This window comes from Aristolochia californica, unplaced genomic scaffold, assembly GCF_029961685.1.
Source record: "Aristolochia californica isolate CCGP_79_NKW_82.1479 unplaced genomic scaffold, dmAriCali1.0.hap1 SCAF_13, whole genome shotgun sequence".
NCBI classification, from domain to species: Eukaryota; Viridiplantae; Streptophyta; class Magnoliopsida; order Piperales; family Aristolochiaceae; genus Aristolochia; species Aristolochia californica.
The window spans coordinates 1,687,145-1,754,651 of record NW_027181804.1 but is presented as its reverse complement, the minus strand read 5'-3'; the positions used below and the strand labels follow the sequence as shown (position 1 = coordinate 1,754,651).

At 38.1% G+C, this 67,507-nt stretch overlaps 7 protein-coding genes across 10 annotated transcripts; 4 read left to right on the top strand and 3 right to left on the bottom strand.

The window, feature by feature from the left end:
- Positions 1-897: 897 nt before the first annotated feature.
- On the bottom strand, positions 898-4,125 carry LOC137948767 (SNW/SKI-interacting protein A-like). Of its 2 annotated transcripts, none has more exons than XM_068794929.1 (2): positions 3,784-4,125; positions 898-3,124 (listed from the first exon to the last, which is right to left on the bottom strand). In XM_068794929.1, the coding sequence occupies exon 2, from the start codon at positions 2,921-2,923 to the stop codon at positions 1,130-1,132; it is 1,794 nt and encodes a 597-aa protein (XP_068651030.1). In that variant the 5' UTR covers positions 2,924-3,124; positions 3,784-4,125; the 3' UTR covers positions 898-1,129. The 2 variants fall into 2 exon arrangements, with proteins under 2 accessions (XP_068651030.1, XP_068651031.1); XM_068794930.1 differs by having other exon boundaries at positions 3,882-4,125.
- Positions 4,126-9,947: 5,822 nt separating this feature from the next.
- Positions 9,948-12,795, top strand: LOC137948206 (trihelix transcription factor GTL2-like). Its single transcript, XM_068794206.1, has 2 exons — positions 9,948-11,088; positions 11,383-12,795. The coding sequence occupies exons 1-2, from the start codon at positions 10,721-10,723 to the stop codon at positions 12,557-12,559; spliced, it is 1,545 nt and encodes a 514-aa protein (XP_068650307.1). The 5' UTR covers positions 9,948-10,720; the 3' UTR covers positions 12,560-12,795.
- Positions 12,796-15,155: 2,360 nt separating this feature from the next.
- On the top strand, positions 15,156-26,369 carry LOC137948541 (U-box domain-containing protein 70). The gene is made up of 8 exons (XM_068794625.1): positions 15,156-15,348; positions 17,667-17,760; positions 17,900-17,950; positions 18,041-18,214; positions 20,585-20,764; positions 22,282-22,401; positions 25,451-25,584; positions 25,982-26,369. Exons 1-8 carry the CDS (start codon positions 15,200-15,202, stop codon positions 26,055-26,057), a joined length of 978 nt encoding a protein of 325 aa, XP_068650726.1. The 5' UTR covers positions 15,156-15,199; the 3' UTR covers positions 26,058-26,369.
- Positions 26,370-28,485: 2,116 nt separating this feature from the next.
- On the bottom strand, positions 28,486-33,500 carry LOC137948138 (sulfate transporter 3.1-like). Its single transcript, XM_068794100.1, has 11 exons — positions 33,028-33,500; positions 32,711-32,918; positions 32,108-32,279; positions 31,812-31,877; positions 30,767-30,880; positions 30,559-30,675; positions 29,989-30,115; positions 29,584-29,870; positions 29,204-29,480; positions 29,029-29,105; positions 28,486-28,909 (listed from the first exon to the last, which is right to left on the bottom strand). The coding sequence occupies exons 1-11, from the start codon at positions 33,368-33,370 to the stop codon at positions 28,736-28,738; spliced, it is 1,962 nt and encodes a 653-aa protein (XP_068650201.1). The 5' UTR covers positions 33,371-33,500; the 3' UTR covers positions 28,486-28,735.
- Positions 33,501-44,816: 11,316 nt separating this feature from the next.
- LOC137948199 (uncharacterized) lies at positions 44,817-49,305 on the top strand. Its single transcript, XM_068794199.1, has 9 exons — positions 44,817-45,131; positions 46,404-46,468; positions 46,962-47,010; positions 47,453-47,547; positions 47,663-47,748; positions 48,012-48,071; positions 48,152-48,233; positions 48,350-48,463; positions 48,925-49,305. The coding sequence occupies exons 1-9, from the start codon at positions 44,945-44,947 to the stop codon at positions 49,093-49,095; spliced, it is 909 nt and encodes a 302-aa protein (XP_068650300.1). The 5' UTR covers positions 44,817-44,944; the 3' UTR covers positions 49,096-49,305.
- A 2,091-nt stretch (positions 49,306-51,396) lies between these two features.
- On the top strand, positions 51,397-54,022 carry LOC137948299 (small ribosomal subunit protein eS1). The gene is made up of 7 exons (XM_068794338.1): positions 51,397-51,482; positions 51,564-51,611; positions 51,701-51,806; positions 52,641-52,778; positions 52,862-53,047; positions 53,131-53,331; positions 53,687-54,022. Exons 1-7 carry the CDS (start codon positions 51,472-51,474, stop codon positions 53,780-53,782), a joined length of 786 nt encoding a protein of 261 aa, XP_068650439.1. The 5' UTR covers positions 51,397-51,471; the 3' UTR covers positions 53,783-54,022.
- A 988-nt stretch (positions 54,023-55,010) lies between these two features.
- Positions 55,011-65,041, bottom strand: LOC137948540 (protein NETWORKED 1D). Of its 3 annotated transcripts, none has more exons than XM_068794623.1 (6): positions 64,731-65,041; positions 62,901-62,994; positions 62,519-62,743; positions 57,792-61,828; positions 57,634-57,720; positions 55,011-56,364 (listed from the first exon to the last, which is right to left on the bottom strand). In XM_068794623.1, the coding sequence occupies exons 3-6, from the start codon at positions 62,619-62,621 to the stop codon at positions 55,198-55,200; spliced, it is 5,394 nt and encodes a 1,797-aa protein (XP_068650724.1). In that variant the 5' UTR covers positions 62,622-62,743; positions 62,901-62,994; positions 64,731-65,041; the 3' UTR covers positions 55,011-55,197. The 3 variants fall into 3 exon arrangements, with proteins under 3 accessions (XP_068650724.1, XP_068650723.1, XP_068650725.1); XM_068794622.1 differs by having other exon boundaries at positions 62,911-62,994; XM_068794624.1 differs by lacking the exon at positions 57,634-57,720 and having other exon boundaries at positions 62,911-62,994; positions 64,731-65,040.
- Positions 65,042-67,507: the final 2,466 nt, after the last annotated feature.

Genomic DNA, 67,507 nt, shown 5'->3' with positions numbered 1-67,507 from the left:
AAAGCTACCGCCTATAAGAGTGGACGGAACCACTCTGACACCCACTCCGCCCATTCTTTACCGCCTCTCACGGGATTCGAATGCGGGATGTGGCGTGCCCAGCTCTGATACCATGACAACGCCTAGCCAATACACCCAAAAGACCGATCTGTTAGGTACGAAAAACTACCGCCTACAAGAGTGGACGGAACCACTCTGACAATGAAAACTTCAAGTTATAAAAACTTAAAATAAGAACTGAATGAGATCCGATTAACTTGCTGGATTATTGAATTCAAACTCTGCACTCTTGACAGCAAGAACTAGAACAAGTAGCAGAAAAGGAAATAGACTCTAAAACAAGTGATCTATATGGCTTGTCCAAAATACTCTCAATTTGTCCAGTAAGTTGGATGACTTAGCTGTTCACACAGACTATAGATTTATCTAGAATGTGGAAATAGTCAATGATTTGAAAAAAAACTCAGTTGAAGAAAGGAGGAGCGAGGGTGTAAGCATTAGTGCATTTTGTCCAGAGTTATCTTACCTCGATGTAGTTCTTCTCACTTTATCCTTCTGGGAAGAACATCATCGCGAGCCTCTGAAGCTAGCGAATAGCTTCCAGTGAACATCTTGTAATTATTCAATATGAAGTATACAACAAAGGAAGGTTAAATGTCAAATGACCGGAAGCAAGCATTCCATTGATCCATTCTAAGGATTGTACCCTAACCAAATAATAGTACCAATAAATGGTTAAAAACTTTGAGCAAAAGAGTCACAACCTCACATCCTGTATTATTGTCACTGCACGCCAAAACAAAAGCAAGATGTGAAGCACAAAACCACTTTTATGCAAAAGAATGTCAGTCAAGAGTGCAAAATGAACCCAGGTGTTAAAAGTAAGTAGAAGCATCCTTGAAGTGTAATGCAACCATATGTAAAACAGGTATCACAATATACCACCATACCGAAGTTACACTGTTATTAGAGTACAGAACCTATGCATAAGAAGCTACTTTAAAAATAGATCCTAGGCCTACAAACATGCTTACGAACATATCTCTGCATGAGTGAGTGTGAGCACCGTTTCGAGTAATGACTTCTTACTAAAACAACATGCTAATAATGCATTTAAGCTAAATGATTTCTATCGGCCCCTTTCAAAGCCAATACGTGTCCTCCCAGATCCTTCATGGCCCTCCCTAATCGAAGAGCCTGCACTTGCCTTCATGGTACCACCACTTCCAATCTTATCCATAGCCTTTTTACCCTTCTTCACCTCTGTCAAGAACTGGTCCAGACCAAAAGGATCAGGCTCTTCCACCTGTTTCTCAAACTCCACTGGCCTACCTCGTGGACCACTCCTCTCAGAGGCCCCTGTAAAGCTCTTATCAGGCTTAAATCGATCAGTCTTAAGAACCTTCTCCAGTTGCTCATCTGCTCCTCCGTACATGTCAGCATCAGCATCTCTTTTAGGCTTGTACAAACTGGACAGAGTAGACTGAGCCGTGAAAAGACCTTTGTCATAGATGTTGTACTGATCATCTGCAGCAAACCCAGACTCCATCCCTTTCTCCTGGTTAAACAGCCTCTGATCATACATGACCTCTCCAGAACGTCCTGCCCCAGTGCTAGCCATCCCAAGTGCAACCTTCTCACTAATATCCCGATCTCTATCTCTTGTAATCTTACTCTTCTTTCCCATAGCAGCATCTTTAGCCTCCAGCCTTCTCTCCCTTTCCCTCTCTCGACGCCTCTCCTCACGAATCTTTTCACGTTGCAGTCTCTCTTCTTTTTCCTCCTTTGTTTCCTTTGGCATCTCTCTCTCCCTGACCCTTTCATGATCTCCTTGCATCTCATCTGCATCAACCATGCTTCTCTCCGAAGGAACAGGAACAGCCGCAGGTGCAACACCACTGGTTCTCTCTGATCGAGCCTTCTGAGCCAATGCTCGCAACTCTTGCTCCTTCCTGTCCTTCTCTTTCAACAAGAGTTCTCTTTGGACCTTTGACCTCATGGCAACAGCTTCTCTAGCTTTCTGCTCAGCAACATATAATGCCTCTGAAAGCTTGGCAAAATTGTCATTTATCTGGACATCCTGAAGCCCTCTTCCATCTGCTGCAAGACGCTTGTCTAATGGGATTGTGTAACCTTTTGGATTTTTCCAATTAGAAATGCATGGCGGAATTTTCCAGTCTTGTTGATCCTTAACAGTGACTGGGCGAGGCGGAGAGTGCATAATTGTAACAGGCGGTGACCCAGATGCCTTTGGGACCCGCTTATGCTTGAACTTAGGTGGCTCAAGGGGGTCCTGTTGTGATCCTACCAAGTGAATAATCCTCTCACTAGACCCTGAATTGAATGCTGCTGACTGTTGAGAGGGCTTATATTTGATAAATTTTGACTCAGAAGATGGCTGTGGGACATTCTTTGGTTGTGCTGCACTCAGTCTAGTGTTGATAATTTTCTCCAAAGCAGCTTTTGTACGTTGTGTTGTTTCATCCACCTCTTTTTCAAAGTCTTCAGATTGTTCTCCTTCCTCTCTTAGAAATTTTGGTATAAGGTCCTTATGTTGTGTGTAAACAATCTTGGAAGCATTCTCATTCTGCTTAACGATGGCATCAAATGCAACATTCCCCTGGGAATCAACTGTAAGTGGGAGGATTTTGGAACCGGGCTTTTCATTCTTTCTGCCCATTCCAAGAGGGTATTGTGCAACATGAATTTCAGGGAAGGCACCACCGTCCCCAAAATCTTCAGGCTTTCGGGGCACAAATCCTGCTCGTTTTCCATATGGAGGAATTAGCTTGGTCTGGATGGTGGTGGACTGTGTGGACTCAGAGGCACTGAAGCGATCCTTGAACCATGGGTCATTTGAGTGGTCGTAGAATGATGCAGTTGTAGACTTTGGGGCTGGCAAAAGTTCCTTAAGAGCTGCCATTATGCACAGATAGGAAATGCACACTTAACACCACTAATCAGCCCTAGCAGTCTTGCAGAGGAAACTTACTTGACCTTTGTTATATTTTGATAACTTGCCGCTGCTTTTAATAAATCTTACTCTTTTTGGACTAAAAAAAAAACAATCTTCGTTGTTTATGTAGCTTACTGATCAGAAGCTTTATTCTGAATCTTGAGGTACCTATCCAAGAAAAAAAAACACAAAAATTTTCAAATACTAGAAACCAGTCAAAGGAAAGCACACCAGAAAATTTAAAAAAAAAAAAAGGAAAAAACTTTTTCAAACAAACAAAAGATAAATCTGTGACTTGACTTTATATCCTCTAATCTTGTCCTTATTTCTTTTTCTTCACACTTTGGGAAATTTTATACTAAATAATTCTGTACATCAATTCAATTCCTCTAATTCATTTAGTGAATTAATAACATGGTTGGAACATTAGTCAAGCTCTCATAATAGCAGCCAAGAAATGAGAGTTTTAGAATAATAAATACGTGGAAAAAATAATCCATCAGAACTGGGTCCACCAAATCTATGGAAAAGCCATGTAAAATAGTAGAAGAGTAAATCCATTCAGAAGAAGAAGAATGAATTTTAGTAATTACTCACTGCATATTTATTCCAAACTAAGCCAAATGAAATTCACAAACACTTCAAGATTCGATCAGTAAATGGTTTCAGACACTAGGTCATAATAGGACCTCCCGATCACCCAAATCACAAACTAAACGATTGGAACTTTTTCACATTCAACAAACAATTGAAGTACCTACTCCATATGCACTGACCAAATAAAAAATAAAAAAATATTCAGATTGGATCCTGGGGTAAGAGAATACCCCAATTAACATGAGGAAAGAGTGGTAAGCAGAAAACGCCATCTCCCGCGACAACGATTGTGCCGGGGAGAGGAGGGGAGAGAGAAGAAACCCCTTACAGAGATTGATGTAAAGCGAAACGTCGATCCAAGAGGAAACGAAATTGCTCAAATGCGAGACAAGGTTGGACGCCTCGTTCGATCGAGTGGATGCTTGAGGAGAAGAAATCAAAAACTGGTTCCTCGTCGGCGACAGCAACACTCTCGGATTAGGTTATTCGACGCGATGGGAGCCCGATACTCTTCCAGGGCTTTTCTCTCGCCGCACACCGCCCTTTTGGTGTACGTATGTGCACGGCTTCGCCAAAAGTCCGATGTCGAATCCGAGACCAAAGTCGGCTAGCGACATTAGTCTATATATAAATCAAACATTTCTTACAAAAAAAAACGATGAAAATATAATCTATAAACTATAAAAAATAATCCATTCAATTTAAATTAAAAAATAATAAATAACACGAAGATTTAGCAAAGCAGGGAAAATGAATCAATCTATTTAAGTAAATACGAAATAATTTTATTATTACTTGATCATAAAATTTTATTGAAATATATTAATCGATAAAATTAACAAAATTTTATAAAATTTCAATACTTGCATGAGCATATCGAGTGGTTGAACCAAAGAATTGACTAGAGCGATTAGAGTAAAAAGAAACCGGAGGATAAAATTCATCAATACAGATATCGAGGGCGGATTCAAACACACGACCAACCTGTTCTGATACCATATTGAAACCATTTGCACTAAAAGATCGACCTTTTAGATAAAGGGTAACATAAATATTAAAGACAGGCAACCAATTCCAACACTTAAAGTATAAGAGATCCACTTCGAAGTACGACCACCAACTCAATCACTTAACAGTTGTTTGCAAAGAAACATGCATGTTCACTATTGATCAGAGTGTGTAATGAAAGTAATTCACATTTGGTAGCAGTCCCAACTCTCAAAAAAAGTAGCAATCTAGGTTAACTACAATAGAATGCATGGAAAAGCTGAAGGAGATACATACAAAACAAATTTCTCTAATCAAAATCCAGCATTGATCTGAATCTCACTCTGAAGAGGCAACGAGAACACAGTATACTAAGTGAACCTTCTCATAACATTATCTGGTGAACCATTTGACTCTTTAGCATATTAAGTAACCAGACACCAATGTGAAGATTAACTTTCACAAATACAAATTATATTAGTTCATGTAAAAGTATCATCACTTGAGAAACCCTTGCTCCATACAAGCATGGCAAGCCGACTTGAGAGAATAATAACACTTTCCCTGCGGTGAAGTATAGCGCAATTCACGCTTTCCTTGTTTTAGGCCATACCATATCTTCCATCCGACAGCTAAAAGGTGCCTCTTTGCATTCAACCTCAAGTCTGTAGGCTTAATATCCCTAGGTGAGCCATCTTTTTGTTTCAATCTCCCCTCATGGTTGCAGTAATCTGTGATTGCTTGGGGGCAGAATTTTGATGTAATATCGACACTCAGAGAGTCATGTGAAGTCACACCCGCTTTGCATGGAGAAGTTTTCTGCTTGGCAATGAGATTTTTATCAACAATTCTGCGTTTTCTGGTCTCTAGTTGCTGCTTTGAGAACCCACATGTCACAGGACCATCCTGTTTTTGAACCTCCTCTGTGCCAGATCTTGATCTTGCAGGACGTAACTCTCCAGAAGTTGAAGTAGGACCATCCTGTTTTTGAACCACTTCTGTGCCAGATCTTGATCTTGCAGAACGTAACTCTCCAGAAGTTGAAGTTAACTTTTTGGCATCCTTTACTCTGACTGCCACTGTTGGAGAACTCTCCTGTCCAGAAATCCCCCCTGCAGAAGCCTCCAAGGCAACAACATATACTTCACAGGAAGCGTAATTATTTTTATCAGAGGAAGAAACGGCTGAACAGGGCACCACTCCCATTTCCTTGGTGTTAAATTGAATATTGGCAGTAGGGAACTCGTTTGGATGGCTATCATCTTCCATAATAAGATTTAGCGCAGGTTTCAGCACTTCAAAAGCATTGACTGCAGGACAGGAATTAGATTTCGTTTCATCCCATTGGAACCCATTCATGTGTGTAAGAAACTCATTAGTTGCTCCACTATCAGCCATTTGGTGAATGATATCCCAGACGCCATAATCCTCAACATCTAATGCACCATAAATATCATTTGGTACTGAAGTGACAGACTTTGGATCAGACAGATCAGAAGAAAGAGCATCAACAGAAGAGAACATCTCCAGATCAATGGGTGAATCACGAAAATCAAACCCCAATATGCCATCCTTAATCTGAATGATACCCTCTAAGCTAAAACTATCCCTGCAGGGTTCAAGAGTACCCAACAAACCAAAGTTTAAGGAACTTTCACAAACAATGGCATTTGGATCAGAAGTGATATCCAAAGATGGTACTTTGACTTTTTTTTCTGGCCCAATGCCTACAGCTGCCAACTTATTGCAACACCCAGCCTCTTCAAAGTCATGACAGAACTCATGGCACAAATCCTCCTCAAGAAGACTAACAACATCTTCTGTGCTGGAAATTGAAGCTGATGTAACCCTATCTCGCCTTGGTTGTTGAGAAACATGTGACATTGGGACACTTACTAGTCCATCTTCATCAGTATTAGAGCCTCCGAGTTGTACTTTATTGGTTTTTCTTCTTTTATGCACTTGGTTAGTCGAATATTGTCTGCCTAAACAGCCAAAAACCATCTTAATCTTTCTATCTTGTCCATCTTCATCAGTATTAGAGCCCTCAAGTGGTACTTCACTTGATTTTCTTCTTTCCTTCACTTGGTTAGACGAATCTATTCTGTCTAAACAACCCATAATTACTGCATTCCTTGAGTTAGTTCTGATTCCCTCTACTAAAATTTGGCCAAAGTAGACAGGGTTTGACGTAATAGATGAGGTCAGAAACCAGTAAGAAATGCGGACCACCACAAGCCTCTGAGCACACACTGAAATGGAAGACACATATACAGTTATAACAATGAAGCAAAAAAAGGGGACAGTGTAAAAAAACATGCAAAGCAAACAAATTAATTTAAAACAAGATGACAATCAAAACTTTGATGCCCCAAAATTCATTTCAACAGTAAAACTCAACCCTTTCTTGCCCTTTTTACTTTCTATTGTATCCATAGGTTTACTGACATCTTACTATGTAGTGTAACAAATAGCGTTCCTACTGCAACAGGTTTGGATGTCAATGCGTTTCACTCCAAGTCCAGGAAAAGGTTAAGGCTTCTCAATGGAACCATCCCTGCATCTTGATGCAACTATCTGCTTTTATACACTGCTTTTGGTTGCTTTACTTTTGAAGCTATTTCTACTGTTTAACACTTTCAATTGCCATTTTTTTACAGGTAATCATGTCACTGCACATCACATCGATAGTTGGATACATCCCCCGAGAAAAGTTCAGGATGATAAGTTTCCAGTGGTATCTTAACAGATCTTATTATCTGGGTTATGTTGCCACAGCAACCTGCATCTTCTTGTTTCCTTGCAATCTTCATTATTATCATCCTAACAAACAACAAATATAACTAAAGAAACATAGAAAAAGGAAATGTAGGTCAACATTCATCTCGTACCCACTTCTTGTATCTAAATATGTATCACTTAACTGCAAAGTAAAAAAGAAAAGCACAAAGTTCGGCCTTCTGCAGATCTTGGTTTCTCAATTTTGTTGGGAATAAGAAAGAATGTGATACAAAGAAGAATGGTGGCTGATTACGTAACACTCTACGCTTATCATACCAACTTCTTTCAGATTCACGTTGAACATCATCCGTGATCAGGAAACATAAAACACCCATATATTTTTCTCTGTTTCTAACTAAAAAGGACTCCTCTTTAAGCTTAAACAACGATGAATTATAGTCGAACCCGTCAAAATTTCAGAAAAATATCCCCAAATTATGATGGAGTGAGAAAAATAGCATCGGAACTTCATAAATCAAGCTAGGAAACTGCCTAAAATCAAACACAAAAAAGCAAAAAACACATCATATTCGAAAAAGATCAACACATAGAAACAAATCACAGATGACAGATCCCCAGATCAGGACGGACATATTACCATACCATCAATAGTTAAGTAATCAAGCCACAAATACGACAATAACGAACAAAAAGAAGAAGAAGAAGAAGATAACAACCTGCCGCAAAACACACTTGAAATTCGAACGAGAACAACATGCAAAAAAAAAAAAATAACGAGAAAACTAACGAAATAGTCAACCCCAAAAGACAAAAACATGAACAGCAACCAGATGAAAAAGATAAACACAGATGACAAAGACATGCATGCAAAACCAAACTAAAGAACGACTCGTTTAAGGAGAGAACTTGCGGGAAAAGAAGAAGGGGCGATTCATACATACCTGGAGCTTCTTTACAGTGTCGTGCTTTTCGTCTACTTTCGCCCGCGCTTCATATTCTCCGTAACGTCTGCAGAAGCGCCGAGCGAAGAGAAGTGACAAGAGTAAGCTCAAATAGGAAACGTTTGGGTAGTTCAAGAGAGAAAAGGAAGGGTCCCACGGGGATTCTCAAGCAGACCAACCTCGTGCTAAACTTGTGCTCCACGCCCTAATATTAATATCTCATTTCGCGGTGGCATTTGAGTAAATTTGTTCCCATTAATTACATTTACGGGGGGTTAGTGCACCTGACTCAGGACATTATCTTTTACGCGCATTACGCAATTCATGTCCTGATGTAGTGCCAAAATTCATGTCATGTACATGAAGATACATGACTCAAGAGTTCATGTCTCAAGAGTAACGGGCGGAAAGTGTTTTCTGCCCGATTTTGAGAATCATCTACATGACTCTCGCGCGGGCTCTCTCTCGGCGAGCAGGGCTGTCTATCGGGGCTCTCTCTACCGCACACCCTCTTTGCCATTTCATTCCCACAGCCCTCTCTCGGTGTTGCCGCAACCCTCTCTCAGTGTTGCCCGTTGTTGCCTACTAGCCCGTCCCCGTCGCCATCGTTCGTTGCCCTCTGGCTCGCAGTTGAGGAAGACGACGATGGTTTAATTTTTCCTAAGTTAGGAAAACTTAAACTATCTTCATAAAAATTATTAATTTATAATTTTTATTTATAAAATAATTATTTTTATTTATCTAATATATATTATTTATAATTACTATATTAAAATAGTGATTTAATAGTCATAATTAAAATATTATTAAAAAAATATTTGATAAATTATTTTTGGCATAATTATCCAATTGTTATAGTTAATTAAACCAATAGTTTTAAAATTTGTGATAATATATTATTAATTAATAATACATAAAATATATTATGTACAAATATATAGTGTGTTAAAGTTATGATTAAATCAAATTTTCTCTTAAATTATTCATTTTTAGGTTAAAGTATATCATATGTTATTAATAAATTAATAACTCAATGTATTACTTTCGTTTTTGTTATTTATAATGTTATTTATTTATTATTTTTAATTAATCATGTAAGTATTTCGTTGGCTCATGTAATTACCGTATTAATGCACAATAAAATATCTAATTCAATTAATAAATATATTAATATATTTAATTATACATTAAATAACTTATTCGTGTAGTAATAATGGTTGTTTTACCTAATTTGGGGTTTAAGGATTATATTATAATGAAGTGCACTGTAAAGGTTTAGAGATTCTCTTGTTTTTTATGTTTTTCTCATGTTGGGGCACTAACACCGAAAACTGTTTTCCAATGCACATGAAGTCGTTAACACTAACACCAAGTGCGAAGATGATCTTCATGTTGGACATGAACTTGATCTTCAAGAATCCATTTTGGGCACTAACCCTCCCTTATCCATGATTCCATACATTTTTTATAAATAAAAATAAAAATATAATTTAACAATTAATTTTAAAAAATAATATTTAAATAAAATTGGGTTTATCATATTTATTTTTTAGAAACAAATATGAAAGTGACCTATCTCTCCGTGTAATTCTTTATTTATTATTGTGCTACATCTAATCCTTTTACTGACCTCCTTGGATGTGATTTGATAGAAAAATACTCTTTCCCCCATTGGAGCTAGCTTGAAAACTGCAGTTATCTTATCCTAGACCTTCTTCAATTCTTTCGCACTTGTGCTCAAGTCCAGCCCTGCCGCCAATAAATCCTCCAATTACGACTACAGTCAATTGTTCCTCCGTACTCTGCACTAAATCCTCCTCTATGGCTATATGATGTAGAGAGGAAACCAAACTGAGCACTGCAGTGTCATCTGTGACTGGTTCGGTTTCAACAAAAGAAGTTCCTGCAGAATTTTCATTCTCCTTCTCCTCCGTCCCAGTGGCCTAGCAGATTTCATGGTCATCTCCCACTCGTCGCCGTCCACCTTTCTGGTCCTCACAAAATTCTTTGCAATCACCCCATTTGTAGTTTGCACTAGCTCAACGCTTCAGGGCTTCACTGCACTGATTCAGATACGCTTGACGAATTCTGAAATATTATACTAGACGAGATCTGATTGAGAATATGGAGCAGAAGGATCCCTGTTGCAGTTCGCCATTCTCGAGAGAAGAAGAAGATCTGTTTTACCCTACCTGATATGGGCGAAAAGAAATCTGAAAGGGAAGGGGACCCCTTCTTGAGACACTGGGCCTCCTTATAAGGAAGCCCAAACAACTAAGACCCGACTCTGTGTCAGGTGCAGATTGGCTCGTCTGTAGATATTTACAGACGGGAATAGCAGAAGCTGTAGAGGCGAGCAAACAACAGTCAACTAGAGAGACGAGAGAGCGGAAAAAATATCATTTCCGACAGAGAACGAGAGCTTTGTTGGTTTCTTGCTGAACACTCTCCTCTTTTTTACAGTGGCGGAAAGGTGTGGTGAAAAGATCTCTAAAACATGTTTAATGGAGTTGGCGAACAGATCCAGCAATTCATAGCTGCTTCCACCACAGCCATCCCGCTGCATCTCCCTCTCTCCCTCCCCCTCCATGTCTCCCCATCCATCTTCCCCGGATACAATTCCGCCGTCATCGATGCCCCCCCGCATCCAGTTCTCCGGTCCCACCTCTTTCACGGTCTGCCGGTTCAAGAGAACAATTCCCAGGAAGAGAAACAGGAGGAAGAAGAGTCTAGCAGGAGTATAGATCTTGAACGAGACCGGTCTGTGTCAGATCCGAAAGGCCGATGGTTGGAAGAAGAGTCGCTAGGAGTGATGAGGGTCAGATCTGGTATGGAGGGTGGTTTTCCTGATTCTATTATTTCGAGGTAGTTCTGTCATCTGTCTTCTCTTGTTTTATGTCTTCCTGTGGGTAGAACATAGAAAGCTAAATGATTAAGTTAAAAAAAAAAAAATTGGTGAAGGAAAACTGAATTTTGGGTTAATCAGCTCTGAAGTAATAACAGCTTCTCCAAGCATCATGTTTCAGCTACTTGTTCAGCTGTTTGAAGCCAGTAATGGAGAAAGGGAAACCGTCACGTTGAAAACACAATTAATATGTTTTGATAGATAAGCAATAAGAACAGATAAGGTCTGTCTGATATCTGTGTGGTATTCCGCAGGAAACTTTGCGAAGCTGGATTTAACAGGTTGGCTGAAAATTACCAAGAGACAATTGAAGGAGGCGTGTGCAAGTACAACAAGAAGCTTGACAGTCGCAAGGAGGCGGTAGCAACCAAAGAAGGAGAAACAAAACTGGGCGGTCTGAGTTTGGAAGAATATTCCGGCGATGAAACTCCGGAGAATGTGTCAATGGAAATTAGTAATCCCGCTACGGCGAAGAAGAGAAAGAGAAGCCAAAATTTGGAGAAGATGAAGGCAGTATGTGAAGAAATTGTCCAGAATCTCATCACCCAACAAGAAGAACTGCACAGGAAGCTTCTTGAGGACATGGAGAAAAGAGAGGCCGAGAGAGTTGCACGGGAAGACGCTTTGAGAATGCAAGAGATCGCAAGGCTAGACAGCGAGATTGAAATCAGGGCACAAGAGCAAGTCCTCGCTTGTACCAGAGAGGCCACAATAATTGAGCTCCTGAAAAGATTTACATCTACCCAACATCAGAACCAACACGATCAATCTGCAAGAGCGAACAATGTAGCCGCCACCCAAAACAACTCCAAAACACCCGCTTCATCTTCCACCTCTCCACATCGAAACTCAACCTCCGTCCCTCACCTTCCATCTCCCACTCATCCTGACAACACCGAAACACCCAACAGCAACAGCTTTAAAAACCAAATCACACCATCCCTTGCAGGCCAATCAACAAACATCAGTTCTGCCCCAAGAAGTACTACTACAAACGAACCGGGAAGAAGATGGCCAAAAGCTGAAGTATACTCACTGATCAGCCTCAGATGCAGCCTTTTCAAAACCTCAGAAGACAAAACCAGTAAGGTCTCCCTCTGGGAGAGGATATCCCAGAAAATGACCGAACTGGGCTACAACAGGAGTGCAAAGCGGTGCAAGGAGAAGTGGGAAAACATCAACAAATACTTCAAGAAAACTAAAGACACTACTAAGAAGCGGTCCCCGGCCGCCAAAACCTGCCCTTATTTCCACGAACTGAGCCGCCTGTACAACCAAGGAGTTCTCCTCCTCAACCAGGACGTACCGGAAAACAGCTCGAAGTCGCCGGGAAACCAGACGGAGTCGTCCCAGGGTGGTTACCTCGAAGACACAGTGCATGTTGGCGAGAATGACAGCAACGCGAACGCGGTGTTTCGTGTCGAATGCTGAGACACCAGCACGGTCCATCACGTTAAGTGGGCCCACATGAATTAACATCTCAGCCGTTGATTGTCACAGAGCGGATCAGAGCCTTCCGTCACTCTAAATAAAATCGTCGTTGTCGTCTTTTCCATTTTTTTGTAATAAACTGAGGTGATTAGCTGTAATGATCATTCTTCGGGCCCACTTGAAATCAATGATCACCACCGTCTATTAATGTGAGAAAACGTTAAAAGTTTCTGTTCTGTGGGGGCCCATTGGAGCAGATTCACAGGGATGGCAGGAAGGGTACGTCAGCAGAGAGGGAAATAATTGCGGGAGGAGGCGGCAGTGGCATGGTATGGTAAATAAGAGAGGAATGGTGTCGAGATTGCGGGACTCGTTTTTGGCCGCTTCGATGTGATCGGATGTTGGCACTGAAAGCGCTGTGCGTCGTCACGCGGACGTGAAAGACAGAATTTTTCTGCCATGGCGTCGTGTGGGTTTCTTTCTTAATCCGGACAAAGTGGGCCCTTTGAGAATTTCTAGGTCCGGAGATCTCATTGGAAGTGAAAGAGCCATCGGTCTTGATTTTTTTATCCAACTCTAAGAATGGACGGTCGGGATTGCTGTTTCGGATTTATCGCGTTGTCTTTTGCAAGGGGTCGACATATCGCTTTTCGAGTATGTAGTCGACGCCCTATAATCAAAAACGTGTCGGCCATATCGGTTAAGTATTTGACACTAATAATAGTATCAACCTTACACCGATACGGTTTATTAGTGCATTTTCTAGTAGAAATACGTTTTTTAGAGACCCTTATATTCCTTATAAATATTTTTTCAGCTGAAAATTTTTTTGAATAATTATTTGACAATTGATGTTGTAATATTTCACCGCAAGGTATTTTTTATAAAAATATATATATAATATTTTATTTTAATTAAAATTTATCAATAAGTATTATAATGTAAGGGATTGATTATTAATTTTTATTTATTTTCTTGGAACATGTATTAATGGGTTCATTTAATTTTCCTTTAAAATTTTTAAAATTTTCCATATAATTTCCTGGTAAGGCACTAAATGGATTTTATATGAAGGTTTCTTGAAAATATATATCCTGGGAAAATCATTTCTCCTTTTTTGGGATATAAATTTCTAACTAGAGACATGTTAAAGGATAATCCCACATACATGACCCAAATTTAACATGGTATCATATCAAGGTTCTCATATGTGGGCATCCACAAAAAATTATCCACGTGAGGGCCTCCACCCAAATTATTCATGTGCCTACAAGTGAAAGGGAGTGTTAAAGGATAATCCCACATATATTAGTGAGTATAAGGATATTGTATTTATTAGCAGAGATAAAAGGTTTCCTAGGTGGCTAATCATTTTGGGATAAGTCTTCGACCCAAATTTAACATAAGGGGCCTAAGTATGAAGCTTACATTGACATACCAAATATGTATAGGATATCAATAAATATGTATCAAAACTTTGGCATGGGGTACCATCAGAACGTAACTCTAATCAGGACATAACTCTAACAATACCCTCAAATTATAATTTTTTTTTATGAATCTAAGTAAAGATCCTCCTAAAAAATAAAAAATTGAGTGCCAAAATTTTTGGTTTTGCATGTGAGCAGATCTGAATCTAATAATCAGGTCTGACCTAAAAATCACTATTTTCTTATTTTTTTTTATTTCCACACTAAAGTCAAATTTTGGTGTTTATTTAAGTATATTATTACTTAATATTTTTTAAATAAATTAAAATTATTAAATTTCAGGGCTTACAGTTTATATGTATATTATAGTTGTTTTTATTTTATTATTGATTTCTTACTTGATATTATTATAAGACAAGTAAATATTTGATTATGATAAAAATAAATTATCTTGGCCTTTGGGTCAATTTATAAGTATCATAATAATTAAAACATAAGCATTGACTTTTATTTTTAAATCATATTAATGATATTTTTTAAAAAATTAAGATGACAAAATGATGAGAGTAATATTGCTATCATTCTACTCTCTCTATGGTTTATTTAGCTTTGTTTTGGCGATACTAAGCGAGGTCAGAAAAGAGGTCGGACTCAAGTTTAATCAACTTTGATTTCACACTTTTTTTAAAAATATATTAAACTATTTATAAAAATATATTTATTTAATCATAATTATAATCGTTAAATGAAAAAAGTTCTATTTTTTTGGATAAGAGTCCGCCATTTTAAAGTTGGCTTCAATTCTTATAGGGTATGTTTGGAACCCTTATAAAAGAAAAAGAGAATTTGACTATTATTATTTAAAAAATAGTAAAAAATAAAAAATGATAAAAAATAAATTTATACTAACTATTTTCTGGAATAATAATAATTAAATTATTATTTTATTTTATTTTCCATGAGGTTCTAAACAAACCCTTAGGGTCCTAGTTATCCATTCCTGGTCCAGTTGGCTCTGACCCGAACCGGACCCGAAAAACACTCTACCGCCCTACAGGTCGCTGGAAATCGTCTTCACTTACTGTACTAGTGGAGCTGTTAATCCATCTTCTTTACTGCCGTTGTTTTCTCCTTAATCTCTCAAGCGGAAAACACATATTAGATGCAGCCTGCAGAGAACCGATCTAGTGGTTGATTACAGAATTTGGAAATGGCAGAGACTGCAAAGTCGGAAGAAGATGCTGGGGTTTCTCTAAAAGATCAGGGCAACGAGTTTTTCAAAGCGGGAAATTTTCTCAAGGCCGCTGCTGTCTACACACAAGCAATCAAGAAAGATTCATCAAACCCCACTCTGTACAGGTCTAAGTTCTCGCCTTTTCCACTTATATGTACTTGCTGAACAATGAATGTTTGATTTGACATGTAATTACTTAGTTCCTTTGGTTTTTGATCGATAGTTTTGGTGGTCAGCCTGTTAGTGGAGGTGGTTTTAGGCTGTAAGTTGACGCCAAACATAACGGGTTGGAATCTGAAGGGGGTTCCTTGTATGTTGATTGTGAAAGCACACGCATTTGTCGTTTCTTTCTATCGAGGGAGTGCAATGCGCACTGTTATGAAAAGGCTACCGGGGAACATTAGATTCATGTAGTACAGTCCTTTTTCTCCAAAACAAACACAAAGAAAAAGGAAAAGGAAAATAAGAGCATCTAAAGTATAATCATTGCCATTTAGAAGCAAGTTTTTCTGTGAAATATGGAGTGGCAACAGTTATGTGCCGAAAATGCACTTGGAATGATTCAGTTTTGCTGTTATGTTTGCTTTTTCGTCACTTGAATTCTCAAAGAGTTCTTTGCCTTTGGCGGTTTTTGGATGCATATATCAAGCTATCTATACATCAACATCTCAATCTGTGGTATGAGTTTGAGAATCTCCCCTTTGGTGTGATAAGGTTTCATAACAGAGAAATATAACTGTAGCATTTTTTGGGACTGCTGTAGCCAACATACATTGTGGTGGAATTTTCAAAACTCCTGTGAAACTTCTGAAGTTTCTACATCTATTATGTTCTCCCCTTTTATTGTATTTGTAAACTGGAATATTGTCCTAGGAAGTTCATAATTGAGGAGAAAAAGAACTTCATATTAGGAAGAAGAGTGGAATCAGAAAGTGCCAAAAGCTTGGAACAGAGGGGAAGAAAGAACCCTTTTTAAAATTAAAAAAAAAAAAAGAAAAAATCTTGGAAAGCAGAATGCTTCTATACAGAAAAATCAGAAACATATGGATTCCATTTACATACTCCCTCCTTTTTAGCAAATCCTTCATGGAATTTGCATTTCATGGGATTCTAAACTAGATTTCATCTGACAGATAATACAGGTTCATAATCTCTTCAAAGCTATATGCCTATTCTTATTCTTGTAATTTTGAAGAAAAGTGACAAATTTCTTTATTTTCAGATGATACTGTTTTATGCAAGCTTCACTTGGTATAGAAATCTTTAAAATGGTGTGAGCAACCCTTGTATGATTAATTAAACTAGTTAATTAGCCATAGGTCTTTTGTCTCATCAACTGTAGCAAGTATTACTCTTAGCAATATGTATAGAAGTGTTGTCACACTTCTGGAAGGTCAACAACACTGTTACAAGAGTCATGTTATTGGGAACCATTTAAGATTACTCGAGATATTCATTTCAAAAAAAGATTACTCGAGATATTATATGTTTTCCTGGTTTACCTTCTTTCATCAGAATATCGAGAAGATAAAAGAATTTGGTTCAAGGAGTACTCGAGATTTTATAAGTTTTCCTGGTTTAACTTCTTTCTTCAGAATATTGAGAAAAAAAAATTTGGTTCAAGGAAGAAATTGGACTCTATACAGTTATAAAATTACATATAAGGAGTACTTGAGATATTATAATTCATACCTCTTCCTCTCTTCTTCTTCTTCTTCTTCTTTTTTTTGGGTTGATAATTCCCTTTTCTTCCTCCTAATACAACTTGCTTCTTTTTCAGCCAAAGCAAAAGATAAAGAATTTTGGGACAGTGTTGAGAAAAGAAATCAAATTCTTGTGATAGTATAAGACTTTTGCATTTTAAAAAAAAAGATAGTATAAGACTTTTGATTTTCCAAAAAAGACTCTTAATATTTTTTTCAGCAGATATCTGATACGCTTAGGATTGTATTGCATACAGAGCAATACTTTGATGATTGATTATGTGATTTTTATGTTGGTCATTTTTTTTGTTGACTTATGTGCTGATGCCATATGATTAAGGGGGGATCAACGATATAGAAGCAGTTCGACTGTCCACTTATTGTGGCTTTCAAATATGTGTATTTGACCTAGTTTTACCATTCATTTTGTGAAACATCAGGGTAGGATTATAAAATGTGGAAATGTCGCTTTGTGTGAGAAAGTCATGCTTGGATCGATTTCCTGTGGTTTCTACACCCAAAATCAAATTTAAGAAGTATAACATAGTTAGCTGTTAATTCTATAGATAAGATTCATCCTCTTGAGTTGGGATTAACATTGCACAACCATCTTCTACCCTTTCCCTTTCAGGCATTCTCTTTTTAAACTGTACTGGCCTTTCAATGCTTTCTTTCATTTTCTTGAGGTCCCATTTTACATGTTTCTAAGACTTCCTTTCCTTATTCTATTTAATCCACAGCAACCGGTCTGCAGCTTTTTTGCATTTGGTTAAACTCAATAAAGCACTAGCTGATGCAGAGATGACAATCACATTGAATCCTCAGTGGGAAAAGGTTGATTTTTGTGTACTACTATTTTTTACTCTTCATTCAATGGTATCACTATCCCCTTGCTTTAGTGGTATTTAGAACTTGGTCTTCCTTTTGTTTAAAGCGCGAAGGACAATTTTTTGACTGTCTACATGATTTGTAGGGTTATTTCAGGAAAGGGTGTGTGCTAGAGGCAATGGAAAGATATGATGATGTAGGTGACTTTGTATTCTTTATTTTTTTAAGATTTTCTCAAAGCCATTGCTTAGCTATTGACCATTTCACATCTTTCCATCAAATGCAGGCTATAGCTGCTTTTCAAGCAGCATTGCAGCATAACCCACAAAGTACTGAGGTATCTAGGAAAATCAAGAGGCTCACACAATTAGCGAAGGAGAAAAAGCGAGTACAAGAAGTGGAGAATATTCGGTCCAACATTGATATGAAAAAGTATTTGGGTCCCATGAAATCAGAACTAGTAAGTACATTGTTAGTTGGAGTAATCCCGCATAGGTTAAAGTTAGGAAAATCTTATGGTTCAATTAGTTGGGAAAAAGGCCATTTAACTTTGGCTAGTCATTTTGGGACTGACATCGACCCAACTTTAACTTAGTATTAGAGTAGGGTGTGTGTTCTGTTGGGCCTATTTTGTGCCTGTTCAGTTTAGGGGTATGCTTCTTTGTTTTTCAAGATATCTTAGGTGGCTAGAAATCCGAAACATCTCTGTTGAGACACCTCCTCTAGCGCCTCTTTATACGGGGGGGGGGGGGGGGGGGGGGGGGGGGGCATATTGTCTTGACCCTTTGAAAAATGTAAAACATCTTGCTCAATACGCGAGATGTCTCGGCGTGATGCCCACCCTTGTTTTAGTTTGTTCCCCTTTTATGTTTTCCACATTAAATTAGTTTTTCATTTGTTTAGGCCTGGATGTGAGAGGAGGCTGTGTTAGTGGGAATAATCTGACATAAGTTAAACTCGAGAAAATTCCTGCAGTTATTAGTTTGGAAAAGTTCTCCCACTTTCGGCTAGTCATTTTTGTTTGGACCTAAATTTAACTTTAACATGTATCTCAGCCTATTTCATTTGCATATTTTAGATATTTGTTCAATTAATTTAATATAGGGCCTCTCATTTCTAGTGATGGGATGTTCACAGACCTTCTAAACACAACCCATCTCAAGGGCTAGTTACTGGTAGATTGTTAACTTGGGATTTGGATGTTATGGAAACTATTGTCTAAAATAATCTTTTTTTTTTTTAATGGATTGTCTCAAATCATCTTTTTTTTTTTAATGGATTGTCTCATATCATCTATTATACATATGGTTTCCCTTTGGAGATTGTGCATACTAGAAATCCCTTACTATTGTTGCTAGTGAGAGACCAATGTTTATCATATCACATAGTATGAGACTGTTCATGCAACCCAAGTTAGTCAAGCACTCTTAGTTCAACCATCTAAACTTCAAATTGAATCAGTATACAAGTTGAACTTGTATTCTTCACCTTCACAACCTTGCTTCTAATCTTTTTTGTGAATGATGAAGAGATTGCATTAAAAATAAAAGAAAAAATTACAAAAAGTTACAAGCATATGATGAACCAACAAGCGAAGCCACCAAAAGGTATCTCATCCCAAACTATAAAAAATTAAGGAATATATTAAAAAAAAAATCAACCCGAGTCAATAGAGTATGAATGACTCTTAATAAGATGCATGAGAGATACACCCAATCTAGCCAAAGAATTCCATTCCAATTGCAAACTGTCAGAAATCACCATGACCTCATCATACATTGACCAAAGCCAAAAAAAGGAGATTGATCAACTGAAAACCAGCTAAACGCTACTTGACAGCTCCCTCTCAATAACGACAGGAGAGTCATAATTCATCCTGAAACTTCTCATGCCACAAAGAAAAGCTCATTGTTCCATTCAGTAGACCCACAAATCCTAAAAGGAGCAGAATATACCCATAGAACCTGATCAAAGGACTTCTCACCCCCTGCAAGGCCTGAATTTTCTATTTGAGCTCATATTAAAATTCAATTTTAGCCAACCTTCTGCAAGAGAATTATGTTCTCATCAAATTGCCAAATTTTGGCTGAATTGCTATCTACTAAGACTAGTTTTATACATTTGTTGAAGAGGTTATGTTTCAACCTTAAGAATAAAATAAAAAAAATTCTCTACTTTCTTGTCCAAGTTTTAAGCCTCAAATTGAGGACGTTTTTATGTTTGGGTGCAGGGGAGTGGGGAATCTATGTTTATTTGAGACATCTTGTCAATGGGTAGAGCCATGTTGTTTAATTGTTTGGATCTGCTAATTAGTTGATTTTTGGATCTCAATCAGTCTGTTAAACACCAACCTGACAATTGTCCCACACCCTGACCAGGTAATCCAATTGTCTTAATTTAAATAAGATATCGAGAAACAAAATTGAAGAAACAATTCTTTCCTTTTCTCCAGGCTGCAACTAGCTCATTTGCTTCAAAAGTCACATGGTTCAGAGCTGAACCTACTGGTCTGATTGGCTTTTAGGTGTTCTGAAGTGGGGGTTAAATGCTTAGGTTTCTTGTAAAAAAATGTTTATGTTTGAGCTAGTCATACTAGTGTATGTCCTAGTCATACTCGTGTAACTGATAGAAGCATTTCACATTTGATAGTAGTGGTGTAAGTCTAGAGTAGGACTATGAGAGTATCTGACCAAATACATGCCAAATTTGATTGCATAACACAAAAAGAAAAAAAGTGAGTGGCAAGTGCCTCACGTTGTTCATGTGATGCAGATTGAATATGTGGTTATCTACTCTACTGCTTGGTTTGACCTATTCTTCTCACTTGCAGAGTGATAAACTAGGAAATGAAGAGCTTGGGCAAAGTGTCTTTGATTTCATTGTTCAGATCATGGAGGCAGCTATAAAAGGATGGCATGAAACTGGAAAACTGGATGCAAAGGTCAATTTCCTCCTCGATAAGGAGAAAACACTGGCTGACAAGTATGCACCAGTTGTTAACATTGACAAGGTACTGACATTCTTCGTCTTTTCTCTCTCTTTTATTTTATTTTATTTTATTTTCTGAATGTTGATTAAAAACACAAACAGACACCCCTGGTGAGACTTGAACCAAAGACCTCACACTAAAAAACCCTTCATGTGACCATTGAGCCAGTGTCCGGAGCCTTATTCATTTTTTTGATTCATTTGCTTTCAAATTTCTTCAATTTTGTTTGTAATATTGCCTTAGGTTTTTATAAAGTATGGCATTCTCAATTGTTAATTTAAAAGCATAATCTGCAAATTGGCTGCTGTTAGAAAGCTTAAAAACTTGTGCATGTCCTTTCTCTTAGATACCTCCTTTTTATGTGGTTTTCTTTGCTTGGTGCTTTAAACACCCTACATATAATATCTCTTTTATTCCTTCATGCAGGCTCTCTCTCTTTACGTTTGACTAGCTTTTCTATTGTTTTTGTAAAATCTAATTTTTCACCTTTAAATTTTACCAATTTTAGCTTTCTTATCTCGTACAACTATTTATAAGTGTTTTTTTTATTAACTAATATATCCCTATTTATGAGATCATTCCACAGCTTAACATGGCTAAATCATGTTGGTCTAGGCATAACCAGCATCGGGTTGCATCTTGCATGATTGCTCCATACTCGTGAATGTTTTTGAGTGATGTCTAAAAAAGGAAAAATATTCTTCACACAAAAGAATATTCTGATAACACAGTTTCCTATTTTTTTATATATATTTTATTGTTGATTTTATTTTGTTTTATAATAATGGTTGGATGCGCGCGCACACAAATATATCCCTCACCCTCGTGACTTGAACCCAAGTACCTCATATAAAGAACACCTCCCCTCTCCCTTACATTTTCATGCTGCCATTATACCCCATCCACTCATCCCTTGAAGTTCTTAACTAGGAGGACTAGCACCTGTTCTGAAGTGTACTCAAACTTGTTAGTAGCAATTGAATTTGCTCTGATACTTTTATTGGCTCTTATTATGTTATGGATGTGCTATAAATATGAGACAAGCTCTTGTTATCAATACATAAAAAGTAATTTCTTTCAAGGTTACATATACAACAAGTTTTAAACATTTGTTTAGAGTGCTTTTTTCAAACTTTTCATGAGCCTCAAATTTCAAATGACTCATGTGATATACATAATTCCAAGGAGTTGAGAAATAATCAAATGGTGCAATTTTAAAAGATTTACTTATCCTCAGTGGCTCCTTATGTAATGGGCTAAAAATTCCTTGCACTTTGTGTAGCTTTATTGTATTTTTAGTACCATTTAGGTGCGGACAAAAACGATAGAATTTGGGGTATAGTGACAAAAACTCACTTTTAGTATATATCTAATGCGATCTAGGATATTACACTTATGGTGGTGATCACACGTTCATTTGGTTGAGTTTTCCAATTTCTTTTATGAGCTTTTAGATTCTCTGCTGTAAATTTCGTCGAAGTTCAAAATTGGTACCTACAGGTAACATGATCCTCTAATCGTTTATCTTTCCTCCATAGGCATTTGAATCACCCCATACACATAGCAGTTGTTTCTCATTCTTGAGACAATATGCCGAGGAATCTTTCGCTTGGGCGGCCTGTTTAGTTGTATCCAAGAGCAGTATTTCTTATCCACAGGTATCTATCTACCCACACAGTGATCACATAATTCTCTTCTCATGGTTAGCAATCATGTATCTCTTTTGAAATGAACATATATCTTTTGTATATTAAAAGGTCATCCTTTAAAGTATGGAATGTTTTTTTTTTTTTTTTTTTTTTGTGTGTGTGTGCCTATGAGTTATTTGTGTTTTTGTGCATGTGGGCTTGTTTCTTCAATTGGACGCTGTTCTGGGTTGCAATGTAAATCAGCATCAAAGATGTCATCAATGATCTAAAAAAATAAAAAATCTAAATAAACATATCAGTCGTCGAGAACTCTTTACCTTATATGCTTGGGAGATGATATGATGGTCTTGAATCGAGATGCTTCAGGGCTACATGGTCACCTTCCAGTATGCTTTTCTGAGTGGATATGACTTGCAGCAAAAGGTTCCCAAGGCCATTATCTAGAAGATCCCTGCCCTTCCAGGAGTCAGATCACTTCCCATGGTGTGTGGCCAAAGATAGATTCCTTACCTTAGACCAACTTTGTAGGAGAGGATGCACATAGAAGACCAAACTTGCAAACTCTGTGGTGGGTAGCTGGAGATGGTAGACCACCTCTTCCTTCACTGCCCAATCACTGGGCAGGTATGGAATGCTTTTCTCTTCTAGTTTGATTTGTAATTTTGCCTCCTCTCCTCTTGTCAGCCCCTCTTGGAGCAATTGGTCTATTCGCTTGGGGAAAATTATTTGGATGCTATCCGTTGCAGCAATCGTTTGGAATATTTAGAATGAAAGAAACCTCGGACTTTTGAAGGTAAGCAAAAGTCTGTTGTAGGAGGCATTATTGAAGCTACAATCCATTGTGTGCTTTTCTGGGCAAGCTAATTTGATGACGCCTCCCATCTCCCAAGTGCCCTGATTAGAAGAAATTGGAAAGTAATAATCAACGTATCAAATCATTCCATTCCCAATCTTGTCACATAGGCTCCTTTTCTTGAAGGTTGGCTAAAGCTAAACTTTGATGGTAGCTCATGGGGTAACCTGGGTCTGGCTGGAGGGGGTGGTGTGATTAGAGACTCTTCAAGTAATATCCGTCTTGTTTGCTGTGCTCCTTTTCATCTTGGAGATGCTATAATGGTGAAGTTGAGGGCTTTATTACAGGATATTCAACTCTTCGTGGGAACATTCTCAGCCCCCCCACTTGTGGAAGGGAACCTATAGGAAGAAATCACCCCTTAGACATTTTTAATGTATTTCAATGAACATAAGTATTTATGTAGAGTTATAATGTATCTTTGTAGCACACTCCAAGATGTGCTCACAGCTTGGCCAACACGTTAGCTTGGGAAGTGGTCTCCTGATAGCACGAACCTCATTCCCAATCTGACATGGCCTTGGCATCATTTTTTGCAGGGCCCTGCTTTGTTGTTTTCCTTTTTCCTTTTCTTGCATCTATTTTCTCCCCCAGGAGCTTTCTTAATGGAATCCTCATTTTCATTATTATAAAAAAAATAAAAAATAAACTGTCAGGTATAGGTGATCAACTTTTCAGGTTGTTCAATATTTAATTTTGATGGATAATACCCTATCCAGGATGGAGGCATCAAATGGTGGTGTTATGTTGCATAAGGACATACGCCATTGAACTCTGAAGCTGAAACCACAAGCCACATTCTGCTTCAATGTATATTCTCTTTGAAGGTGTGGACTTCCATTCTTAGTAAGTTGGGGTTACAATTCTGTATGGCGGCTGATCTACTCTCGTTCAGTAAGTCGCTCACTGGTACCCTTCTGCCTGGCCTCGAAAAAATGATGCTCTCTGCTTGTGTTAGTTTCATCCCATGGGGGCTTTGGAATGAGCGTAATCGAAGAAGAATTGATGCAAAAAGCGAATCTGTAGATTGGGTTGCGGACCGAGTGGTGGGTCATATATCTACTTGGCTTCTGACTAAGAAATCTTTCGCCTCTTTGTTAGGCACCCTTATCCGTGAAAACTGGAGAAATTTGGCTATGATGCACTTTGGGATAAAGGTCTCGGTTTTGCAAGAATGGACTCCTCCTGAACCAGGTTACCTTAAGTTAAATTTTGATGGCTCGTCTCTTGGTAATCCTGGGATCTCTGGTTTCAGAGGAGTTATTTCAGACCATTCCGGTAATCAGCTTTTCTCATATGCCGGCTCTCTAGGCATATCTGACTCCTCCAGTCTCTGCATTTTCAGAGACAAATGCAGCGGTCCTCTTCATATCGAAGAAGACTCAAAAGTGCTTATTGGATGGTGTGAGTGTGCATCCCCACCCCCGTGGCGGCATTGGGATATCTTTCGGGGATTTTAGAAATTACCTCAATTGTATCTTGTATTTGGATTCACATTCCGAGATCCGCAAATTCGGCAGTAGATGTGCTTGCCAAGCAAGGAGTTACCCTACAATCATTGGTTGTAAGGGACTTGTTCCCTCAAATTTTGTAATTTTTCTCGTTTTATTAATACATCTTTTTTAAAAAAAAAAAGGACATACACCATTGTGCTTTTTTACCCATGTCATGTAGGGAAGTAAAAGTACTTTTTTCCAGTCAGTCACTTTCAAAAAGAAAAAAAACTGTCAGATATAGGTGATCAACCTTTCAGGTTTTTCAATATTTACTTTTGATGGATCATACCCTATCCATTGTGCTTCTTTACCTTTGTCGTGTATGGAAGTATAAATATATTTTTCTGTGTGATTTACTGAAAGCTAATGCATGCTATGTAATGAACATGACAACATAGAAGTAACATATTTACCATAGCTATTATATACTTGTTATAGTTATATAGTTTGGCTGGGTTCTTTCCAGATGGGAAAAAATCCTTTACTAGTACTCTTTCTAACCTAGGCAGCGCTGAACTGTCCCAGTTCCCTGGCCATCCTCATATCCATTGGGAGGTAGAGCCGGAAGGAAAATATGCCAGCTGTTATCTTTGTGTACTTTTCAACCCTAATGTGATGCAGTTGTCTGAAGCTGCCTGGTACTTTTAGAATGGCAATGTCAATGCCATGTGACTCTTATGTAATCTCTCCTATATGAATGCTTTTGCAGGTCTGGAAAGGGCAAGGATCAAGGAAGTGGAAACATGGGCAAATTGATGGGTTCTTTGTTCAGTTTGAGTCACCTGTCTTGCGTAAATTATGGTTTGTTGCTAGTTCAACAGAAAAGGGACGACTAGTTTGTCGGTAAGTCTCTTTTTCCTCTTTCTCTGATCAACCTGACGTCTTGTAGATCAATACATATCACCTTTTTTCTTGCTACCCACTGGTAAGCTACTCCATATCTGATGCAACTAGATGCTAGCGCAAAAAGCATCAAGTTGCTGTGATCCTTAATGTGCTGGACTTTCTTTTTCATGGAACCATACTCAGTTGTCTGTAAGTGGACAATGTATTTTCTGGTGACGGAAACATGAAAAACCACCGAAACTCTGAAATCTGTTTCATGTAAAAGAGAACGAGCATATTAGCTGCTTCAGGTGTTTACTTGATCTTACATTGTAGTACTATAGATCCAAAAATCATGATTGTGACTTCGTGCAAAGCATGATTAACATAATTAACACTTTACCTATTGTTCCAGGGATCCGGAAGTTCTAGATGTGACTGCCCATGAGGTGGTTCCTCGTATCTTCAGAGAATCTCTTAACAATCCTTAGTTGCTGTGCTTCATCAGTTTAGTTTGATTCCATCTTGGACGTGGAAAGTCTTTAAACCTCAACAGGAAAGCCCTTTGATCCTGTAACAGTGTTCCAGGGCTAAGGTGTTTTTGATTCTGCTTCAGCCTCAGCAGCATACCTTGGTGCCAAAACGCTTCAATCGAACAGAAACACAGCCCTGATAGTGGTTTTCCAAGTGAGTCTTGGATTGTAACTGAGATTTTTCCCTGTATGATTACTTGCTTCCTTCCAAAATGTTGTGATCAAGAGAAACTGTGTAGTTCTTGATTTTTTTAAAGTTTTTTTATTTGACGTCGAATTTAATTTTAATTAATTAAAAAGGGTTTGAGTTTAAAAATGTTGAAGTGTTTCTATGTGTAACAATTCTTATGGTGGAGGTCTTTAAATTAGGGTTTATACCATATTATTTGAATAATTAAGTTAAGGCTTTTATTTATGTAAATCTTATTTTTTTCCCCATATATGAAACAATACTATATACCATTACAAGTGAAGAGAATGAGATTAAAATATAAAATTAAAATTAAATATGTATTACCAAGAAAATAATAACCAAGTTGGGCAAGGGTTAGAAGCATTGACATCATCTAATTAGGTTGGGTTTGAATAAGAGACTCATACCTAAATCAAACCTAAACCTTGTTCTACAAAATTAGTGTTATTAGTTATATCATTAATTAACATTGTTTGTATATAAAAAAAATTATTTCTCTCTTATTTGTGATTCTATTTGGAGAATTAAGGGAAATAAAAAAAATTATCTGAATAAATTTTCTTTCTTTTGTCCCCAATTAATCTTATAATATATTTGTTTGAATTTTTTTCTTTTAATCGGGCGAACCCAAACGTAATCGAACTCGACCGAACCCAACCAATTGCTACCTCTATATGCACATGGCATCATATAATAAGATTTGAAATTTATATTGAAGCAGACTTATTACGAATTAAAGAAAAAGCGAAAAATAAAAATTCAAAGCATATCTACCTCTTGTACATGGCATCTTATAATAAAATTGCAAAATCCAAATTAAACAAACTCCTTAAGAACTAAGGAAAAAATTGACAAAAATAAAAGTCCATCACATAGCTAGTTTGAGGGAAAGATGATTTTTATCTCTCTCAACTTAAAAATAGATATGCCAAGAAGTTAGGTATGCCTATCAATACCAGTCCAAATGTCCTTCCTTACTTGCCCTTGTTGACCACCTCTAACAAAAAGACTACACCAACCAACCAACTATTCCCCTTTCAGCTCTTAAGTCACATACAAGTGGACCTCATGCCTCAATTCAGGAAAAATGGCTGCCATCCCTTTTATTTCATCAGTCAAAATTGCCTTGTGAGGAAGATTGCTACACGTGTTTAATGTAAGCTTATTGTTTTGTCTCCTCTCTTATGAGGATACTTTATTATAGAAAATCTCAACTTAGGGTATGAACTTTATTTTTGGTACAAGAGAGGAGAGGACCCCATAAGGGGATAGGTACCCTAAATAGAGAGCTCTTTCATGTGGGTTGGGGTAGGGTTCAAGAGACCAACCCATGTTGAGTGTCCCAACAAAAAGTATGTTATGAACATTTAAAAATATTGGAAAATAATGTCTGGTTGGCTGGTTTGAGTTCAATTATGCAAATTGCTCACTCAAAAGAAAAGAAAAAATCACAGCTAATAGCTTCAATAATTCACAGCTAAATATGGGACACATGTGGGTGTTTTTGCTAGTCCACTTGACCTTGTCCAACATATGTACCATTCCACTTAGGGTGGTTGAAAAAATAAAGGACATGTCCCACACATGTGTCCCACATCTAATTATATATCTTGTATATGATTCACACCACACATGTTTTATACATATTTATAAGCATGTTTTGTCTTACATAATTATTCTAGCATTCCTTAATCTCAAGCACACCATAATTAAAACTCGCTTAAAATAGAAAACTAATCCTAACACGACTAAAACTCCTATCTGAACTATGAAACCCACTTTTCAAGAGGTTGAACGTGATCACACACACGTACACACAGACACACTAAATATAATGTTGGGATGTTTTTTAAAATAATCAATTTAAAATAATTAATTTAATAAAATACCTAGTTTATAAACTTAATTAAGAAAATACTCAACTTTGATTGGTCAAATCACCACATTGGACAGTCAATTTTGTTATGTCAACATTGACAAGCAGCATGGCACCATGCCAATGCCACATCAGCCCTATTCTTCCCAATTTTCTTCTTTTTTTACTCATTTTCTTACAATTTTCTTGCGCCACATCAGCGGACTCGACTGAAGTGGCTCCTTGACCGTCCAACATGGCAAGTCAATATTTTGACCTAGTCAAAATTAGATATTTTCCCATTGCACACATACCAAGTAGGTTGTCAAAAGGATCCATCCAATGAAATTCTAAATTTCATTATTTATATATTTATATTTTCTACAAGATACAAATATGGGGAAAAAAAAGCCGCCACTCTTCAAACTTTGTGAGGAGGGCCTTGCCTTACCCTTTGGTCTTACAAGACTCTTTTTGCTACAATTTAAAAAAAAAAAAAAAAAAGCCACGTGGCACATTCTCCATGGTCGGATTCAGAGGTTCATCTCTTTACATCAGATGATCTCTGATCAGCCTTCAGGGCTCTGCTCACACCATGTTAGACGTCTCACTACTCCCTGGTTTGCATGTATGAAGCATGAAATTGCAGGCTATGACCGCTTCTCCCACTGTTAAGTAGATCCATTCCTGCCCGATCTGCTCGATGAACTTGGCTCTGTCCAGCTTCTTCATCACCTCGCTGCCTGGGTTCGCCAATGCAAGCTGTTCGTTTCGTTTCCAGAAAGGGAGAGAAGGAATTCAGAGACAGAAATCCCAGACGACGCATTGCATGAGCGTGCATGGAAATTTTAAACAGGGCGAAGCAGCTCGGTTTTACGTACCTTGAGGCCTGCTCGGTCGATGTTCTTCTTCACCTCTTCAAGCATGCTAATCCCACTCGTATCAATGCTCGCCACCGCTGCAATGCAGGACGTTGCAGGAAATCGAATATCAGAAATGACTGCGAAACGATGTGTTATGTACATATAGAAAGAGAGGAAGAGAGAGATGATTTACCACTCATGTCGAGGATCACGTACTGCAAGCTTGTCTCCCCAGAAACTTTTAATCTGTCTTCTTCCTCGACGATCCATCTAGAGATCCTTTCTCTGAGGTAGCTTGCGTTGGCGAAGTAGATGGGTGCATCGATTTGGAGAATGAGAATGCCGGGGACATTGTTTGCATCTGGGTACTGATCTTTGCTTCTGTATATACTAGAGTCCCGGATGTTTCCAAGCACAAATGTCCTCGGCCTTGCCACGAACAACAGCAATCTCAGCATCGAAATCGAAACCTGCGTCTCAGAAAAGAGTCCGGTAAGTACTGTGCACTCCAAACTGTTCGACGAAAAGACTCTGAGAAGTGGAACTGCGCGTGGGGTGGCAGGGGTGACCTACCGCAATGACCAGGCCGATTTCCACACTTCCAAAGACGACGCCAGCGTAAGCTCCGATGCACACGCAGAAGTCGACCTTGTCAATCTTCCAGAGGTGAAGGGCAGCGTCGTAGTCTAACAGCCCTAGCATGGCAGAAATTATGATGGAGGATAGCACCACCAGGGGAGTGTAGTGGAACAATGGGGTCAGGAACAGCAACGTGATCATCACTGCCGTCGCCATCACAATGTTGGACACCGCCGTCTTGCAGCCGGCGTTGAAGTTCACGGCCGACCGCGAAAAAGGCCCTGTTTCGATAAAAAGAAAAAAAAAACAGGGTGAATTCAATACGAATTAAAGGATCACCCGCACCCATGCTTCTGCGCCGAACACTGTAGGAAAATGTCTGTCTGAGTCATCTCCTACCTGTAGTCAAGTAGCAAGAGGTGCAGGAGCCAGCCATGTTCATCATTCCGAAGGCAATCATCTCTTTGTTGCCATCGATGTGGTAGTTTTTGAACATGGCGAAGCTTCTCCCAACTGCAATTCCTTCCTGCAAAGAAATTACCACTGGTTAGAAAATGGAAGACCCCTTAAAGGCCAATTCGGGAATCCCAAAGACTCTTCAAATCTAATGTGTTATCGTGTCATATTAGGTTTGAATCAGGAAGAACAAAGGACAGAAAAATCTGAACCACCAAACTACCCAGTTGAGAATTCGATACGCAAGACAGATCATGTGAGGAAAAATTCTACAACGGGAGAACTTTGGTTTTCTAAAGAATCACCGACCATGTGATGAAAAGAGTCGTGAAATGCACAAAAGGGAAAGGTAGCATATTCCTAACCCTAGCTAGATTCCTTCGAAACATGAACCGATGAATCAGAGTATGATTTTCCCTTTTTCGTTCTTCCTCCTTCCTTGGGGTGACTGACGTGAAGCTTATTCTAAGTTAGATAAGTGCAGATGGGACGGCGGTGATTGATGGAACTTACTGCGAGAGCGATGACGCCAGTGATGATCCCGGTCTTGAGCGCTGTCATCATGTATGGAGAAGTGAACACCAGGTGGTTGGCTGATGGGGGATTTAGCCCTTTCTTAAGGTAACCAATCTGCATAATAAAGAACAATCATAAAAAATTAGAGAAATTGTCTTTTGAAGTAATATGGCAATGCGTAGCGTAGATGGAATTACGTGCTTACCACTTGAACGCCGTGCTTCTCGGCATGGGTTAGATAGACGAGGAGGCTTCCTAATACGACCGACGTGAGAGGAGCAGCCGCAGAAATCCAGAAAAGCTTTGGCCGTCTCTTGCTCTGCCGTACCACCCAGAATACAAAAATCACATCGTCAGGCGAAGCAAAAAAAGTAATTCGACAATAAATACGGTTTGCTTCTTAAATGCTGCAGAAAAGAATGACGGATTGAGATTGAGAATTTTGGCATCCACTGCGGAAGAAACAGAGGAACAATTCGTAGGCAAAGCAGATGCAAATTAACTATTCTCGATCCATTTTTATATTTTGACTTTTTGTCAAATCGTAAACAGATGATTAGTGTTGGGTTTTGGAATTGATCTCGTTTGGGTAAAGGAAGACAGCACAACAACCCGTCGAATTATTTTACTTGAACAAGTAGTTTTTGGTGTGATTCTTGCGTCGTGAGGATTATTATTTAATGATGCAGCTAACCGATCGATCTTCTCAATCCCCATCTCGTATTATCTTAATCTTAAGAATCGAAAAACTGTGTTAGTTTAAGAAGAAGGGAGAAAGAAGAACAACTCATCGTCTTATTTTATTCTATTCTACTGTAAATTAGTTTCGGAGTAAATTTCTCAGTAATAATTTTGCTGTAAAAGAAAGAGGAAGAATAAAAATCGAAAAGGGTATCTTCTAAGATGTTTTGCTCTCTCTTTTTAATCTGGAGAGGGTCTGTGAAAGGAGGATGAATCTGTTTCTATTTTTCGTTCTTTTCTTGAAAAAAAAAACAAGCGTCTGTGGATAGCGCTTTATCAGCAGCAACAGCAACAAAAACAAAATGACAGGAGAGGATGAGCTATACTGTATCGTCTCTGCGGCAAAACTACGGGCAAGACGCCACCAATCATTTAGTTCTTGGCAGAGGAAGAGTCAAATTATGTCGGTCCATGTCCACTCACCTTGTTTTGTTTTTTTTCTGTAAATTCCTAATCTCATTTTTCAAAGTAATAGTTGCCGCGGCAGTCCAAAAGTGTTTTTTACTTACAAAGTATCGTGTGAGGAGGAGGAAGAAGAGGAATCCACAGCCCAGCACGGCACTCTCCCATCTCCACTGCATCAAGACCAAGTAATATGTGAGTAAACGTATTTATGTGGATCTCTGCCGTCAATTCAATGAAAGTTACCATGGTAGAATCCAATTTCATTTGCCAGGAACTGCCTTTTCATAAAAAAAAATTAAATAATTTGCAGAAGAAGAAAAGGTAGGGAACTTTTTAGGTTTGAGCAATCGTAGTGGTTGCATCTGCCTGTGGGTCATGAGCTGAAAAGAGAGAGAGCAACCTGATGCGTTTGGCTGAAAACCGAACGCATGACGGAGACGATATCGGTCTCAGAGGTGAAATGTTGCAAGCCAAGCATTCCTTTTAGCTGTTGCAGACAAACGACTGTAGCTGCTCCGGCCATGAAACCCACTATCGTTGCATGTGACAGAAAATCCACTATAAAACCGAGCCTGCAATTAATATATAAACAACTCGTTGAGATTCAGTATAGAAGTAAACAAACCGTAGATTACTGTAAAGCTCTCTATAACAATCAAATTTTCTTAAGGGTGACAAAAATGGAGGACCCAGAACTGGTAAAAGTATTAAATGGATAATTTATAGTCTCTGAAACTCCACTCGAAGAAGAAAGCAAACCAACCAGTCCGTCTGTCTCCTCCCCCCTCTTTCTCTCTCTCCTCTCTCATTTCTTCCTCTAATCCGACAAAAGTTTCTTCAAAGTGGCGGAAAACTAAAAAAAAATGAGTTTTTTTTCTTGCTTTCCTTACGCTGTGAACTTCATTACAAGAGCCCAATCAAACGAAATTGCTGAAGAGAGAAGAAAAGTAAAAAGATCACGGTTCAGAAGGAAGTTTTCTCCTGCTATTGTTCAACCACTAACCTTAAGAAACCCAAGGCAGCTTGAAAGACACCGGCGAAGAAAGTTGCTGTGAAAGCAAGGTGTAAATAGAGCGAAGGATTCTCAACAGGAGACACTTCTTTTCCCAGCATGGAAGCGATAAGGAGAGAAGCGACTGCAACTGTTCCCACTGCCAAATCTTTCGAGCTTCCCATCATAGCATAGACCAAAGGCGGCACAAAACTCGAATCTGCATTGAGAAAGAAAAATCAGCAAATGGATACTCCATTGAATTTCCTCGAAAGTGATCCAGCGTTTCCCAACTGCTCTAACGCCGACGAACAACAAGAGCTACTTACATAGTCCAAGGATGGGAGGGAGGTTGGCGAGCTTAGCGTAGCTGATTCCTTGAGGGATGGCGAGGCTGGCAATGGTGATTCCGCTCACGAGATCGGACTTGAAGTCACTGAACATGTAACGCGGAGCCCATTCGAGGAAGGGGAGGAAGTATTGCAACCACAGGACGACTTTCCTGGAGGCTGGCTGGTTCTTGAACTGCCGGAAAGGGTCATCAGGAAAGAAAGTTTCCTTCATTTTAGACTTCAAGGACTTAAAAAACGGCTGCGGTGGCGGCACCGCTGCCCGGTGCACCCCTTCGACGTTTCCCGTTCCCGCCGGGAACACCAAGTCGGCGTTACCCATTTCACCGCAGAACAGAAAACGTCACACTCGAGCCGGCAAACCGGAAGAGCCAAATGCAGTGGCGGAAAGGGTATATAAATCTCCGGCGTGGGAAGATGGATGAGAAGGCCGAAGCAGAAGATTTTCTCAAGAGAGAAGCCGGAGCTGGTTGAGGGAAGGAGGGAAGGAAAGCGATCTTATAAGGGCGACGATAGTGCGCGATGGGTCCAACTGAACAGATACACGCTTGAGATTCTCACACGTGGCTTTCACAGGGGACTCAGAAATTTGGGTAGACCGAGGGGGCAGGCTGCAGGAGCAGTTACGGTGGTTCACGTATTTATCTCTAGGGAGTGGGCCCAGTGAGCTAGGCAGATAGTTCAGTAGAAAATGCCACATGGATAGTTGCGGATGGAGTGTAGAAAATTGTCGGCACGCCACGTGGTGGGTCTTGCGGGACGCGTATTTTCAGCCATCACGAGCGTGGCCGATGTTTTCCCTAAATGATCGGCGATTTACATCTTTTCGGAATTTAAAATATTTTTCTCTCCCAATAAATAAAAAACATATCTCACATAATTTGTTGCAACAAGTCCCATTTGAAGCACAAGATGATAATTTAATTTTAAAATAAATTTTATAAGGGTTTTAAAGTATAAGATGGGAAAAAATTATTGGGTTAAAATTAATATATATATATATATATTTAAAATAATATTAACTATTATGACCTGGATGAGATGATTCAAGGTTTAGGAGTTGGTCTCTTTCATGGACCACGAAGGGTTCATTTATGTCTGCCCTCTCCTCCCCTTTTCACCATCAATGTGTAATTTTAAGTCCCAAAAAAAGAAATTTAGACACGTGTTTACTAATAACCATGTAAAAATATATAATTAATAATTAATAAATAAAACTGATTGATCGAATCAATCAATTAAAATGCCCAATTTTGCCGCCGGTCCTAGACGCCGAGTAATCGCCGATTTGGAAACCCGACGCGTTCGGTCAAACGGAGGAGCGAACGAGAGAGAGAGAGATAAAGAGAAACGGAACGGATAACGAGTAACGACACCGTTTCGTAACGTCATCGAGCACCTGGAAACTTTAACGTGTTGACGCCTGCCGTTGACGCTCACCACACGTGTTTTTAGCGCCGACTTCAGGTCGCCGCTTGTGGTCCAAACCCGCACGCTCGACAATTTGACACGAGCGTTGCCTACTAAAATATTCCGCAGTAGACACTCCTCGGAAGTACACTCTTTTAAAGTGTACGTGTCCACGCTCTAAGAGTAGGTGTACACACGGGCCTATGACCCCTCATGTGGAGTAAATTATTGTGTGTGAGGATCCCTTGGGGGCCCTGGCATAGATTTGTACCTGACTACAGGTTGGCCCGTTTCATTTTAATAATTTAAAATTATTACAAATTGGCCCCTTGGCATAATTTTTTTAATGGGTTGTTTGAAATTTTTTTTGAATTTTTTTAATATTAATTATACACGTATACCTCTGCAAGACCTCGTAGGCCCAAGTCACAATGGATTATTGTATATTATACATTTATATTATATTTTTCCTATGTTAATGAGTAATATTAATACAAAATGGATTTTGTTATGTTACTTCACTATAACAAAGGTGAAATCACAAATGATTTTGAACTAACAAGGGTGCTACAAATAAGTTAATAGGGTCACTTTTTTTATTACAAGTGGTAACATTTTTTACATAAAAATGTAATATAAAATCATGCATTGTATTCTAAAAATATGACATCAAATGAACCACTGTCGACAACAATCAGTATTCTACTATATCGAAAATCATGCATTGTATTCTCGTATGTGGGAAAAACCCCGACAAGAACAAACTTATAATTATAATAAAGTTAAAATGCAAAAACACTTCATTTAGATTGTAACCTTGAAATATATATAAATAAATAAATAAATTACATAGTGCACTTCATGCGATAGCGTTTGTTTTTTAAAATTGAGTATAACCATATTTTATAATTAAAAATTGAATTTCCATTGAAAATCCATGCAAATATATGATTCAACATAGTCTTATACACTATTATTTGCTTAATATTTAAGTAACACCAATCTCTCCATAAGTTTACATGAGAAAGAGAGAAAGCATGGGAGGAAAGAGCTCAAAAGGTGGCCTGATCAAATATCCATATTAGATATCTAATTCATTTGTATTAGACAACTTGCATTAGTGGGGGTACACACACCACCATGGATCAAAGTCATTGTAAACAACCTAGTGAGTATCCTTTCCATGAATCAATCCCCTTTACCCTAAAAATCGGATAAATTGCACGAATATTATAATAACAGCTTTGGATTGACCTATGATTCAGTTGAGTTGACCCAAATTTATGATATTTTTTGGCGATTTTCTTTTATTTACCCTAATTCTAGTTTTCAAACTCAAAAAAACCGACTTGATTATCACAGTACATAGTTCATAAATAAACATGATCTCAAGTTTACGTATATTTTTAGCATATATCTACGAAAATCTATTTTATCTAACACATGAGATCCCATATGTTACTATTTACTTAAGTATTAAAATTTTATTTTTTTAATTTATTTAAATATATATTTTATATGACATGGATATGTAAAAAATGTATCAACACATGGTATTAAAGTATAGAATCTCAATACAATAACTGATATATATTTTTAATATATTTAAAGGGAGGATGATAATTTGAAGACCCACCACCACCACTCCCAACTTCCCCGAAAGGAATCAAATGTGTCTTCTTGTTCCTTGCTTGCAGCTTAAAATATATTACTTGAAGAATGATTGAAATGCTGAGGAGAAAACATTTTTTTATTGACACCTAGCAACACAAGAAAACAACTAAAACTCGACAGGACGAAGAGAAAAACAAAAAAACTCTCTTTGATTGAAATTTGAGAGATCCAGTTGGGTTTGAACTCTCGTGACACTTATCAGACAAAGGATAACAACTAAACTGATCTTTTTTCTTGTCATCTTCTAGCTTTCAAGACATTATCAAGTTGGTCTCCATGTTTCCACAAGATCTAGAAACCATTTTCAACCACTTAGCTTCTAATCTATCTACTCACTTTGACTCTTTTTTGCTTTATAAATCGAAATTCTTAATGCAATAGTATTAGGATCTGTTATCATAGTATTAGGAATCCACCATTGGTGTAACAGTGGAGGGGTTGATCATCCCTACCTTTCATTATCACCACAGTCACTTCTCTCTACCTCGGAGCATCTTCCCTTTTCTACTCAAAGGAAGGATTGCGCCAGCTCATGAAGATTCCCCTCTATCTCTACCGAACCAGTTTGATACTTTTAACCAGGAAAAGATTACAGAAACAAAAAAAAGATCAAGAAACGGAGAATCACTAATAGGGTTAAGTTGGAAGAGTCGGAAGACCAAGATCATGGAGACGTATATGTGGAGAAACGTCATTGCTTTGCCTTTTTATTTTGTGTAGTCAAGTATGCCGACTTTCAGGAGCAGTCATCAATGGCAGGTAGAAAAGCCTCCGCCCTTCCACTTCGGTTTTTCCTTTTTCTTCCTTTTCAGCAGAAAAGAAAGGTGATTTCTTGATTCCCATCTTTTTCTTGTTCTGAAGGTCTCCTGCGTTTTCCTCCCGCTACCCCCAGTATCCATCTGGGTACTTAAATTCTCCATCTTTACCCTTTTCCAAATTTTGGATTTCTTCGTTTTTATATTCACAGGGTGGGGCTGCGTTGTGTTTCTGGGTGTTTCAGACGAGAGATTTTGATACGTTGTGTACATGTTGCTTCTGCTCAGAGTGCGCTCTGATGACTAGAGAATGTAAAGAATTTCAATGGCTGCAGATTTGCTGTACATCATGGATTGACAGTTAAATGAATCTTTATTAACAATTTTATAACATTACCAGCGTCGTCAATGACGTTTTCAGATACGCCTTCTTGTGATATCACCTCTTCCATTGTCATCGTTTCAATCCAATGACACAGACATGACTCAGTTACCAACTTACTCTCATCTTTCCTGGCTTTAAGGAAACGAAATCTTCTCACCCATCCATAATTACAGACGAAAATCGCGATCACATTTCACCGCGCCACCGAATCTGTTCCCATTCATCTCCAACTCGACAATTTTACACATAAAAAATCAGCCTATCAATCAAGTTAAGTCTGTTGGGAGGAAAACTCTCGATCGGTACCCTGTCAAAACACATGATTGAGGGGAAGAACGAAGACCCATTTACGATTGTTGCGAGACCTGCCAAATGGAAGCTGAGTGAAGGATGATGTACACGTGGGTGACAGTGGAGAGAGGACGCCTTCTAGGGTCGGGTAGGGTCCGAAGAAGCTGCGAGGAGGAGGCGGATGAACAAGTTTGACTCTTGGGAGGTCGAAATGATGAGCTTTCCAAGAAGAAAACGGAAATTGGATTTCTGACTCCCCAAAGGAGGTATAGTTGAGAGACTAGAGAGTTAAAACCCTCACTAGATAAACCCTTACTAGATACTCTACTAAAAAATAAACAGATTCATTAGACTTTTAAGCGAGTAACTTTCCTTTTTTAAGGGGGATCAAACGACCTGCACTAGATATAGATGTTCTGGAAATCTGACTTTTGGGGCATTGATGGGTTCCATTCAATCAATGGTCGGTTGTGCAGGTTCCATCCACCTTGAGGGGATGCAGATAAGAAAGTGAAACATTCCATTCCCAGCTTTCCAATTGTCTCTTAAACAGTCTCTTTACCTTAATTTAAGTGAAATCTAGCTCTTACTTGTGCAGGTTCCGTCTACCTTGAATAAGAACTCTCATGGCTGCAACTCTTAAAAATTAATAAATATAGTCCACAGAGTAGGTGTCTCACCGTGTCTGTCTGCGAGTGAGAGGCTTAGTATCTCGAATTTTCAGTTTACTAAAATAAAACCCACTTCATAAGAAAGATCTCGTATTTTTACAAGGTGAGACATCTCCGAAATCCAGGAAGCCAACCCCTTCTGTACCGATACGCTCTCCACTGTGTGAGGCACATGCATAGACTGCGACTCCCAAGCCTTTTGCCTTTTCTTGGGTTCTCTTGCCTTCGTGCTCGCGGCTACATCATAATCTGGTGGACTTCTAACTGCGTTGTTCGTTTTTCCTTGGTTAGTGACTCCAATAGTGATTGATTCTATGCATCTGCCTTCAGCCGGTTTTCTAGATTATGGAAGATGCATCATTACCTCTTTCTGGGTGAGCGTTTCTTCTTTTATTGGTTTTGTCAAAGTAATGAAATTGGTTAAAAACTAGAGCCGGACAAAGGACTGAATTGCTTCAGTTACAGAAATGGTAAAACAAGTCTCAGTAATTCTGCCATCGGAATGGATATCCATTATCCTCATGTCAAGTACCCATTTTGCTTTTTGTTGTTTCAGTGCTTGAATTTCTTTAATCCTCTTAGTTGATCAGGATTCACAGTGTTTTCTTTCCTTTAATGGCATAGAATGAAGCTACCAACTCCTCAGTTCTAAGCTCATCAGCTTGAGTGGATGTGCGTAGTCTCATAATTTAGTTCTGCTGTCAGCTTTTTATGTCCTGTATCAGCATTCCCTGGGGAAATATGTTTCCTGGTTTCAAAATTCTGCAAATCCGTCTCTAAGGAGTTGCTAACACGTATGGTTGTGTTTTAGAGTATCGTGCTGCTTACATTATTTACTGAAGATTATGTGATGCAGAGGCTGAGTTCAGTTCTAAGAAAACAGAAGCTGTTGGAGCCATCCTCCCAGGCTAATTGTGGAACGGATAATTTCTGAAGTATTTATGTTAAATCAAAAGATAACATGATGAAGGTCCTTGATGGATGCGATTTTTTATTTTATTTTATCTGATCCTTAATAGATGTGACGTTGCCCATGATTCAAGATAAATGGCGGAAGATCCACCATTGATGAATTCAATTGACCTTCTTGTGCACCAAATCAAGTTATCGTTTTCTTGGATAAAAATGGAATCGAATTTTATGTGATAACAAGGTTGACCATCATTGGTTCATCAACTGTGAGTAAAAGCTGCATAATTTTGATAATTGGCATATAGTCAACCGCTTTTCTGGTGAAGGCCAATGGGGGGAGTTCATCATGTCCTCATGCATGTATCCATTGGCTCGCAGAGCATTATAAATGCTGACTAGCCTGTAATATGGTAAAAGATGGAAGACAATATGAGTGAAGCCTCCATTGTTGTTTCCCGATTGGTTGTGAGCGAATCATCTTTACAGCAGACAGTTCTGAGTGGTTGAATGAAACATAATAATGTAACTACTATGCATTTCTTTCTTCAGGTGGAGCTGTTTACCTTGACTTAAGCTCATGCTTAATAGCTCTGGCAGTAGATTCTACCTGACCATTGTCTTCTAGGTGTTTGTGCAATGATCGCACTGGCATGTAGCAGCAAACAAATATGGAGGAACTGTTTTTTGCATCACTTGTAGAGTGGAATTGGGTAGGTGGGGGCATTCCATACCAGGAGAAGTAATAAAGGAGAAGGGCCATACTGAAAGGTGAGTTGATACTGAATCCCAGATGGAGTTGTCTGACCACAGATACAGACTCCAAATAACCACAAAATTTAACTAGGACAGAGAGAATGAGAAATGTTGATTGCTTATGCTACCCACTTGTTCTTTGTAGGGTTCTCCTGTTGCAAACCAGAAATGTAGGTATTACATAAACAGAGATTGGACCAGCAAACTTTAGACACTTTTCCTGAGGGAATATGTGACCACAAGTTCTGTTTCGTTACTTTTTAGGTTTCCAGTTATCTGGATGTGGGTTCCCTTCCTTAGTTGTAGGTGGAAGATGGCAGGTGCTTTACAGAGAGTGGACTGGACAAGTCTTGTCTCTATGAGGAAGTCAACTGTTGAACTGCAGATGTTACTGTTCATTCTTTGGTGGTTATGGTACCAGAAGATTGCCCCGACAGTATGCATCTGGTATACTAGTCCCACATGAATGCAAAAATTAAAGATATAGAGATGGCTGTAGCATCAAGGGGAAAATTGGTTTGAAGTTAAGAAACCATATATTTAGAGAACCATGGCGCGTGTCTGGAGAGAGAGAGAGGGGCAAAAGAACCCCTGAAATGGTGTCTGGATATGCTTAATGAATTTGGTGGAAGAGATGCTTTTCTGTAATGGCTAAGATACTGTTTGTTGTTATTTTTCTAAAACAATTTCAGTTATGCAGTGGTCTCCAGGCAATGCTTTATACTTCCTGAGACCAGAGCCTTGTTCCTGAGCTGCATTAATGGCCGTATACTAGTATGTGACACTTCGAATGGCCGAATTCATTCTGGAAAAACCCTTTCTGGTGGTGGGTCTGGCCTGGTTGAAATTGCCTCTTCTTGAAGCAAACTCTTTTTAAAAGGAAATAAAAAATCTGGCAGAGTTGAATCTGCTTGGTTTGATACAATAACACAGCTCTTCCCACATCGGATCAGGTAGGCCTGTGGTCGGTGGTGGAATAGGAGATCCTTCTCTTGGATCCAGAGGACCACCACTAGAAGCAGACTACTCGGACCAGAACCACTAGGTGAAAAACTTTGAATGCTTTTTCACATGATCCCCGGGCTATTATGGGTGGCGGGTCCACTGGGATCGAACCCAAATGGTGACTCAGAGGATTGAGAATCTATGAGGAAGAGTTGAAGGAAAGAGTGGACAGTTGTTGATGTGATGCTTCCTTCAATCTCATTGCAGCTTCTTTGTAGTGGATGCTTTTTCCTTTGCTTTTGTGATGCTCTTTCTTTCTTTCTTTCTCCTATTCAATCTTCTATTCTTCCTCTTCTTCCCCATCTCTTCCTGTTTTTTTTTCTTTAGTTTGTTGATCCAATCCTTGGCTCTTCTTTGCTGCTGCCTATCATGGCCACCCCCTCTCTCTCCCCTTTTGCAGAGATGTGGAGAGTCTGCAAATGATCCATTGATGCAGACCATTACATCCTTAAGTCCGTTTGTCTTTTTACATTGATTTTTATTTTATAAAAAGACGAATAGGAATATGAAACACCATTACTGAGAAACAAAACTCTAAACTATGGAATATGAAACAGGCGAAAGGAGCCATTTAGAACACAATAACTACACCAAATGGCAAACTAATAGGATCACTTGAAAAGAGAAGAATGAAAGAGAATGACTAAATTTTTTGATCGTTTGACCATTTTGTTCCTCCTCCTCTTTCTTTTAAACGAAAAAGAAGTTCATGTTTTGTGCTCCTGAGGTTGCTCTTGAAGGACTGTAAGTCGTACCGAAACAGTCTCAGGAACTCACGAGTGCGTTTTTTTCAGACTGCACTGCTGTAGTACTTTTTTCAGAAGAAGGAAGAACAGAGATGAAAAGGAAGGAGTAGATGAGGACAAGCTCAAGATGGGCACGAATCAAACATGTCAGATTCACAGAGATTTAGAAGTCATGGGGTTTTCTTCTTCCTTATGAGTGCTGAGCTGAGAACACAGACACGGAAAAGATGGCCATGATAATTAAACTAAAAAATAAAGGATATGAAAAAAAAAAAAAAGGAAACGAAAAAGAAGTTCATGTTTTGTGCTCCTGAGGTTGCTCTTGAAGGACTGTAAGTCGTACCGAAACAATCTCAGGAACTCACGAGTGCGTTTTTTTCAGACTGCACTGCTGTAGTACTTTTTCAGAAGAAGGAAGAACAGAGATGAAAAGGAAGGAGTAGATGAGGACAAGCTCAAGATGAGCACGAATCAAACATGTCAGATTCACAGAGATTTAGAAGTCATGGGGTTTTCTTCTTCCTTATGAGTGCTGAGCTGAGAACACAGACACGGAAAAGATGGCCATGATAATTAAACTAAAAAATAAAGGATATGAAAAAACAGAAAAGAAAGGAAACGAAAGAAAAAGATTTAACAGAAGAGGGGGAGGAATCAAATTAAAGTATGAACAGTCCAGCAACTGCAACTGGAGCTTCATTCATGAAGGGGACATCCAAGTATGGGCATCCATGAAAGATGAATGGCAGGCAAATCATGCATTGTGCTAATCGAAGCTTTCTGTCCTTTCCTTACTTGAGGTTTTCATTGCATTTGTATTTGTCTTCAAAGGTCTGGAAAGATGCCTGCATGAAGGCCTCAGCTCAAAAGGCTGACAGGAGATGATATCCTTTTGGATTTTCTTTTTGGATGGTTGTTTGTAGAATAAGCCCATCAAAAGATAAAAGAAGTTGTAATTGCGGGCATTTCTCATAAAAAAAAAGAGAAGTTGTAACTGTGTAATATATGGGTTTTTTATTATCTTGACTAGTATCATCGTCCCAAGGAGCATCTAGAGTTGCAGTTTGAGAGGTAACTTGTAAGTGTGTGTGGTTTCTCTTCATAAACTATTTTATCTTAATAACGGATTACTGTAGCGATAGAAGATAAGACGTAATCTCACCTTGAGGCTAACCTATATAAATCTTGTTATTATTTTTGTTGTTTACTTTTCTTTCTTCTACAATTATTATTTTTATTCTCATTAGTTTAGAATTAGGACGTCTAATTCCTAACAGATATACTCTTACATTAATTCTACATTTTGATTTCATTTATTGTTGTTTGACCCTAACATGGTGAAAGACTTGATTGGAGAGACGGAGGATACATAAAAACTTGTTGTAAAAAAACTTTCAAAAAATTTATGAATCCTTCTACAAGATTGTCCCAGGATCAAATTTATCTCTTTTTATCTATTTTTATGTTGTCGATTGATTTTTAAAGAATAATTAATTGTTAGCATTTCATAAAAAAGGTTGTGAAGCTTCCAAGGGGAGCAGATTTTTTGGACAACCATCCAATAAAGTGGACAAAGAGAAGGTTGGAATAAAATTAAATATCATGGGGAAATTAGACAAAAAAAAAAAACAACAACAAAAGGTGGAGAAAACCTCTTGAAAATATTAGGGGAAAAGAGCTAAGACATTGTTAAAAATAACTATCAGAATTTGAAGAATATGTCATCTTAGTTGTTTCTCTTAAGACATGAGGATTTGTTTATCTATCGCAATAAATTGAACTATGACATTTTCCCTTACCCATTTTATGAGCATATTTACCAAATTTTTCACTCTTAAAATAATTACGATGGATTATTTTGTTATTTTAACCAATTTTTATTATTATTTTCTATTATATCACACTTTCATTGTACTTAAAATTAACTTTTGTAATATTCTCAATATTTTAGTTTTTTATTAGCAAGAAAACTCATCATATCTAAATGATAAAAAAAACTCCATAATTTATGGCCATTCATATAAAAAAATTTAATTGAATTTGTAATTGTTATCACTTTCTACCAAGGTAGCCCCTTCTGCATAGTTGTCTCTCATACAATTATCAATCTGCAATGTTATGTCTTTCTCTTGTAGTAAATTCATAATAATGAAAACAACAAGTAAACTCCTACCCAGGAGTAAAATTATTGCCTATTAACATTACAAAAAATATAGCTCTGATGCCATGTATCATAGGGTTGTGGAAGACCCTTAAGCATGAGTGACATGAAAACCGACATCGACATATGATTTTCAATGACAGAAGGTTTATGAGAGTGTAATATGTATTTTAAATATTATAAATAATTATTTTAATTACATAAAATACATGAAAATCTGCTTGTCTAGCAAATGAGAGAAAAAAAACAGTCAGTAACACTAAGGTTGTTAATTACACTTAGTTTTTTTTTTAAATACAATTATTATATTGCAAAGACATTGACCCATGTTCACTATCAATAATTTTCTAAGATGCATAGGATGAACTCTTAAATACTTGTGCATTTGGGCTTCATCTATTGCTTTCCGAGTCAAACATAGCTAAAATCTTTAATCAAGGAGATAGAGGAGGATCACACACTTATCTCAATGAACTATGTCAACACCTCAACATTAGCCACATGTCTATCTCAATGAACTAAGTCAACACCTCATTGCCTACCCAACATTTGACCTAATTGAAATCATGGTTTACTTACAAATCATCTCTTACACACAACTAGGTGTAGGCATTGAGTTAGGTTTTGTAAGGAAATAGACCTAAACCAACCTAAAAACCCAGGTTCCGTTCGAGGTTTGGGTTTCACCTTGCAGGTCGGGAATAGGTTGGGAACAAATAGGGTTGGGTTTTGAGGTTAGCTTTACCCTAACCCTACCCGTACATTTGGCTTCTCTTTCTTGCTCCTGTCTTAGTCGTTTGCATGTCTCATATGCCGGAATTCCCCAGGGCCCAGCCCAATAGTCTTGTCGTGTCCAAAACTCCAACGTGAACACGTCTGGGCTTGGGATGCGCACTTGCTGATCCATTAACGTTGCCGAAATTATTCGGGCCCACCACCATCGTACGCTTTTTGTGGACTGTGGAGGAGGGACAACAGATGGTACAACTAAGCATTGGAAAAGATGCCCCAATAGAGACTTTAGTGCTCAGAGGCAAAACGATACTTGGATCCAGAGAAACCTTTGATCCTTCTCTCCCGCTGTCTCCGAGAGAGAGAGGGATTTCCCTGGTAAATTATTGGAATTGTAGAAGATGGTGGGGGCGGCAGAGGAAACCCAGTTGAACAGATTGGAGAGCCAGGTCGAGCATGGAGGTGGTGGGGCGTGGGAGTATCTCTGCCTTGTTAGAAAGCTCAAAGTTCGACGATCGGAGAAGGTCTTGAAATATGGGTGGTCGATCTTGAAAGACCCAAAAAAGCGATCGAAGCTTGGTGGGGAAGGTGAGATTCTTACTATGGCTGCTTCGTTGCTTGTTACCGTTCTCCATCAGTTGGTTTTCGTTCTTTTGGACTTTTCTTTGAAAATTCGAGGTATACGAATATTTGGGGATTGGAAATGTACTTTGCGGAGATGGAGAGAAGGAAAAACATTCGGATTTGTTTAGTAATATCGTTGAAGAACTGAATCCCCAATTATAACATTTTTCCTTTCGTTTTTATCTATTATAACTAGATTTACTACCAGATTTTATTCCTTTTTAACTGGTTCGTTGTTCCTAAATAAGGAGGTGACATTTTGAATTACGCATTAAAACTTGGGTGCCTGTTTTATTCCCTTTTTTTTTTTTTTTAAGGTCGTCTCTAATTGCTGAGTCTATTTTATGCTTTGCTTTTCAAATAAGTGAAATTCTTAGTTTAGACCAGGTCTCTTTATTATTATTTTTTTAATTTTGATGTTTAATTGTGTGCGAGAATTTGGACACATGGGTGTAATCCTTGATTCATACCCTCCTTAACAAAGAGAAGGCACAAATATAATGTGAACTGATGCATCTTGAGCCGATTGCATATCTTCTAATGTTGTTTTTGAAAGGCTAGCCTCTTATAATAATTGTTCACTTGAAAATATGTTCGTACTTGGGATTGGATCCTTGACTGCTGTGAGTGGTGAAAGGTCATTCTGGTAGGGGGGTGATCATCATGTCAAGATTCTTGCTCGGCTATGGTGCATTTAGGATGAAACTTGATTTCATAATTTAAGCATATCTTTGAGGACAATCCAATGATTTTGAAGAGTTCATGTGGGTCTTGGCCGGAAAGAATTTTACCTGTTTAATATACTGCTACTAGTTTTTGGAGCCAAATATTGGTTAACATGGACTTTTTGGTTAATCCTTAGTGAGCTGCAAGGCAAAGAAAGGTGCTTTTGAGAGTAGGAACGGATAAGTTTGACTTTATGATGGTGAATGTGATAGACTATTTATCTTAGTGGACTGTTTTTCAGCCACTAAACCTTCAAATATCTTTCTCTATCTTTTCTTTGGTCAGAATTTTTCTTCAACTTTTTTTCCTTTTATAGCATTACAGTTCTCAAATGAGCAGTGTACCTAAAGGAATTGGTCTGAGGTTGCTCATGCATGATCTGCCTTCGGCCCTCATTTGGTTTAGGGCCACTTAATATTTCATTTCTATTTCAGTAAAAAAAATGCCACTTCTACCTTGAAATATCTTGATTGTGGAATTTTGTCATTGGTTTTTGTTTTTTTCCTGCAGAATGGACACTTTATGAGCAGGTGGCCCTAGCCGCAATGGACTGTCAACGCCTAGATGTTGCAAAGGTGGAAGAGTTTCATTTGTTAATTTAATTTATAACTATGTTCTTGAACGGTTCTCTTTTCTTATCTTTTCCCTTACATGATTCTTGTAAATTACATAAATCAATTTGCAACAGAAAAAGGGATCCAACTTTCTTATGGTTCTACTCAACTAAAAACTTACGCAGATCTATTAAGAGTTACCATGCATTCTGCTTATTATTGTTGTGGTTGACTGTCTTTCAGTTTAGTCACTCACACAACCATCATCCTAATGTACACCTTCCTCTCTGTTCTGCTTTTTATTTTGTTTCTTTACTATTGGCTACCCCTTTCATCGTCTTCTTGTTTTAATATACATCACTTGAAGATTACTTAACAGATTTGTCATGTAACAGCTTCTTATCTTGTCTATCACTTTTTTTCTATATTAATCTGCTTTACTGGTACAAATTCTTTTATATGTGATTCATGAAATTTAAGAAGGTGAGATTTACTTTATATATCTTTCTTGCAGGACTGTGTAAATACTCTTCAGAAGAAATTTCCGGGCAGTTTGAGGGTTGGTGAGCTCTCTCAACACTTTTAATGTCTTTGTGAAACAATATACTTGAATGCTGCACAGTTTCTACTGTAGCATATCCTAAGCACTTCATGGTATCAGCCACAGCAGAAAGGGCAATATCCCATTTCATGGCATATTTGGTCTTGGTTTGAGGTGCCAAAAGAGAATGTGGATGATCAATTTATTTTGTCCATTTCTGTTCCTTACAATGCAGAGCATGCTATTCTATTCCAATTGTCTGTTGTATCAACATTATCTTTATCTTTACATCTAGCTTTTTTTGGAAGTTTTGTTACACTTGACCTACATTTTCTGACTGAAAAAAAAAAGGAAAAGGAAAAAACCCCTTTTCAAGAATGAATTTGTATGCTTGCCCACTTGCCAAAATGCTTTTATTGATCCTTTGTTACACATGTGCATCTAAAAGTTTCCATTTTCTTCAGGCAAGTTGGAGGGAATGTTCCTTGAAGCAAAGGGATCGTGGGCAGATGCGGAAAAAGCTTATTCACGTCTACTGGAGGAAAATCCACTTGATCAAGTAGATTCATCAGATTTTCACTTGAATCTGCTTTCTTTTAATGACAGTTAATTTGTAATTTGTAGACATTTAGTTAAGAATCATCCACAGAAGCTCTAAAGCCATCCTTCTGTAGGCTATCCTCAAGAGGAAGATTGCTATGGCGAAGGCACAAGGCAATATTTCAAGTGCAGTTGAATTGCTCAATAAATACCTTGAAACGTGAGTATATCACGGTTCTGATCCAATATCAATGAATAGATGAAATCTTTAAGACAAGCTTCAAGCATCCCCATGTTGAAAGTCATTTGCTAAAGTTGATTTGCCTTGTGGTGATTGGTCTTAGATTATGCTCAGAATTTTCATGCTTATCAAATGCCCTTATAGCATGGACAAATTATGTCATGTGGAGAACACCAAAAATGCTTTCTATTTCTGCTGCTGTGTGATTTTACAAGGACTGATAGTGTTGACTTGTGATTCAGATTTATGGCAGATCCTGAGGCTTGGAGAGAACTAGCTGAGTTATATGTATCCCTACAAATGTGAGACATTTATTTTGCTGCCTCTTACTTATTAGAATTGTCATGGAACTGTTCATTTACTTGATTTGTTTCCGAACCAGGTATAAGCAGGCAGCTTTCTGTTATGAAGAGCTAATTTTATGCCAACCCACTATTCCTTTATATCACCTAGCATATGCTGATGTGAGTGGCCTGTCTATAATTTTCTTACAACTGGTTCTTGGTGTATATCAAACTACAAATCCCTGTAACTGCAGCCCATTTGTACAATCTGATTTTCAATTTATTTGACCCAACAGGTGCTGTATACGCTTGGAGGTCTAGAAAATCTTCAAGCTGCAAAGAAGTACTATGCTTCCACCATTGACTTGAGTGGAGGCAAAAACATCAGAGCCCTTTATGGAGTTTGTTTGGTAAGATACCATATATAGTTGCTCTTTCATCCCCTGCTCATGTTCTTTTACATTTCTTTTCCAAAATTTATTTACACTACTTTTGTCTAGCTTCATTTATGAGCTTATTGCTTGGGCACATGCTGCCTTGTTCTGGCTTTGGGGTGCTTCTCCTGCAAGAACCATTCACATGATACCACTAGTGTCTTGCAGCTCTTGCAAAAAAGCTCTTGTTGACAGAAAGAAAGCAACTACATGGAGTTGCTCCAATGTAGTTTGAACCCTGTACTCCCTTTTCTTGTTCGTACGGAAGTTTATTAGCAGTACCCCTCACATGGAGCAATGCTCAGCCTCATGCCTGATCCAAGATGGCATGTGGGCGAGGCACTGGATACTTTTTGTTTGTTTTTCTTAGAAGAATAAAAAAAGATGAACATCATAGACCTTCTAATTATAAATTAATATCCTGTTTCTGTTTACAGTGCAGCGTTGCCATTAATCAACTTTCAAAAGGGCGAAACAAGGAAGAGAAAGATAGCACTGATCTACATTCACTTGCTGCAAAAGCCTTAGTGAAAGATTATAAACAAAGGGCTCCGACAAAAGTCTCTCTCCTGACCACAACCCTCCAAAATATGAGGCTTCTGTCATGACTGTTCTCTTAAATACTTTGATATCTTGTTTGCCCAGTTCTTTAAGAGACTGGTAAGGTATCTATTTATGCAGAAGCCAAACTGTGAATTCGTGATATTTTTTGTCTTCTTATTTGTAGGTTTCCTTTTTATGTTAAAATTAGTGGAATTAGAGAAACTGCTACAATTTTTAATTGTTTCTTCAGCTTTCCACATACGTATTTCACAGGATATTCTTCTGTATCATGAAGAAAGCTATTTAACCTGCATGAGAAACTTGTGCTGTCTAATAACAGGCTTTCAGCGTTTTTATTGCATCCTGATTTGTCAAGTGTAAATGGAAAAATTTACTCTAATTCCCATCTTACCAAATAAGTTAAAAAGGAATAAGAATATAAGTTTCCTAATGCTTCAACTAGAAATAAAGAAAAACAAATCAAGAGGATGCAAAAACGTAAGAAAATCGGTCAAAGAAATTTATTTTCTAATGAACAAATTTCAATAGCAAATTTTATCTAAAGAATGATCCCTGGAAAGGAACTGTCAGTAAAATATTTTACTGTCTCTGAGTTCCTGTTGTTCTTGTGATAAGAGTACTGCTAGAGAATGATAAATGGGGGAAAGTTTCAGTAGCTGTGGCTTTGAATTTCGTAATAGAACTGCTGGAGAATGGTTAGTGAAGGAAAATATTGTTTATTTCATACGAAGCTGATTCATTTGATCAGTTTGAATGTCGTCAAAAATAAGCAGCAAATCATTGTTTGGTTGAAGAGCACTAGCATCTCTGCCGCATCATCCATGGGTTGATTCTGCCTGTAAACTTGTTTGGTTATTGCATCCTAAATTTAAAGGAGGATTTTTAAACTCACACCTGAGTAAAGATTCTTACATTTAGAGAAGTCGAACTTCGAAAGAATATCATATTTGATTTCTTGTTGAGGTCTTCACCAACCCTTGGCTCTCTCACATTTTGATCGAAAAAAATTCCAGAAGGGACGAATGAGAAGCGGAGGCCACCTCCTTCCTCCTTCGATCTCCCTCTCTTATGCATAAAGGGGTGCCAAGTGTTGGAATTTGTGTTTGTATCGACCGGGCCAGTCCTTGTATAAGATCCGTGGGGTTGCTTTCCTAATAGGTTCGAGCCTTTTAGCCCAACGGTTTCAACATGGTATCAGAGCAGGTTGGTCCCGAGTTCGAGTCCCGCTCCCACCGAATTTTGTCCCAGGTATTTCTGGTGAATTTGTCCTGGGTTTTTCCAGGAGTTTGTCCCTGGTTTTTCCGGTGAATTTGTCCACGGGTTTTCCCGTGCGGGGGAGTGTTAGAATTTGTGTTTGTATCGACCGGGCCAGTCCTTGTATAAGATCCGTGGGGTTGCTTTCCTAATAGGTTCGAGCCTTTTAGCCCATTGGTTTCAACATGGTATCAGAGCAGGTTGGTCCCGAGTTCGAGTCCCGCTCCCACTGAATTTTGTCCCAGGTATTTCTGGTGAATTTGTCCTGGGTTTTTCCAGGAGTTTGTCCCGGGTTTTTCCGGTGAATTTGTCCACGGGTTTTCCCGTGCGGGGGAGTGTTGGAATTTGTGTTTGTATCGACCGGGCCAGTCCTTGTATAAGATCCGTGGGGTTGCTTTCCTAACAGGTTCGAGCCTTTTAGCCCAATGGTTTCAACATGGTATCAGAGCAGGTTGGTCCCGAGTTCGAGTCCCGCTCCCACTGAATTTTGTCCCAGGTATTTCTGGTGAATTTGTCCTGGGTTTTTCCAGGAGTTTGTCCCGGGTTTTTCCGGTGAATTTGTCCACGGGTTTTCCCGTGCGGGGGAGTGTTGGAATTTGTGTTTGTATCGACCGGGCCAGTCCTTGTATAAGATCCGTGGGGTTGCTTTCCTAACAGGTTCGAGCCTTTTAGCCCAATGGTTTCAACACCAAGGAAGAGAGAGAGAGGAAATGATTACATTATAAGCATCGAAGGGAGTCCCTTTCTTCTCAAGGCGAATTTATAAACAATTTCTGGAATTTTAAATATTAAATAAACAATTTAAAATGTCAAAAGTGTTTAATATTACGAAAAAATAATGTTTAACAAATTTGTTTCCATCGATGTGATGAGCCGCGTCACAGCACAAGAGAGAATCCGGTATATTATACGGGTATCCGGTTTCGGATCCTAATTGGATACATTCGTAAACTCAGCCGGATCCGAAAATCGGATTATGGGCATTTTTGTCATTTTCTGTTTTTAGGTATAACCGTAATAACTCGCTACCCCAGTGGTTTAGCTTAAAACTATAAAAGCAAGCAGAACTGGGCTAGGGTTTTTTCGAGGATCAGGGTTTTCTGCTGCGGGAGGCGATTTGCTCTGCTTGTGCGCAGATACCCTAGAGAACTCGTAACCCTTCGACGATGGCGGTCGGGTTCGTTCATCTCACGCTAGCGTTCCTTCTCTTACTTGAATATGGCTTTTATCACTAATGTCCGATTTTTCCCGTTTCCAGGAAGAACAAGAGAATTTCGAAGGGGAAGAAGGGAGGGAAGAAGAAGGCGTAAGTATAGATGGTGACATACGTTTGCTGCTAGTTTTATTTATTATTCAGATTTTGATTTTCTGATCTTTATGTTTTTAATCATTCAGCGTCGATCCTTTTGCTAAGAAGGATTGGTATGATATCAAGGCACCGTCGGTCTTCTCTGTCCGAAATGTCGGCAAAACCCTTGTTACTCGAACACAGGGTACCAAGGTGCGTACTTTTGCATTATTTAGCGCCTCAACTTGTCTTTTATTTCTTATCTCTCGCTTTTATCTTTTGGCGCGCATCTATATCTGCAATGTGCCTGGAAATAATTATTGTGGTCTTTGTTGCATCGATTTTTATTTCATTAAACGGCCATTGCGGAATATTTTCTTAGATTTGGTAGTTTTTAAACCTCACGTTTTTAGAGAAAACCTGCTGTTTGTGACTGTACTATTCATGAAGTAGCTGGTTTTTTGTTTGAATTGCTGGATGCGACTGATGCGATACCTATCATTGAAATGCGCTATTAACCATTCGCTCTCTTTTTCGACTTCTATGCAGCTAAGACCTTCATTGATAGTTGATTTAGATAATTGAGCATAGGAGGCGGCTTCTTAGATATATTTAAGTATATTGTTCCATACATATCTGATCCATGTCAATGTTGTAACTTGTTCTTCGATTGCATAACAGCATTCATTATTATTTGTTCTCTCTTGTTTCTCGTTGCCACCTCTGTTCTGTTTGGGATGGTTGTCTCCTTGCCCTCTCTCAATTTTTTTATAAAAAAGTATTCATTTCTAACGCCTAATATCTCCATGATTATTGGTTCGTGTCTGCTTTGTTCTCTCAAATTATTGATTTGATTCTCGATTAGCTCATGTGATTGTTACGGTGGTTCAGTCATTCTGCAATTGTAATTGTGTTCTTATTCGGATATTCTGAGTGAAGTTTGTAGTTTGTTCAGGTTTCATATACCTACTTTTCTCTCGTTTTTCAAACTATTTTATGGTGCAATATTGTCACCTTAGATCCTGAATTATTTTTTGCCTTCTGCAGATTGCTTCTGAAGGTCTTAAACACAGAGTGTTTGAGTGCTCCTTGGCTGACCTTCAAGGGGATGAGGATCAATCCTACAGGAAGATCCGCTTGAGAGCAGAAGATGTCCAAGGAAGGAACGTTCTTACCAATTTCTGGGTAATCTACTTTTCACTGCTCTTAGGGGACAATTTATTCCTGCATAATCAAACTGTACTGACATCTTCCTTGGCTAATTTTAGGGGATGGACTTTACAACAGACAAATTGAGGTCCTTGGTTCGCAAATGGCAAACCCTGATTGAGGCTTATGTGGATGTTAAAACCACTGATAACTACACTTTGAGATTGTTCTGTATTGGCTTCACCAAGAGGAGGCCTAACCAGGTTAAACGAACCTGTTATGCTCAATCTAGCCAAATTAGACAGGTGAATTTTCTATGATTCATGTCTCCTCTTCTCTTAGTTGTTTGTCTCTTATTGGTCAAACTGAAGCATCTGTCTGGCATCAGATTCGTCGTAAGATGAGGGAAATCATGATTAACCAGGCAACATCTTGTGATCTGAAAGAGCTGGTGCAGAAGTTCATTCCTGAGGTGATTGGCAAGGAAATTGAGAAGGCCACATCCAGCATTTATCCTCTCCAAAATGTCTTTATCAGAAAAGTGAAGATTCTCAAGGCTCCCAAGTTTGATCTTGGCAAGCTTATGGAAGTATGGACTTAAACCTCGAACCTTTTAAGTATTGATAGCTTACACGTGTATGCCACCAAATGTCCACATAAGTGGTCTTTATTTCAGTTCAAAATCAATAGAATTTTTTCTCCTGTTGGGATGAGAGTATCTCATAGGCGTGAGTAGGATCTATAGTGTTAGCTATCTATTATTGGTCAAGGTGTTTTGTGGGTTTGTTTATAAGAAGCTGCCCAATGTATTGTGGACAGCTACATTGTCAGTTTTGCATTTGCTCTACTTCCTGTTGTTGGCAGGGACTTGGGGTTAATAATTTTTAGTCCGATGCATTGGATTACAACTTTTGTTAATGGAATCTTCTCTTATATGCATGCAGGTTCACGGAGATTACTCGGAAGACGTTGGAGTAAAGCTTGAGAGGCCTGCTGACGAAGCAGTGGTGGAGGCTGAGACTGAAGTTATCGGTGCTTAACCCATAGTCTGCTTTTGTTTTGTTCCTTTTTGTTTCTTCGATTTTCATGAAGGGATTTTGTTTAGATATTGAATAGCAGCGATGAGAAACATTCGAATAGAATCCTTGGACAAGTAAATTTTGATGTATTCGTCAGTTACTTTAGCGCTATCTAAGATGAAATTGTTGATTTTGGTTAGAATCTCTCTTCTCGCTCTTCGGATCTTATGAGCTACGAATAATGTGATGTGTGTTAGTTCTTCTTGTGGTGGTGAGGTTTAGTTTGGCTGTTTGTGTAATCATTGCTCCAACTTGTTTCATTTTGTTTTTAATTGCTAAATTTCGCCTTGGTTTAGCGGAGGTTGGGTTGTAATGGCATGGGATGGTTTTAGCTAGTTTTCCTTTTTCATTCGAGTGGGTTTTTCCTAATGAGAAGGTTGTTTTGTTTTTAACTCATAACATGGTATTTTCTTCTAGTTAACTGGAATTTTGTACTTGTCAAAGAGAATTTATATGTAGAATGTTGGAGTAGCGTTTTCTTTTTCAAAGTAATGTCAGTTTTAATTTGATCTCATCGTTGTAGACATTAACAATGAAGTTCTAGTTGAGCTTGATTTTACCTTTAAAGTTTGAGCTGATAAACATATGATGATCCGAGCGACTAATAAACACAAAAGTAGTTTCCGCTATTATCTGGGTGATTAATCGTTTAGTTAACAAGTATATTCAGTTTTGCGGTGAATTTTAATTCGCTTTGATTAAATTAGGACCCTCCCTGTTCGTGTCAGAAAGAACTGAATACCAACATGAATTGGATTTCTGTTTTTTAGTATACATATCAGACATATAACATGTACTCGATTTTGAGATGGATAAGCCAATGCCAACACCAACACATTTATGAATTGGATTTTAATTTTTTTTTTTACTATCCATTTCACTTGCCTCATTCCTCTTCATCGTTTCCTGCACTTCACGTTTTTTCCGCTCATCTACGCATCACGGTTTGTTATCAAATGTGAATCTCTTCGTCATACCAATTACTATACTGCTAGAATCGGCGCGAATCGACATGACACGGTAAGCATTTCCGTTCTGGTAAGCGCTCTCGTTCTTTAATAAGTATTATCTATTGCATCAGACTAGTTTAAGCTTCTCCATTAAATGCCACCGAAAGAAAGCTTCAACCCGATATCCCAAACCCCATTTTGAACATGCTATGATCCTCAGTTTCGGGGAAGATTTCGAGTTTGGAACAAGTAATTTGTGCGTAGATTCCATCTACAAGCGTAGCATTTACAGGTTCTCTAACTGCATAAGTTTATTGCTAGCTACACCATGAAATATCTCAAGGATAAATATGAGAAATCATCTGTAGGAAATACAAAAAGGGCAAAAATTCCATTAAAAGAGAAGATATCTGAGAACACAAAACTTCAGTCTTCCTTGGTTGGAGGTCTGACACATCCACAGAAAGGACGCCTCTTTTTTTGGCGGTTCTCTCTTGTGCCGTAGAGATAGTCCCTCAATATAACCCTTGCACTTCTTTCCACGGCTTTAGTTGCTTTGCGGTCAAATTCATTCTCGAGTGTAAGCAACCCAAACTGAATCCGCTGCAGCTCCAATTCTAACCTCCCTACCTTTTCTGACCATCTTCTTGCCCGGTCTGAGAGCTGTCTTCTTCTTGAATTACCCTTTTCATCCTGTCCCTCAACCTTCCTGCCAGGACTAAGGGGTTCTTCCTGAGCACTCCTTGCCAATTTGCCATTAGCCTCAGCCAATTGTAAGATGGCTTGCTCAACTTCTTTTAGCTGTGCCTTCAGATTTTCATATTCAAAACCAGACAACTGGTTGTCAGGTTTTTCAATTTTACTCTTCAAATCTTGGACTACTATTTGAAGATTTGTCAGCCTCTGAGCATCTGAAGCTAGTCTCTCTATCATCCTTCTACTCCCTTGCCTTGGAGTCTCGGTGACTCTCTTGGGCATCTCTTGCTTGTCCACTGCTAATTCTTTCTCAAATTTCTGTTCGTTAGGAGCTTCAATTTGATTGTTCTCCATCAAATCTTTAACAGATTCTAGTGAAGGTTTCTTTAATATTTTTGTTGCAGGCCTCAAGCTTTCAGCAGTTTCCCACAATTCAAGCATTGGATCATCTGTCTCACGATTTTTACTGCCACCAGTCGTAGACGAACCAATACCTTTGCCATAGAAAGAAGCATCTGAAACATGATCAAGCTGGATGTCTTTCATCTTTGCATTAGAGACTTCTTCATCCTTCTGGAGTTTGACGCGTTCACTGGGTCCCAAATCTCCTTCTTCTGGTTGGACATTGATATCCTTGCTTATCCGAACATCAGTAGGTGGAAAAGCATGTTTGCATTTTAATTCGTCAATCTCCTTCATTGCCATCTCCAACTTAGCATTAGCAATTAAGATTTCTTCTGCTGAGAATCTCTTCATTTCCTTTAGTGCTTCCCCAATTGCTTGAACTTTGGCTTGTAAATTTTGTAATTCCATTACTTTTGATGGTTCTGATACATCAAGACTCTCACATGGAGCTTGAATGCTTTTATCCTCTTGATGATTGGATGACTCCAAGTCCTGGTAATAAAAGCATCGAAGAGGTTATACATTCACAAATGCAAAGTGTCTTGCCATACATGGTTTTCATTTGGTTAAAGAGCATTTATTTATCCAGAGGAAGATATCGTTTAGGATTAAGGAGTTGCATGCACAATCCAAGTCAATATTGAGTAGAAGCTGAACAGGTTAACTGGAAGTTGTTTGGGATGGTCAGCATGTAAGACTGAGATCCAGTGGAACGCCAATTAAGTTCCTTTTGACTTACCAACTGAGGGGTATGATACATTTGTGATGTGACCGGTTTAGGTCGTAACCTTGGGGAATATGCTTATAGTCCTAGGCTCTGATACCATTTCACCTGGGTGCCCACCATACATTGTTTTGATGGCCCACAATGGCTCCTCGGGGCTATTGCAAACCCAAAGGAGGGCGTGGCAGCGAAAGATACCTATCAGCCTTGCCAGACATCCTTACCTAAGGGATGCCGACACCCATAGGCGGAGAGTCCTGCTTCGCCATCACATCACAAGCGAGAGTTCCCATGGATGCAATACCCGACTCGGTCTCGGGTTTACAAGCTCTAATACCATTTAAATCAAACCCAATTCACAGCTATTAGCGGAGGGTAAAGAAGGAAATAACTGAAAAATAGCATGAATGAAAGTGTCAAAGAAAGAATTCAAAGGCCGATTGACTATGGAACTAACAAATGAAAGAGTAGAATAACAACTCCAGTATCAGCAGGCCAAGTGATGTAGGGGTAGAAGCTGGATACTTAATAAGTAGGTGATCACTCTATATTAAGTTAACTATCTACATGTATATAAGAAACACATAATAACCTCACTAAAACTGGCCAAAGTGAAACAGATTGCCATATAAAAACATTGGTAGCTTGCTCATGAGATCAGCAACCATAGTTATAAAAACATTAACAGAATAATAAATCAATAAAAATTAAATGAAAATGAAAAGAGTTGTACAAGTTTGTTAAAAAAAATAAAATACTAACTTGGTAATTCTCATTCCAAACAAGTGATTCAATAATAGATCTATGTAACAGAGTTTTCTTGAAAACGCCGACTTTTTCAAAGTAGAATAAAGACTTTTAATTTGCTCAGCCAGGGCTATTCAAAATTTTCACCAGGAAAAACACACTTATTAAGAGCCAACCTAAGATTACATATTTTTATTTAAATTTTTTTTAAAAAAGACTTAGTTTACTTTTCTGTATTTAGTGATCCAACACCCTATTTATAAATCACTGAGTCAAAATCACAACCATACCATTAGATTGTGGAAATGGATGAGACTTACAACCCGCCTTTTTTCTGTTATGATGGTTGGTTTGCCAGTCTCGGTTGTTTCAGAATGCTTTCACAAAACAATGCAAAACTTCAGGTAAATATCCTGAAATTTTCATTAGTTAGCAAAGAAAGAATTACCTGAATCTTGAGATCGCAAGCTTTGTAGCTGTTTGCCTGAGAGACAACCTGGTGTTCCAAACAAGATAAACCATTCTTCAACAACAACAAAAGAGGCAAGATTGTATTTAGTTCATTTCTGAATCCTTCATTTTGTCCTTCTAACACAGCAACTTTTCTCTTCAGTTCCTCAATATCTGCATCTTTCAGAGCACTCTCTTCTACCAGCACCTTCTTTTGTCTCATGGTGCTAGCCTCAAGGCCATTGTATTTCCCAACCAATTCATAAACATTTTCTGCAAATATTCTTTCACGAATAAAAGATAGCTGAAGTTCTATGTAAAATTTTGCTACTTCAGTCTCCCATATCTCAGCTTCATCAACTCTTTTTTGTAGTTCAGACTTCAAAAGCTCATCTTGGGTCTTAAGATTCTGCATCTCTTTCTCATATTTTCTCATCAGTTCACAAGCCTTTTCTTCCAATATTGATGCATAGCAGGTTGATGTTTGGTAGCCTTTGTAAAATTCTGCAGCCTCCATCGCCCATATTTCAGTCTGTTCAATTTTTTCCTGTAACTTAGACTTCAAGTGCTCTTCATGGGCCTTGAGTTCTTCAACTTCTTTCATCAAAATGCTTATTTGTTGCTCTTGCTTACCATTTGCTTTCTGAAGGCAATTTATCTCAGCATGCTGATGAGTTTTATCTTCCAGAAAACTGGAAATTTTCTTCTCTAAATCTTCTCTTATAATCTTAGCTACCTTAAGTTCCTCCTTGAGAGCCTCCGAGTCTTGGAGCAATTCCCTGTTCTCAATCTCCCTAACTTCAAGCTTCTGATTCGCATCTAACAGCTCAACATCTTTCTGAAACAGAAATTTTTTCCCAATTTCAATTTCACAATTCAGCCCAGCATTAACACTTTTCAATTGGCTCAACTCATTGTCCAAAACAGGAGCACGGTTCTTGTAGTTTACCAACTCTTCCACTAACTCCTTGAGCTGCAAATTTTCCATGTCGAGCATTTTCATCCTCTCACTTACAATGCAAAACTTCCTCTCAAGGTCACATTTAAGATCATGAAGAAAGTCCAACTTGCCATAAACACCTCTTAGTTCTGCAACTTTCTCCGTGCTAAAGCTCTCAAAGACCAATGAAAGGGAAGCAAGAGTCAGAGCTTCCTTAAGAACAACATTATATTCCTCCTCTAATAAGTATTTCTCATCTCTCAGGAAGCAAAACTCCTTCTTCCATGATTGGTTTTCCTCGAGAAGCTCAAAGTTTTCATTACTTAGCATCTGGTAAGCCTTATGAGATTCCAACAACTGCTCACGCAGGATAACCATCTCACACTTGAGAGTCTCCTCTCGGTTCTTACCCATCTTTATGTCCTCCTCCAATTGTTTGTTCATTTCCAAGAGTTCAACTTTATCAGTTTCAACCAGTGATAATTTTCCAATAGTGATTTGGAGGTCGTGTGCAAAGGTACATTTTTCAGATTCCAAATTGGCAGCCTCATGTCCTAGTTGCTCAAGAAAAGAACTATGCACAGATTTCTCAAGAGTAAGCAGTTGGACTTCATCTTCAGTATCAATCAGGGTTCTCTGCAATTTTTTTATTTTTTCCAAAATTTGCAGCAAGAGTCCATGATCAGCAGCTTTATGCTGAAACCAACTGCCTGACACTATACCAAGTACTTGTAACACATGATCAATCCATAACATCAGCTGACTATTATTTTCTGTCAGATTATTCAAACTTTCTTTGTGCTGACAAATTTCATGCTGAAGTTCAGAAATAAGTTTCTCAGCCTTCATACATGACTCAATCTGTTTCTGGTTTTCATTCCAAAGAAACAAGTTCCTCTCTTTCATCTCCCGGATACAGCTTTGCAAGACAAAAATCTCAACATTAAAATTTAGTACTTTCTCTTGCTCTTGTTCAAACTCTCTCTTACTTAGTTCAATTGCTTCTTGAAGAAGCAGAATCTGGTTTCCCAAATCAGACAACCGAATATCACTTGATTGGACAAAACCTGCATGTTCTTCCTTTGCATGATCCAGCAAGGCTAGAAGTTCGCACACTTGATTTTGCACCAATTCTTTCTCCTCCTCCAGACAAGCATGCTTATCTTCCAATTCAATAAATTTTTTCTCCAAATCCTTCAGATTTGTCTGAACAGTTTCTACCTGCGAAACCAAATTGTCCCTTTGAATAAGAAGGCTTGAGTTTTCATCATGCAGGGACTGGCATGATTTCTCTAAGCTTTTTGATTTTACTCGGAAGCTGTCTACTTCAACATTCACATCAGATAAGGAGTTCTCCAACAAAATATTTTTCTCTAGAAGTTTTTCCATATTTAGTTTGATAGTTTCTATCTGAGGGAGCAATGAGTTCTTTTCCTCTAGCAGGTTGGAATTTTCTCCCTGGACTGGCTGGTATGACTCTTGTAAGATTTGCAAGTTCTCTCGCATTCCATCTAATTCAACATGAGCATCTGAAAGTGAAACTTCCAACATTGAGTTCACATCCAAAAGCTTCTTTACATCTTTGATCTTCTCCAAAAGGACCAATCTTTCATCCTCCCCTTTACTTGACAACTCCTTCAATTTAAAGTTCTCATCCTGCAACTCTTTCACAGATGATTGAATTGATTCTACACTTAAACCAACAGAAGCCACTTGTTCAATGATATTTTGATATCTCTTGTCTAAATCATTTAGCTTCTCTTTCAATACATACAGCTCCTGCTGAAGAGCACTCCGTTCAGCTCCGAGGAGCCCAACCTCCTTCTCAAGCAGCTGTTTTGCCTCCTTGAAGCTATCAATTTCATCTTCAAGAGTCTTTATTAACTGAGACGAAGACAAATTCTGTGCAGTCAAGTTGTGATTATCCTCTCTAATTCGCTGAATATCGTCCTCCATATCCCTTTTGGTGTTTTCCATTTCTTTCAGCTTCTGAATCCCATTTTGAAGTTCCAAAGCCAATTTTCTCTGTGTTTGTTCAGATTGGGCCTGCAAATGCTGCATAGATTGAAGAGCCACTTCTGCCTGCACCAAATGTTGTTGTTCCTCTTTCATACAGATGTCAAGTTTCTGCAGCTCTTTGTCTTTTTCAGCAATTTCCATTTCTTGCATTTGTGACTTCAGTAGTAAGTTGTCATAGTCTAGTTGAAGTGATTGGCTTGACCTCTCCAAAAGACGACACTTTTCTTCTGCTCCACCCAATTTTTTGACCCCTACAACTACCTCCTGATTAAGGCATTTAGCATCTTCTCGTGCCTGAGCGAGCTCAGCCTCCAGATTGGTTACCCACTCTAAACGCATTTGATATTGAAGAAGGGCATCTGCCTTTTCCATTTCTAATTTAGATGTAGAATTGTGTAAGCTACGAACTTTTTCTTCAGCTTTACTTGCTCGTTCAGTTTCCAATAACATTTGTGAATTAAGATCCTGATTCTCACTTGATAACTTTGAGACCTCCTCTTGTAAAATTCTAATTTTCTCTTCTCCCTCTTCTAATTCCTGCTTCTGCAAATCATGAGATGAACCTTGATTTTTATTTTCTGTCCCCTCTTCCTCCTGGAAATTGAGTCCCTTCCGGGCCCTTCCTTCTCCAAACATCTCATTGAGCTGCTTTAGCCCTTTTTTGCTTGTTCCCATTTCACTTTCTTCGGTGTAAGCTCCATTTCTTTTAATGGCATACATATGGGAAGATAGACCCAGAGCATCTTTTTGCAAATCATCTGGATCAAGTAGGGCCCTTACAGGATGAGGCATTTCAGGTGTGTGGGGTTCAGCTTCAGAAGATGCTGCAGGGGAGTCATCAGTTAGTGAAAATAGGATTTGGTTGGGGAAGGCTTCAGCCATTGTTCGATGGGCCTGACGAAGTTCTCCTGTCGCATGATCATACCTTTCTGCTAGGGCTCGATAAGCTCGGTAGAACTCCTCAACCAGTTTCATGAGTTCAGGGCGTTTCTTGTAATACATCTCAGCTCTCCTGGCAAAGGAATCAGCATCTTCTTCAATCAACTTGATCATGGTTTTAATTTTTGAATCCATATCTGTAAAACAACAATGCATTTGATCAGTACCTGTAATAAATAAATAAACATTGCACATAATTTTAGGTTACTAGCAAATCTGCAAATCCAAGTGACTTTTACAGACAACTTTAAGGAAAGGAATTCTTTGCCACGTCTATAGGAAATTATATCTACTAATATCCATCATTGGAAAGTATGCAATACAAGCCTTACCTGTCTTCTAGGTCTATTGTCAAATACGTGGTTCTTTGAATTATCATTTCGAGCCATAGCTTTATATAAAACTATTTGAGGTATGGTTATTCAGTCACATTGAGTTCCATTCGACTTATGCCCAATATTTGGTCCTAGCCGACCTCATCTTATATGATTAAATGTTCAATTCTAGCATCTTGTTCAGTTTTTAAGGAAAATGGGTTACTGCCTTGTGGGAAAGTGTGAGTTGAACACAATGATCTTGTCACAAAGGACAGTGAAGAGAGTCAGGTGAGCAATCAGAAGAGAACCCTAGAAGGCACAACCACACATATATAAGTGCAGGAATTTATTTGCAAAAGAAGAATAAGCCCAAAAGTATGCTTCCTCAGTAGGTAACTACAGAAAATATCATGAGTCCAGTAGCTTCCTCAGTAGATAACTACGAGTCCAGTATTGTCAATGAAATTAGAATGCCTTAACAACTTAAGGAGGTTTGGCAACACAAGTTACCTGTAAGATTTTCTTGAAGCCATTTTGAATTCTTTGGACTGATATGACTATCCCACCACCATGAATACAAGCGTCTCGATTCATTATGCAATAAATTTGCCATGAGTCCAACTAAGAACACTTACAATAACTCTTCAGATAATGGGAACTCTGTCTTGTCACTGAACAATGAAGCCAGGGCAGAGTCTCTCAGGTGATTAATTCCTAGAATCTTTACAACAATACCTGCAGGGTATCATAATTTAGTGAATAGAAAGAAAGGAGATAATGAGCCTTACTATTGAAACTAATTAATCAGAGAATCCAGGAAGATCAAGTCATTGAGATTCCCATTTCAAACAAATGAGCCGAAGACAGCTAGAAATGAAAGTAATTCGCGTACATTAAGGTACCTGATGGGAAGAGATCGCACCAAAGCACAACAAAAAGATACAGCCTTCTAATTTGCTATCACAACAGGACCTGCTTAGGGACATCTGTCTCCACATAAAGTAAGAAGATTAGGCAGCATAAAAGAGAGATCCAACATATATAGAATGTAGAAAGATCATTACAAATATATATATACATATATATATATATATATGTATATATATGTGTATGTATATATATATGTATATATATGTGTATATATATATACATATATATGTGTATATATATATATATACATATATATATGTGTATATATATATATATGTATATATATGTGTATATATATATATACAGGAAGAATAGGTAGCCTAGGAAGGACAATTTGAAGGATCCCATGCTGTCCTCAAAATAAAGACAATCACAAGTGTCAGTTAAGGACAAAAAAGAGAGGATCAACATGCTAAATTGAGTAACTTCAATCCTGTGCATATCATATTAGACCAACTTATCAGAAATCCCATGCATATCATATTAAACCAACTTATCATAAATCCATTTTCATGATTTTTTTCTTGTCTCTTTTAAATGCTAGAAGTTTTTTAACCTAAAATCTTACCGAATAGATCATAGAGGATTCAAAACAATCAACATGAAACTTGTAAAAAGAAAGAGTCTTGAGAACCCAAAGACGCAGAGAACCATAAGAACTTCATAAAGAACACTTAACTGCTCACTAACTAGGATAAAATTCTAGATAAGAAAAACACTTCAAAAACATCAATTTGCATTAATTTGACTGCCCCGACATTTATTTTTCCCTCCCATGCATACACATACAGAAACGGACATGCATAAACATAAAAAGAATGCCCATTTCTGATCAATCTGCTAAATAGAACATACAATTTCCGGCACTGCTAACAAACAATGAAGGAAGATTACTAGTTCACACCTGCAGCACACTACTCAGAATCACATGTGCAAAGGACTCAAATGGCAAAATCCTATATTCTGAAAGACTCATCCCAAAAACACATAACGACCCTAAGGAGAGCGCAACTGCTGCAATGGAGAAATCAATAAAAGGAACAATGGAAGACGATTCATCAGAGAGCTTAAAGTATACCAATCACTTATCGCAGATACACACAAATCTGCAAAGTATACAAAAGGAAGCTGCTTACCAGCTACCTGTATATACCAGTAAAGGAAACAAAATAATAAAGAGAATACCAGTCATCTAAAAGAAAAGACAACCCAAGCTTTCAAATTCAGTACTCATCATCAAGAAGATACATATCAAGATTTTTCGCATGCATAATTACCCAAAAAAAAAGAGATTTTTCACATGCACATCACCACTGTCATGAAGGCAAAACAACATGCATAGAAACTCATTGATCGATACGGTTTTCCAAACCACGACCTGATCAACAACATCGATTAAGAGAGTCAAATCCAACCTCTACAAAACTCAAAAAGCCAAAACCTTTAAAATTCCAGAAACTGATCCCCCCTCTGTGAAGTAAAACGGAAAAACCATGAATTTCCTATGAGACTGATCTTTCCTCAGACATGCAGTACATGCAACACCAAAATTCCAAAATCACAAAATAGTCCAAGATAAAAAATTTCCCATAAGCAACCATTTGGGATCATTGATCCAACCCACCAAACTCCAAGTTCAGCACCAAATATGAAAAATATTCACCAACCCAGACGAAAACCCATTGATAATTCCAACAAAGAAGAAGAATTCCCAACTGATCAAACCACGAGCAAACAGATTAGCCAATAAACAAAAACTTCATTCCCATCCAACAAGCAGTAGCAGAATTACCCGAAAGAACTACTACTGAAAAGATTTTATCAGATCAGCAGCTGTGTGATAAAAGACCCCCAGCTGCTTCCATCGGAATTTCAACCCATCTTGCCACACCACTGTTTAGTCTCTTTTCTCTCTCCCTCTCTCTCTCTCTCTCTCTCTCTCTCTCCTCTCTATACTCAGAAATGACTCATGACTGGCCAGCGGAAAGTGATGGAAATACAGGACACAGGCAAAAAGAAAAAGGCAGAAAGTAAGACAAAATAGGAAGGAAAACTCCGATTTTATCTTTTCTCCTTACCAAATCTCCTCTGTTTCTTCAAAACTCAAAAGCCCATTTAGTAACTGGCTACATTCACCAAAGCAGAATTATCTGCTTAGATTTATGCTGTCTTTTGTCTGCTCATACGAAGAGAAGCCGTCTACCTGCCAAATTCTCCCTCGTAGATACGAAATTACATAAACACCATTATTCAGTATTTTATTTAATTCGCATTATTTTTCTGTCTTCAATGAAGATGTTTATAAATTGTGAATTATGATGACGTTCTTTCTTGGGTTCGAGGTGGCTACGAAGAATGCCCATGTTGTTCACATAAATTCCTCTTTTCGCCATTCTGTCAATCTGAAAGGCTCTAAAGCCTGTGCTCCCTCTCCTAAAAACGGATTGCTGCCTTTGCTTAGGCAAAATGGAAAGCACAACTTGACTCTTTCTTATTCAAAAAATCATGATTAAGAAAAAAATTAATAAATATAATTTTCGTCTTAATTTAAAATGATTTTAAGTCTTGAATTGGGGATCATAATCATGATTATGTGGGGAATAATGGGTAGTTGGGGTTTATTTAGAACTTGTTACAAGTGACAAAATTAAGTGTAGATGCTCATCACCTGTTTGAGAAAACACTTCAAAGCTTAAAAGCAAAGAGGAAAAGAGATGGGTACATGGAAATCATACACAAGTAGTGACTTTAAATCCAAACAAGCTGGAAAAGTGGTGTTAATCAATTGGTGATTCATGATGTAAGTTACTTTTGATGGACCTTATTAGCGGATTTGACTCTAAACAAAGAGAATCTCCTTAGCTCGAAGAGCATTGCAATTGTGGCAATTTGGTGATGGATATTGGGTCTCACCCCCACTTAGTTTTAAGTAAGCTCCTTGTTGAACAATCATTGGTTATGATCCACTTTATAATCATTATGATTATTTATGTAATTAGGGATTTTTAATCTTCTGTTTAATAATTTTTTGAAGGGATGATGATTCCCACCTATTACAAATCTCTCTCTCATTCTCCCTCTTTAAAATCTTTATTTCTCATATCCACTTAATGGATGTATTTATTAGACAAATAGATTTAGATGATTTTGTAAGTGGCGATATAGTTTTTATCAGTGTTATTAGAATCGGACCAAACTGATGGGTTCAACCAACTAAACCAAAATAGGATATTTTGTCGGTTCTCACATAAAAAAAAATGTTTTTGGTTTAAAACATGAATACCGATTTGATTGATTTGGTTTGAAGTTGAACCTACCCAGTTAGTTTGGTCTAATTCAATCATTTTCTTATGAAGAAATGGTAAAAATAAAAATAAAAATAGAGATTGGATTCAAAGCCATGACCAAGTACATATATAAAAAAGGTAGTATTAACCAACTAAAAACTAATTCATGTCCAGTAGTTGTATCCAGTGTAACCTGATTAGGCCAAAACCAGTCCTCCTACTAGTTCGATGGCCGATTTAGGGCAACTAGACTGAGTTAACTCATATCATAAGAAAGTAGTATATAATTCAAATTAAAAAGTGGTGGGCATATAGATGATATATTCAGGTTTTTGAGGGTGTTTAATATAGGAGTAATATGACCACTCATTAAGTTGTTTCATGTTAAAACATGTAAAAAAAATCTTATACACAAGTGCTACACATTACACATGATGAAACATAAATTAGTGACATAAGACATGTTACATAACATATGATCAAACCAATACAAGCCTATTTATTACAGAGTGTCACATAAACACAAATTTCACTACCTACCACGATACCATTATACTCGAAACTGATACACCCACCTTTGAAGGGTCTTATTACAAAACTCAATACCAAAATACGTACCCCTAATTAAAATATTGATCCTCTAAGGGTTAATCCCACAATTACATTAAAACATCTATTAATACAAAATCTCTTTAAACGTCCCCCTGTGAATTCTCCACAAACTGCATTTTCGTAGTTTTGGATCAAAAGTAGGGGTACTTTCGGTACTCAAAAAATTAAACAACCTCTTAAAGGTTGGTCGGTGCGGACCGTCGGCACCTGCCAGGCCAAACATGAAAAAGGACCACGTGCGAATAAAATGACAAATATACACCTCACATTTATTTAATTTATATTTTCGAGCTTAAAAAAATATTTACACATGGGATTCCGGCTACCCGTTTTATTCTACCATCACCCTAATCAGTCTTTGATTTTGATGTTAACCCACTAATTCTAATATTAATTATCAACTCCAAGACTAATTAGGGTTGCTTTTTTTTCAAAAAAAAAAAACCCTAAATAGGGTTGATTTTTTATAATAGAAAAAAACCCTAAATTGGGTTGCTTTTTTATATAAAAAAACCCTAAATAGGATCGGATTTTTCCTCTATCGACGTAAGGATCAGATTTTAAAATATTCAATACGTATAAAAAAATTAACATACCCACCCTTCTTTACTTAAAATCTAAGATGATCGAATTTTTAGGGTCGTATCGATATTCTTAAAATTTGATACAT

Excerpts from the sequence above, each read along its gene's own strand:
- LOC137948767 (XM_068794929.1), bottom strand. The coding sequence starts at position 2,923 with ATGGCAGCTCTTAAGGAACTTTTGCCAGCCCCAAAGTCTACAACTGCA.
- LOC137948206 (XM_068794206.1), top strand. The coding sequence starts at position 10,721 with ATGTTTAATGGAGTTGGCGAACAGATCCAGCAATTCATAGCTGCTTCC. Across the intron at positions 11,089-11,382 it reads CCTGATTCTATTATTTCGAG|GAAACTTTGCGAAGCTGGAT; the intron begins GTAGTTCTGTCA and ends GGTATTCCGCAG.
- LOC137948541 (XM_068794625.1), top strand. The coding sequence starts at position 15,200 with ATGGCAGAGACTGCAAAGTCGGAAGAAGATGCTGGGGTTTCTCTAAAA. Across the intron at positions 17,951-18,040 it reads CAATGGAAAGATATGATGAT|GCTATAGCTGCTTTTCAAGC; the intron begins GTAGGTGACTTT and ends CATCAAATGCAG. Across the intron at positions 20,765-22,281 it reads CAGTTGTTAACATTGACAAG|GCATTTGAATCACCCCATAC; the intron begins GTACTGACATTC and ends TTTCCTCCATAG.
- LOC137948138 (XM_068794100.1), bottom strand. The coding sequence starts at position 33,370 with ATGGGTAACGCCGACTTGGTGTTCCCGGCGGGAACGGGAAACGTCGAA. Across the intron at positions 31,878-32,107 it reads TTTTCAGCCAAACGCATCAG|TGGAGATGGGAGAGTGCCGT; the intron begins GTTGCTCTCTCT and ends GTCTTGATGCAG. Across the intron at positions 30,676-30,766 it reads AGAAGCACGGCGTTCAAGTG|ATTGGTTACCTTAAGAAAGG; the intron begins GTAAGCACGTAA and ends TTTATTATGCAG.
- LOC137948199 (XM_068794199.1), top strand. The coding sequence starts at position 44,945 with ATGGTGGGGGCGGCAGAGGAAACCCAGTTGAACAGATTGGAGAGCCAG. Across the intron at positions 45,132-46,403 it reads ATCGAAGCTTGGTGGGGAAG|AATGGACACTTTATGAGCAG; the intron begins GTGAGATTCTTA and ends TTTTTCCTGCAG. Across the intron at positions 48,072-48,151 it reads TTATATGTATCCCTACAAAT|GTATAAGCAGGCAGCTTTCT; the intron begins GTGAGACATTTA and ends TTTCCGAACCAG.
- LOC137948299 (XM_068794338.1), top strand. Across the intron at positions 51,612-51,700 it reads AAGGGAGGGAAGAAGAAGGC|CGTCGATCCTTTTGCTAAGA; the intron begins GTAAGTATAGAT and ends TTAATCATTCAG. Across the intron at positions 52,779-52,861 it reads ACGTTCTTACCAATTTCTGG|GGGATGGACTTTACAACAGA; the intron begins GTAATCTACTTT and ends GGCTAATTTTAG.
- LOC137948540 (XM_068794623.1), bottom strand. The coding sequence starts at position 62,621 with ATGGCAAATTTATTGCATAATGAATCGAGACGCTTGTATTCATGGTGG. Across the intron at positions 61,829-62,518 it reads GCTTCAAGAAAATCTTACAG|ATATGGATTCAAAAATTAAA; the intron begins GTAACTTGTGTT and ends GTTGTTTTACAG. Across the intron at positions 56,365-57,633 it reads TCCATTTCCACAATCTAATG|GACTTGGAGTCATCCAATCA; the intron begins GTATGGTTGTGA and ends TTTTATTACCAG.